General features: G+C 36.6%; 3 protein-coding genes across 10 annotated transcripts; 2 read left to right on the top strand and 1 right to left on the bottom strand.

Moving 5' to 3' along the window:
* Positions 1-9283: 9283 nt before the first annotated feature.
* Positions 9284-11839, top strand: LOC107875963 (probable endo-1,3(4)-beta-glucanase ARB_01444). Its single transcript, XM_016722877.2, has one exon. The coding sequence runs from the start codon at positions 9472-9474 to the stop codon at positions 11662-11664; it is 2193 nt and encodes a 730-aa protein (XP_016578363.1). The 5' UTR covers positions 9284-9471; the 3' UTR covers positions 11665-11839.
* A 20772-nt stretch (positions 11840-32611) lies between these two features.
* Positions 32612-47831, top strand: LOC107875964 (formin-like protein 20). 8 transcript variants are annotated; one of them, XM_047413901.1, is made up of 17 exons: positions 32612-33234; positions 34231-34937; positions 35018-35239; positions 35330-38382; positions 38463-38586; positions 38879-38950; positions 40339-40437; positions 40607-40648; positions 42622-42702; positions 42772-42822; positions 42903-42987; positions 44038-44132; positions 44513-44584; positions 44664-44780; positions 45887-45955; positions 46061-46122; positions 46861-46998. In XM_047413901.1, the coding sequence occupies exons 1-16, from the start codon at positions 33162-33164 to the stop codon at positions 46088-46090; spliced, it is 4992 nt and encodes a 1663-aa protein (XP_047269857.1). In that variant the 5' UTR covers positions 32612-33161; the 3' UTR covers positions 46091-46122; positions 46861-46998. The 8 variants fall into 8 exon arrangements, 6 of the variants coding, with proteins under 6 accessions (XP_047269857.1, XP_047269858.1, XP_047269853.1 ...); XM_047413897.1 differs by having other exon boundaries at positions 32613-33234; positions 46056-46122; positions 46861-47831; XM_047413898.1 differs by having other exon boundaries at positions 32613-33234; positions 42906-42987; positions 46056-46122; positions 46861-47831.
* Positions 47832-48655: 824 nt separating this feature from the next.
* Positions 48656-49196, bottom strand: LOC107875965. The gene is made up of 2 exons (XM_047414548.1): positions 48780-49196; positions 48656-48670 (listed from the first exon to the last, which is right to left on the bottom strand). The coding sequence occupies exons 1-2, from the start codon at positions 49194-49196 to the stop codon at positions 48656-48658; spliced, it is 432 nt and encodes a 143-aa protein (XP_047270504.1).
* Positions 49197-64392: the final 15196 nt, after the last annotated feature.

Below are 64392 nucleotides of genomic sequence, written 5' to 3' on the forward strand. Positions count from 1 at the left end.
ATTCATGTTTTCTAGTATGCTCAGTTCCTATGACTCATGTTACACTCTTAAGGGTCCGTGAAGTTCAGTTTATGTCATACGTTCCTCAGGCCTCATCAGTATGTCAAAGTCATCCAGTCGTGTTAAACTAAATTGTGTCTCATACATTATCAAAGTCTTTATTAAGCCTAATCATTCCCATATTCAGTACCATTACAAACTTGTTATCAGTTACCATCTCATATTATTCTCATGTCAGTCATGCATTTCATGAATTAGTTTTAGCCATGTAATCATGCTCAGATATGCATGTTCAGTATGTAATTTCAGTCATGTAATCATGCTTCAGCTGTGCATGTCTAGTTCAGTACGTAAACATAGTCTGTCAGTATTCTCTCAGCTTAACTAGCCATATTCGAGGACGAATGTTCCCAAGGGGGAGATATTGTAATACCCCACAATTTTCTAGCTCACTTTAGTCTTTAGTACACGAGAATCCCTAAGTAGAAGTTTTTTTCTAGGCGGAATTTCCTAAATTTGGACCCACAATCTTGTAGAAAATTCAACCAATATTCCAAAGATATAAAATTCGCCTAAATCTGATAACCGAGTAAGAAGTTAGGGCAATTTTAAGTTCCAGTCATTAAACCCCATCATTTGAGCCTTCAACGCATTGCAGAGTGTGTCAAAACAGCAATTGTCAGTTTTCAGTATTGCTCCGTGATATTGGCGCGTTACGCCACAAGTCAGTTTCATAATTATCAATTTTCAATGGGGCAACGCGATCATAGCGCGTCGCACCATGTGTGAAAATTAGAATTAGTAAGGTTCCGCGATGGCTCTGTATTGCGCCATCAGCCCAGTTCCCAATTAGCAATTTCCAATGACATGGCACGATAGCGCCGCGTCGCGCTAGGTGCCCATTTCAGAGAATTTTACAAAAATTCAAAAGTTTCGTCCAGGGCTAAATAAGTCTTTTCCCAAGGTTTTAATACCTAAAAACGTATTTAGGTCATTATTAACTCACTTTTCCCCCAAATTTATGTATTCTCCCTTAAGATAAAAAACCCTTAGCCTCCAAGTTTTAAGAGCAATCTCAAGAATCCCTTTGAGGGTCTTCAAGAATTAAGATTCCCAGGTATGTTAGATGTTCATTCATGGATCCTTACCTTCTATGGAGCCCAAGAATCCCATTTTCAAAATATAAGACTTTGGATTCCATGTTTTCTATGTTTGAATTGAATTGAATTCATGTTTCATGACTTGTTGGGTTCTCGTCCATGATTTGATTATAAGTTTTCATGGAGTTAATCATTATATATATTGAGTTGCATGATCCTTATGATAAATCCTACGATGTACAAGTTGATCGATGTAGTCATGATCACCATGTGTGTTTACTATTATGTGAACTAAGCATGCTCCCCAAGTGTTTGTCTAAATGCCTAAGTGAATGAAATAGTGTCAATATACCATGATAACATGTACTCCCCATTCATGTACTAGTCAATGCATTATAAGTGTTTGATGAAATGTCTCTATGAAGGAATTTTGACCAAGTGAATATTTATATGTTATTCAAAGTTATGCTTTACTTCTATTGTTATCGAGTCCTGGGGTATTCAATACCCGACAATCTAGCTGTTTACCTAGAGCCCTAGTAATTACAGAATAACTCCATAGTATCACGAATAGCAAATTCAGTTAGTTACCAAACTCAGCTAACTCAGTCCAGTCCAGTTAATCAATCAGTGTCATTCAGTTGGGAGTAGGAACTAGCACCGAGCGAGTGTAAAGGTGATGGATTCTTTCGTCAGGCAGGCAGAGTTGTTAGTAGAAGTCTCATACTACAGAACTACGTAGCTAACGTAGGATGTGAGGAGTCACCCGTTAGATTAAGGCTTGGCTACCTTCCAGGGATCACCCGTCAGATTAGGCTTGACTTCTTATTTAGGGTCACCCATCTGATAGGCTTGACCACAACAGTGTCTTTACCCGTGGCATGGTACTGGCACCCTTCCAACTGGGGTTACAGGTTGGACCCCACTCAGTTTACTTAGGGGCATGTCGGTTAAGTGAGAACTCCCACAGTTTCAGTTTCAATCTCAGTCTTCAAAATAGAACTCAATTTAGTTTGATAGAATCAAGACTATCAAACATAGTCACTCAGTCATCAGTAATTCAGATTAGCAGTATATTTAGTTATTAGTTATCATATTCAGTTTCAGTATATTTAGTTACAGTATGCACAGTATATTCAGTAGTTAGAAATCCTCCATTTATGCTAATCCAACTCTTGCATATCATTCAGTTAGTTATTATTCATGTATATAAACTCATGCATTCAGCCTTACCTCATTTAGCATACCGGTACATTTCCACGTACTGATCGCATACTCATTTCTTGAGCTATGATGTCTCATATCATAGGTTTGGATGCTTAGGATTCCAACCCCACATAGCCAGTTCCAGTTATCCATAGCAGTTACAGTAGTGAGTCCTCATACTCCGAGGATGTTAGATTTCTTCAGTACATTTAGTAGTTCATTATTTCAGTAGTCGGAGTTAGTTGGGGACTTGTCCCATCAACTCCATATTCAGACAGTTAGAGGCTTTTCAGACTAGAGTGTTTCAAATAGTTGTTCAATATTTCATTTAGTTTTGATTATAGTATTTGAACCTTATGGCATTTCAGTCCATCTTCTGCATTACTACAGTATTTTTATTCAGTGCTTATAGCAGGTACTAGTCATGGGTTAGCTTGTGGTCCTTTAAGGTCATGAGCACCGTGTAGCGTCCGGGATACAGACTCCGGGAATTATAGGAATAGATTTTAATTGATACTTTTGTGCGACTTCTGTTGAGTACATTAATACACATGCAGCAAAAAGTACTATTATCAATTTATAGTTAGTCGACTAAAGAGTTCCAGAAGTTAGTTACAGTTTCAAAAGTTAGTTACTGTTAAAGAGTGTTAGTCTGTTAAGCCTATCAGTTAACTATCAAGTGTAAAAGTAGTTAGAATATTTTGTATATATGACAAGATTACTCAATGTACAAAAAAATAAGTTCAATGCACAGAATATCATTCTTTAGAAATTCGCTTCTTCCTCTGTTCTTCTTTATCTTTTCATTTCACTACTTCTTCTACTTACTCTCTTAAAGCTCTAAGTCATTTATACTTAGAGAAATAACATGGTATCAAAGCTGCAGATTAATCTAGATGAAATAATTTTTATTTTGTAGATTGATTAAGCTTCAATTTTGTCTGCACAATTGATTTCTGGAAAAGTTGAAACTGTTTCTTGAGTTCAAGATTTGGAGTTTCTAAAGAAATTGTAACAATGGTGAATGAAATTGGTGTTGGAACTGGGAATCCACCAGAGCTTTTCCGAATTCTTTGGATTACAATCACCTTTCTTTCTTAGTCCCTCAGATGTAAGTGGAATTCAAATTATTTCCTTTCAGTTAATAGGGGTTGAGAATTTTTCTATTTGGTTTTGATCCATGCTTATAGCCCTGTTAGGAAGGAACAAGTTAGATATGGTTGATGGATCTTGTTATAAGAATAAGTTTTCTATTGATTTGGCGAATCAATGGGAGAGGGTAAATACAATTGTCCTGTCTTGTCTCATGAATTTTGTTTATAAAGAACTTCTTGGAGGCATCATGTGTGCATCAGTTATGAGTGTTGTTTGGAATGAGTTGTATGAAAGGTTTAATAAGATAGATGATGCTCGAACATTTAACTTGCATAAAGAAATTGCGACTTTATCTCAAGGTGGTGCATCTGTGTTATCTTATTTCTCAAAACTCAAGGATTTATGGGAGGAATTTGAAGCTTTGGTGCCTGTACCTGGGTGTTATTATGACAAATCCAAGGATTTAGTGCTTCATCTTTAGAAACTGAAGCTATTTCAGTTCTTAATTGGCTTAAATGAGTCTTATACACAGTCAAGAAGCCAAATTCTACTCATGACCCCTCTTTCATATGTGAATCAATCATATGCCATGGTTATAAGTGATGAAAGCCATAAAAATATAGCAGCTTATGCAGGAATCTTGGGGGCTAATCCTTTGGTATCTGGTGATAACTGTGATTTGGTGAAGTACACAAGGCATGGAACTGGTGGGAGTAATATTTAGAAGTCTAAGAAGAATTACACTCTTCAATGTGATTTTTGTAAATTGAAGGGAAACACCAAAGAGAATTGCTGGAAAATTGTTGGTTATCCGAATGATCATAAATTCAAGAAAAAGTCTAAGTTTGAAGAACATAATGGAGCCTATGATGTATCTTTTGATGCACAATCTGGTCAGCATAGTTCAAGTTTCTATAATCAACATGCAGGGAAAGGTTTCTTTTCTCTTGATGCAGGACACCAATTCGGTTCAGATATGCATTTGACTTAGATAAGTCAAATGGGCAATGAAACCTTTACCAAGGAGCAGTATGAGCAAATCTTGAGAATGATCAACACAAATAATAACACTACTAATGTTGGAAATTCAATAAATGCAACTAGTACTTCAACTGCAGGTATTACTGCTTTATTAGCATCTGTTAAGTCCAAAGAATGGATTATTGATACAGGAGCTACAAATCACATGGAGCTAATTTAGATTTACTGCTTGGACAGTCCATAAAGAAGTTAGAAACACCAAAGGAGGTGTATTTGCCAAATAGTGGTACTACTCTTGTAACACACATAGGAAGTAGTCGTTTGTCAGAAGGAAATTTGATAACTAGTGTATATCACATACCTGAGTTTTATTACAATCTATTATCAGTGTCACAAGTGACCAAAAAGTGGTAATGCTCAGTAAACTCTTTCCCTGATTTTTGTGTCTTCCAGGATCTTTATACTGGAAAGGTGAGGGGGATTGGTAAGCCTGATGGAGGACTGTATCTACTGGTTGGACAACAGGATCTTGAAGGTTCAAAAATTGTAGCTTATAAAGTGACAATTGATGGTGGTATAACAAAATGAAGTAGTGATATTGATCTTCGGCACAAGAGATTAGGGCATATGTCTACCAATGCTCTTAAGAGGATAGTTGCTTTTGATGTTCAGAATATAGAATATGGAATAAAACAATGTGGTGTATGTCCTTGTGCAAAACAAACTAGAGCTCCATTTCCTTCCAACAATGTTCAAACTATATGTTGTTTTGATCTTGTGCACATGGATGTGTGGGGTCCTTATAGAGTTGCAACTAAGAATGGCAAAAAATACTTTCTAACTATCGTGGATGATTTTTCAAGATTTACTTGGGTGTTTTTGCTTAAACAAAAGATTGATGTGTATGTTCAGATTCAACAGTTCATTACATATGTTAAAATATAATTTGAAAAAATTGGACAGTAAGAACTGATAATGGTACTGAATTTGTCAATTCTTTATGCAATACTTTGTTCAGCACTCATGGTATTCTACATCAAACATGTGCCTATACACCTCAACAAAATAGTGTTACTGAAAGAAAACATAGGCACATATTAGCGGTTACAAGAACAGTCAGGTTTCAAGTTAACATTCCTGTAAATTTTTGGGGCTATTGTGTTTTAGCTGCAGTACATATCATAAACAGGTTGCTTAGTTCAACTATTGCTCATCAGGTTCCTTATGAAGTGTTATATAATAACAAACCAAATTATGCTCACTTGAGAGTTCTAGGTTGTTTATGTTGTGGTAAAATGTTGAATGAGCATGACAAGCTTATGCCTAGAACAAGAACCACTGTTCTAATGGGCTACTCAGACACGAAAAAGGGATATGTGCTTTATGACATATTCAGCGGGTCTTTTTCTGTGTGCAGAGATGTCTCATTCATAGAAGATGTGTTCTCTTTTAAGATGAGTCAGAAAGAAATACTTCAGTATATGTTTCCTTTGGAAACACCTGTGTTAGATGAAGATCTTCCTGAAATTCACCTGCCTCATACTCAGCCTACAAGTTAACCTCAAGTGCTACAATAACTAGAGATATAATAAGAGGCTATTATAGTTGATACACAAGGTACTCAGGCATCTGCTTGTGAGGTTCAAATAACATCAACCAGAGGGAGAAAACCTCCAATATGGATGACTGATTTTATCTCAAATAACAAGCATAAGAAGGTACCTTATGATATAGCAAATTATGTTACTGATGACAAGTTATCTTCACAGTACAAAGCATGTGTAACAAATTTCTCTTTTGTTCTTGAACCTAAAAGTTACTATGAAGTATGTAAGGACCCAAGGTGGGTAGAGGCTATGAAATATGAGATAACAGCCTTAACATCTAACCATACTTGGGACATAGTCTCTCTGCCTAAGGGAAAGAAGCCTATAGGCTGCAGGTAGATCTAAAAAGTTAAATACAAATCTAATAGAGAAATAAAGAGGTTTAAAGCTAGGCTTGTAGCAAAGGGGTATGGTCAAAGAGAGGGAATTGATTATAAGGAAACCTTCTCTCCAGTTGTAAAAATGTAGACTGTTAGGGTAGTATTAGCTATTACAACAAGAAAAAAATGGTTTGTTCAATAGATGAATGTTTACAATGCTTTCTTAAATGGTGATTTAACTGATGAGGTGTACATGGAGTTACCTCAGGGATTTGCTAGTCAGGGGGAGAATGTAGTGTTTAGACTACTCAAATCCCTATATGAACTAAAGCAAGCTCCTAAACAATGGAATGACAAGTTATCAGAAGTATTACTAAAGTATGGATTCACCCAGATTCAATATGATCCATCATTATACATCAAGAAAAAAACAAAAAGAGTTAATCTTGTATTAGTGTATGTTGATGACATGTTAATCACTGGTGATGGTATAAAGTTAATAGAGGACACAAAGATAAAACTGCAACAAAGATTCAAAATGAAAGATCTGGGAGAGTTGAGGTTCTTTCTTGGTATTGAGTTTGCAAGGTATGATAAAGGTATACTAATGCATTAACAAAAGTATGCATTAGAGTTGCTATCAGAATTAGGATTAACAGCTGCTAAACTTTCCTCTACACCTATGGATTACAATATTAAACTAACTTCCAAACTATTTGATGAACATATCAATCAGTCTCAGTCAGATGAAGATCCTTCTGCAAATTAAGCAACCTATCAAATATTGATTGGTAAACTACTCTACTTGATAATGACTAGGCCTGACATAGCATTCAGTGTCCAAACCTTAAGCCAGTTTCTACAAGCTCCTAAAAAATCTCATAAAGATGCAGCACTAAGAGTGGTGAGGTATGTCAAGAATCAACCAGGTCAAGGTGTGCTATTGTCTAGTGATTCTAATGATGAAGTGAGTGCTTATTGCGATGCTGATTGGGCATCTTGCCCTCAAAACAGAAGGTGTGCTATAGGGTATTTTGTGAATATTGGAGAGTTTGTTGTGGCTTGGAAATCAAAGAAATAGGCTACTATTTCCAAAAGCTCACCTGAGGAAAAATTTAGAAGCCTTGCAACAGTCACAGCTGAACTGGTTTGGATACTAGGTTGATGAGAGAAATTGGAATTGAAGTAAGCCTGCCTGCTAAAGTGTTTAGTGACAACAAATCTGCTATTCGAATAGCAACTAATCCTGTCTATCATGAAAGGACAAAACACATTGACATTGATTCTTTTTTCATAAAGGAGAAAATTACTCAAGGCATGATCACAACCAATTATGTGTCAACTCCAGATCAGCTTGCAGATATGCTAACCAAAGGTCTTGACAAAGTGCAGCAGATGCATCTTAATTCCAAGTTAGGAATATGTGACATCTTCACACCTTCCTAGCTTGAGGGGGATTGTTGAGTACATTAATACACATGCAACAAAAAGTACTATTATAACAAGTTAATGACAGTTTTAAAAGTTAGTTACTAAAGAAGTTAGTGACAGTTTTAAAAGTTAGTTACTATGAAAGAGTGTTAGTCTGTTAAGCCTATCAGTTAACTGTCAAGTGTAGAAGTAGTTAGAATATTTTATATATATAACAAGACTCCTCAATATACAAAAAAATAAGTTCAATGCATAGAATATCATTCTTCAGAAATTCTCTTCTTCCTCTGTTCTTCTTTGTCTATTCATTTCACTACTTCTACTTACTCTCTTAAAAGCTCTAAGTCATTGATACTTAGAGAAATAACAACCTCTACTACAGTATTCTCTTGTCAGTTTTTGTGGAATGGAAAAGAGTTAAGTTTTAATGTATTTGACAATGATAGATATTGCATTTCATGGAATCTATGTTCTTCCAGAGCCTACTACCAAGTACCAAATGTCAATGGCAAGTGCAGGCGGATGCTATCTATTTTGGTTATTATGATAAAGAGTTCTGGTAAACTTGTACTTAAACAGTACCTTGCTTGGTAAAATTGTAATTAATATTGATATGCTTTAGCAAATCTGAATATATGGTTATATACATTTTATATCGTGTATGGATATAGTTTATGCAACTGTCTGAGTAATTTTTTTGGCCATTTGGTTAGCGAGGGGTCGACTTTCAAATATTCCGTATCGCCTTTTTCCTAGGATGCACAATTGTGTTTTTTTGGCTTTATTTGACACTAACCTTTAGGAAGAGATTCTACCAGTTTTAACTTATTAGAGAATAGTTGCAATACATGAAATTCTTGAACGAAAAATAGAGGAAAGACAAAGGAAATGGTCTAATATTGTCCATCAAATTTCAAATTGTGTATTAACAAACTTCGATGATTCTTTAGTTAAGCAATAAACAATTTGCTGAATTAATCAGGTTAAAAAAAGTTATGGACAACATTGGTTAAATAAACAAAGAAGGAATACTTGAAGCCTCTAATCGACCGTGATTTTGAAAAAACAAATAAATTCTTAATCTACTTGATTTTGTCATCAGTTTGAATACAGTTTTGGTAACATACATTATAAATTTATAATGAATAATATATAGATATTTTACTATTCCATTAAAAAAACTATAGGTCAGACATCACCTCAGCAAAGAATTTTCTGGAAAAAACATAGAGTTTTAAGTTTTATGCACTGTCAGTGTAGTAAAACTACTCAATTGAAAAAGGAAAAATTGGGTAACGTGCAATAGCAGGTCAAGTTTACTCTAATTTTAACTCTAAAATTCATCATTTATTAATGAAGTTGTTTATAGCCCCACAAATATCTTTTGTTTTAGATTAAGATTTTAGAAGTATCACGAAATTGAGACGGGGGAGTAAAATATGGAGTCTAATGAACGCATAGAACATGTGCAATGCCCCAAAGGCAAACATACATCTAAGCCTTGGCGTATAGGCAAGGTACCAATTCCTATTTTAAACGCTTCTACACGCTAGCAATATCCCACTTGCTCTTTTCTAATTCCCATTTCCATTCCTCTCTCATGGGGTTGGAAATCAGTTGAAAATTTCATTTCATTGTTGTTTCAATTTATTGGCAGTTAAGAGTACTTAAGTCACGCAATTTGTCTTGATTTTGGTATTCAAGATTGCACGTTTAAAATTACCTGTTGTTATGGCGTTGAAAAAGATCACGAGGCGAGTCAAAACAATTGTGACGACGCCTTTCAAGAAACATTCGAAACAGTACTCTAAACCTCCTCCACAGCCAGAGCCACCACCTCCTCCACCAAATATGTCTCCACCACCACCACCACAAATTGTTAGGCCATTGTTACAGCCTTTTCTGTTTCCAAAAACAAAATCCACTGTCCTTCCTGAACCATCTCCTTTTTTTGCTCATAACCTCTTATCAAGTCCTTTGCCCACAAATTCTTTCTTTCAGAACTTTGTTTTGAAAAATGGTGATCAACCTGAATACATCCACCCGTATCTTATAAAATCATCAAATTCATCTCTTACTATTTGTTACCCACCTCAGTTCCGTAATCCTTCATTCGTTTACCAGATATTCAATGCTGATCTCACTATTTCTATGTTGAATAATCCTAATCCGAATGCACCTCATGTTATTTCATCGTTTAGCGATCTTAGCGTCACGTTAGACCTGCCATCTAGTAACCTCAGGTTCTTTCTTGTCAGGGGATGTCCCTTTGTTACTTGTAATGTCATTAGTGATCCTGTTGCACTTAAGATCTCTACAATTCATGCTATTCTTGAATGCTCTTGGAATGCTACTCTGACCAAATATACTATCAAGTTCAACAATGGCCAAACATGGCTTCTGTACGCGTCTTCACCCATCAATTTGAGCAATGATATGAATAATATCACTTCTAATGAGTTTTCGGGTACAATAAGGATCGTTCTTTTGCCAAATTCCGACTATGAAGCAGTTCTTGATCAGTTCAGTTCTTGTTATCCTAAATTTGGTAATGCGGTTTTCAGTCAGCCATTTTGCATCGAATACAAGTGGGAGAAGACTGGTTGGGGAGACTTGTTGATGCTGGCTCATCCTCTGCATCTCCAACTGCTCTCGGATCGTACAGGTATTATCTTGGAGGATTTTAAGTACAATAGTATTGATGGTGAGCTTGTTGGCGTTGTTGGAGATTCGTGGCTATTGAAGAGTGATCCGATTTCTGTAACATGGCATTCGATTGAAGGTGTAAAGGAGGAGGAGTCTTGTTCTGAAATAATTGATGCTTTGAGCAAGGATGTCGCGGACCTGAACTCAACAACATTAATCTCAACATCATCATCATACTTTTATGGGAAGTTAATTGCAAGAGCTGCAAGGCTAGCGTTGATAGCCGAAGAGGTTTCTTACCCTGATGTTATCCCAACAATCCGCAAATTCCTCAAGGATACAATTGAACCCTGGTTAGATGGGACTTTCGAAGAAAATGGTTTCTTTTATGATTCAAAATGGGGTGGAATCGTAACTAAACAAGGTTCGCTAGACTCTGGTGCTGATTTTGGCTTTGGAGTATTTAATGATCACCATTACCACATTGGTTATTTCCTTTATGCCATTGCAGTGCTTGTCAAGATAGATCCAATGTGGGGAAGAAAGTACAGGCCACAAGCCTATTCTCTTATGGCAGATTTTATGAACTTAAGCAGGCGAGAAAATTCACACTATACGCGGTTGAGATGCTTTGATTTGTGGAAATTGCATTCTTGGGCAGGGGGATTAACTGAGTTTGCAGATGGAAGGAACCAGGAGAGCACAAGTGAAGCGGTGAACGCGTACTATTCAGCAGCTTTAATGGGATTGGCATATGGGGACACTCATCTTGTTGCCATTGGATCAACTCTTTCGGCCATGGAGGTTCATTCAGCACAAACTTGGTGGCATGTTAAAGAAGAAAGCAACTTGTATGCAGAGGAATTCACGAGAAATAACCGTGTGGTCGGAGTTCTGTGGTCTAATAAAAGGGACAGTGGCCTTTGGTTTGCTCCATCTGATTGGAAAGAATGTAGACTTGGTATTCAGGTTTTACCTTTATTGCCTATTACTGAAGTTGTATTTTCCGATGCTCGGTTCGTCAGAGAGCTGGTACAATGGACAATGCCAGCTCTTGCAAGACAAGGTGTTGGAGAAGGGTGGAAGGGGTTTGTGTATGCGTTAGAAGGGATGTATGATAAAGCAAGTGCTTTGGTGAAAACAAGAAGATTAACTGGTTTCGACGATGGAAACTCACTTACAAATCTTCTATGGTGGATTCATACTAGAGGTGGTGATGGAGCAGAGGAATGTGACAAAGGGAACAATTTCTGCTGGTATCGTCATTACTCTCATTGAACAATTTATGGCATGTAACATTTTAGTGACCTTGCTGGCTTCGAATAAGGGTACTGATCAAAACATTCAAATGAACTGGTCATTTGTGTTGTATGCTTTTAATGTGGATTGTTTGTAATACTTGAATAAATTGTTTCTAAATAAATGATCAAGCTTGGAATCAACAATTATAAGATATTTTCTGCACTGAGCCTATCCTATTCTGATCGGAAACAACCTCTCTACTTCCTCGGAGGTAGTGGTATGGACTGCGTACATTTTATCCTCCAAACCTCATTTTGTGGGAATATACTGGGGGTCTGTTGTTGTTGTAGCCTATCCTATCCTGCAAACACAGTTTTCATTACCACGTGATCAGTATAGTGATGATATTTGGCGCACCTCAATTAACTCATTGCATATTTATTAAGTATTTTTTACTAGTGAAGGTTTTAATTAGATAATTCTGTTAACCATATTGGCTCAGATTGAAAAAACTAAGTTGCCCAACATTTTTCATTTTCATTCAGATATAAATCTTAGTCTTTCATTATTTTTCAATATATATATTTCATTGGCCATTAGGTTGTACTTTTAATTTGGGACTTCTTCGTGAGACAATGACACTTTATTATATAGTCATGCGTCCTTTAGTTAAATTGGGATTTGACTCTACAATAATATCCAGTATAATTTTAGTAATCTAACTAATCTTGAGCTATATATGCTTAGGCGCTACTATACACCTGCTGTCTACGAGGACTTGTCTTAAACTTTTTTTTTTGTTTGTTTTTTCATTCGGTCTTCGATTGGTATTAGTATTGGAGCCCGGCTATAGCTAGATCATGCATAGCAGTGCCCATTCTGGTGCAACACTTCCAACATAATGCTGAATTCTTTCATAGTTGAGAGTCTCGAACCCATAAACTTTGATTAAGGGTGAAGGGACGGGACCCCAACCATCTCACCGCAACCCATATTCCTTTTCACGTCATGGAATTCAAAGACCTTTTTGTCGCACGTGTTCAACGCCACGTGTGAATGTTGAAAAATTCATGCATTATTTTGTTTGTACGTAAAACATAGTAACAGGTTTTAGTAAATCTTTCTGTCTCAATTTCGTTTTTTGCTCGTCAAATTTAGATTAAAAAAGACTTTGATGTTTTTTGCTCGTCAAATTTAGATTAAAAAAGACTTTGATGTTATAAAGTAAGAAAGAACAAAGAAGAAGAAGAGTAAAGAGAGAGTAATTCTTATTACTTCTTGAGGGATGAGAGATCATATGATTGTATTAGATCATATGATTGTTAATACAATGAACAAAACCCCTCTATTTATAGGGAAAATTTACTCCTTGTCTGAGTAAAAGAAAGATGCTTCAAATCCTAATAGATATCAAAGTAGATCTTAATAGACATTCACTATAATGTAAATACATTTATAACACTCCCCTTTGAATGTCTAATTGGTAGATAATATGCCTAGTTAAAACCTTACTAGAAAAAACCCAGTAGGAAAAAAATCTAGTGGAGGAAAAAGAGTACACATCTCTAATAATACGCATTTCGGCTGCTCATTAAAAACCTTACAAGGAAAACCTAGTGGGACAAAACCTCATAAGGGAAAAAGAGTACAACGCGTATTAACTCCCCTAATGAGAACATTCTTGAACTTTTGTATCCCGATCTTGTGCAACATCTTCTTGAAAGTTGCAATTGGAGAAGATTTGGTGAATAAATCAGTCACATTGTCAGTTGAACGAATCGAAGGATGTTCAATTCGTCACATTGTCAGTCACAAGTAAGGGGGTTCAATATTCAAAGAAAATTAAGTCGAAGGATGTTCAACACCTACTATAATCACATAAAAAATACTTTTAATCATAAATAGTACTCCCTCCGTTTTGGAATAAGTGAATTGTTGGGATATTTATTGGTGTTTCAAAATAAGTGAATCATTGAATTTTTTTTCAAATTTACCCTTATTTGACAACCAATTAACTTTTGAAAAAGTATTACAAGGTCAACTTTTTTTTTTTGGGGGTAAAAATGAAAAGTTGTGTTAAATTTATGTCTTTAATGTTTTTTCTTAATCCGTGTGTCAAAATCCAACAATTCATTTACTATGAAATGGAGGGGGTATATTTTTTCATCGAAAGGGGTTGAAACGAACCCCGTAAAGAGGGTTGGCTCCGCCTCTGTTAACAACAACAAAAAAATGTTACCATACCAAAAAGTAATATGTGACAACGAGGAAAGAGAAAAGAAAGTAGGTGGGGGGCGGGTCTAAAGCGGAACTCGTAACTATTATTTACGTTTTATCACGTTTCAAAAGCAGTAGATTAATTTGGTGATGTGAGAAAATACTAACTTTTTTTCTTATTTTGATTTGCGTATAAATTGTAAGAATTTGGAAGATTCTCGAGCGCTTATGTTATGATAAAGGTGCACCCGCTATAATGCCCAGCACTTTCCTAAGCTAGAAAACGAACGGTTGTTCGTTTATGTGAAAACCCTAATTTTGTAAGCCATATTTGGGCACCTAAATTAGCAAGAGTACCCTAGTTATAAGAGAGCTTATGATGTGTTAAGTGTGGTTATATGAGTCACTTAAGGTAGTACAAGCTAAGAGTTTCGAAATCCCTCAAGTTTTTGTGTTTGAATTCACAAGGGTCATCTTTGAATGAGCATAACTTGATAAATATGTGGTATTTCTACATATTTCTACCCATAAAATTATAGAGAATCGAATCAACTTTCCAACTATACCAATTTCACCAAAATCTGACACCCGAGCTAGGAGTTATGGCTTTGGGAAGTAGAGTGTGTCGCCTAACCAATCGCACATGGCCACTGAAAAGCATATGCGATAGAATATGCGGAACCTATGTAAATATAGGCAATATCATATGCGGCGCCTATGTAAATATATGCGTTATCATATGCGGCGCATATCTTATGGTTTCAAGTGACTTAAACACTCCATTTTTGGATTATTTTAAGGGCAATTAAGTCTCCTTACACACCCCTAAACTTAACCTTACGAATTTAATAGATTCTAAACACATCATAACCCTATTATCAATCTAAGTTCATCATCCAAGAGCACTAAAGGAGAAAAACAACTAGGGTTACACAATCAACATTGAGGGTCCAATCTTTCAACGAATCCGTTACCATAAAGGTGTGTGGGGTTATGAACAAGAACACCCTTTCGTTCTTGTGCCCAAAGTTTGCATTATTTTACAAAGATACATGATTTTTACATGTTTTATCATGAATTTGAAGTTATAAATCTTATCCTATGTTGTTGTTCAGGATACTATAATTATTGTGAATGTTTAGAAAATAAACTCCATGAGTTTGAGATTATTGTTATGATTGAAGGCTAAAAATTTTCAGATTTCCATATAAATTATGTATGCTTGTGATATAAAGCATAAATGTTGAAATGTTTTGATTAAGTATCGCTATAAGGGTCATTAACCCACATTGAGATTGTTGTTTTGAGAATTTATGTGCTACATGCACCCATGTTTAGACTATTTTTGATGAAGTAGAGAAAGATTTGACCTTTTGGTCACAACAGAGTTAAAATCCACTTTATGAAACGAGTTACGGATTTTATCATTTATTTAACTTAAGAAATATGAGATTACCCTTAAAGTGGATTTTTCTTGAGATTTTTGAGCATAGTATTGGGAGTAGTATTTAGCACCAAGTTGGGTATGTTACTACAGTTTCATACCCCAGAACTACGTGCCACCATAGGTTGAGACATTGACTTCCACTATATGTGAAAAATTGAGATAGTGATCACTGAGATGAGATTGTTCTACACCGATGGCAAGGGTAGGACAACCCTAACCTTACAGGGGCAAGTCGTGGGACATCATGGGTGCTCACATGGTGTACATGTCGGTTAGAAGAACCTCCCAAAGAGTCGTCCCTAATTCTTAGATTGATTTTACTAATTTAAAAGAGATTTGAAATGCAGATTTATGATGTATTCAATATTCCAGATTTCACTAAGATTGCTTTGATGATTTGGAATCGAGATGGAAATGAATTGAGATTTATTATGATGACTCACATGTTTCACCCGATATATTTTACTCTCTTATAATTATGATGATTTTAATTTGAGCTAAGTGAGTCATTTATATTAGCATGCATAATTTTATAAACTGTGATGATATTAAGATATTATTTTATATATGCATTGCACCCCTATATGCTCGGTACGTTTTCATGGTACTGACCCACATATTCGTATGTGGGCTATATTTTCTCGGAATGTAGGTACAAGGTATAGTTTACATCTTCAGATCCAGTCAGTTTACGGCATCCAGTCAGCAGGTGATGAGTCCTTTTGATTCAAGGGCTTGAGTTAGTTATACAGTTTGAGAAGTGTTGTATTTTCTTTATTCAGTCGTATTGAGTTGGGTTAGTCGGGAGTCATGACCCGGCTACCTACAGTCAGTACTAGTAGAGGCTTCATAGACAGTCAGTAGAAGTTGATGTATTCTGTTTCAGTTTTGGTTGTAAAAGAAGAGTTGTAATCTTGTAAATTTAGTTTTGTATCTATCATATTCCGAAAAGAGTTACTTTCCGCAAATTTGTATAGATTTATACTTTTTGTTCAGTTGCTTATGAGTTATGCCAGTAGAAGGGTTAGCTTGGGGTCACTTGCGATCCTAAGCACCATGTGACGTCTCGGGACCCGATTTTGGGGCATTACACCCGCACTCTTCAAATCCTGGGTTCGCCTCTGAATTCTAGCTACAAGAAGCTAACTCCCAAAGACGAAAGCCGACCACTATCACATAGGTATTCTGATCACTAAATCGATGACTACACGACTCTATACAAGTCATGAGTGATAGCAAAGACAATGAACCGTCTATCGGCGAAGGCATGAAACCGCGACGAAGGCCTATGCTACATTAAGAATATAAGTAGGTTGAGGTTATGCAGTCACTTAGCAGTATAGTACTTTACAAAGGAAAAGGCGTCGACACAAAAAATTTCTTTTCTGACTTTGTTATATTACATTAGATGGGCAATAAGAATAGAATGTTACGTTATGTTATTAATGGAGTTTGAATCCTCCACCTCAATTAGATTAGATTAGATTAATTCATTATATTTAAATTAAATTTACATATTCAAAACTATATGAAAAGTATTATAAGTAGCAATTATCTTTTTCAATATGATTAAAAATAAATTTTAAAATTTTAATAAAAATTTATATAGTTTTACTCTAAAAAAAAATATATGACAACTAAAACCTAACGGGGGAGTATAGAAGTTCCTCTCATGAAGCACGCACGCCAACTGTTATGTCTAACTCCTATATTTTTCTTTATTTTAACTCCTGTTTTTTTAATTATAAAATATATTATTCAGGAAAATAAATTGAAAAATTCTGCCACGCACTTCTAAACGTGCTATCATGTGTCAAGGTGTATCAATTCAATTAACCTGTCTCTCATCCCTCTCTCGACAGCTTCTCTCAACTCTCCCCCAATCAACTGTTCTGCAAATTTCTTATTTCAATCCTCGGCGACTTCAACATCCGACTACAAATAGTTGGGATTTCAGTTCCTTTTCGACTTCAATCGACGTGACAACTTTGTTCTCCGGCCACAACAGCTTCGAATTCTTCATCGGTCCTTTTCTTCTTTCACAGGTAAAAATTTATGGACTTTTTAGTTTTGAAGAAAACGAGGAACTTGAACCAACTTCTCTTATAGTATTGTTAACAATTTCAATATTTGTTGCACTAATTTGAAATGCGGTCCGAATAAAACCCTAATTTCTGGTATTTCTTCTCTTCTCTTCTCTTTTCGAAGTGAATTATGATATTTTGTTATTTGTTGGATTTTTTTGAAGTTTGATTTTTATTGTTTGTGTTTATAAAAACAAAAGGACAATTTGGTTTGATTTGTTTTGTTCTTGTTCTTGGTAAAAATGGTGAAATGGCTGTTTTTTTGTTTAACAAAATCGTGCTACTATTTCCTCCGACAGATTACCCATCTGATGCAACAGATTCATCATATGATGCAACAGATTAACCATTTGATGCACCAGAGGAACCATCAGATTACAATTTTGATACAACAGATTAATAATCTCATGCAGCAACTTTACCATATGTTGCAACAGATTAAGCTTCGAATAAAAAATCTGATGCAACTAATTAACCATCTGGTACAATGGAAGAACCATTAGATTAATGATCTGATGCAACAGATGAACCTCCTGTTGGATAAAATCCTACCAACTCTTCCTATAGGAAAAGTTCAAGACTTGATTTTTTCAACTGATCATTTATCTTCTGTGATAGACGACCCTATGTTGGAAGAAATCTAAATAATATTAATCGTTGATAACTGTTCCAACAGATCACTCATGTGTTGCAAGAGATGTATGACCTGTTGCACAGAACATTCATCTTTCTCAACATATGAGTGATATATTTTGTATTGTCGCAATAGATTACTCAGCCATTGCTACGAATTATTTAACTGTTCCAATAGATCACTCATATATTGCAACAAATGATGTTACAACAGTTGTGTGATCTGTTGAACAGACCATTCATCTATCTTAAAAGATGAGTGATATGTTTTGTATTGTTGCAACAGATTACTCATCCGCTGCAATAGTTTGGTTATATACTGCCTGGTGCAACAGATCGGTGATCTGTTGCAACTGTTATTTTACTGTTTTGCTTGTTTGATTTACTGTTATCCTTTTTTAATGATGCATTAATCAACAATAATATATTATTTTATGTTTCTGTTAATTTTAGATAATATGGTTCCCTAAAGAATAGAAACTGAATCAAGTCCAAGTAAAGGAACAAGTGAAGCAGCTAGGCTACATCCACCACTCTATGAGCTTTCTTTACAAGCGTCATCTCAATCGGGAGCAGAATATGATGAACACGTGGAGGAAGAATATTTCAAAAGAGATGATCCAGATGCTAATAGCCCTTCCACCGAAGAGCTGGTCAAAGCCTTCAACATTGATCGTTATCTTGTGAGAATGCAGTGTGATGGTGCCGCAGATTTAACGGGTGATTTCGTGGTTAAGTCAGCCATGGGAAAATCTTTCGACGCCTTTAGAAAAATACTTCGAGAATAAAAATTGGATGCTTATTTCAGGGACAACTGCTTTGGAAAATATCTTGATTTGCCGGAGGACAACAATGCTCTTTTCCAAATGAAAATGGTATATGAACTTCTCAAGCGTAGGTTTATGTATGAAAACAAAGATAAGATGGATGAGGTGTGGATAAATTACTGTGGCATGTCTGTTTGTTTTGGTTGGAAGGAGTTTTCCATAGTTACTGGACTAAAATGTTATCCTCCTTCTCAAGTTATACCTATTCTAACCCAAAAAAAACCACCCCGCACACCCAAAAAAGGCAAAGGCAAGTCGTGTGATCGTGATGACCTGGTGTCCATTATTGGTCCAAGCTTCAAAAACAAAAATTTGATAGAAGCGTTGAAAGGTAAAGGACTTTCAAAGAAGCACAAGCAGTCATTGTGCTTGGTTCGGTTTGTACATAATATTCTTTGGGTGAGAGACGTTAACAACAACATAAGCCTCGATTTAATAAAGCTCTCCGAGGATCTTGAGGCGTTTAACAGCTATCCATGGGGGTATGAAAGCTTCAAAATGACTGTCAAATATTTGTTGACTCCGTTAGCGCCAAAGACAGTCAACTTATATGACTTTCCATGGGCTTTCATGGTAAATGTTTCTTTCTTCTATTATGATATTATTCATTCTTTTTGCTCAATAATGGTTTTTATTTATTGGCGTTATTTTTTAGGCTTGAGCGTTTGAAGCCATTCCTTATTTGAGACAACAAGTGAACTACCAGGAAGGAGTTTCCTGTCCAAGAATCTTGAGATGGTTGTCGGCCAAAACTCATAAAAATGTAAAATTTCTTGATCTCTTCAACCCTCCGAAGGATGCATTAAGTATAATTATAATTAATTTTTTCTTTTAATTAATATATTTTTTGAATGATCTAATTATCATTCTAATATATTGTAATGATTTATGTTAGAATGTGCTTCCGTCGCTAGTTCCGACCAATCGAGAGTTAAAGATGCCATTTTTCTTACTTTACGGTCTGTGCAAACTTTATCAGACCCTAAGGTCATCGACATAATAAAAATGGAATTGTTTGAAGCAACAACCATTACAAGAAAAATAATTTTGGAGGGTGGGCTTGTAGTTGTTGATGGAGCTGTTGGTGGTGGTAGTGGTGCTGCTATTGGTGATAATAATACTCCTCTTACAGTATTTAAAGCAAACCATTATGAGTTTGATCATATTAGTTATACAGATTTTGCCTCTCCCAGCGAATGTTCTGCATGCAAATGTCAAGATATAGGGTGAAACATGATGTAGTGATTAATGCTATTAATGCCAACAAAATCCTCAGCACGTGCCAACAAATTATCTTCTATGACCTTGTTGATGTCTCTTGCCAATATAACCGAATAGGCAAACCAAACTAAGCACAATTTCTCCCTGTACTACTATGGTATGGTTTTATCCTCGAGATCTGTCAACAAATCCAATGCTTTGTAGCCACGTCAAGCAATGTCAAACAACCCATCTATTTTTCCCTTACTTTCTTGCCTTGGATCTTTTGCGGGGTGGTGGTCCTTCTGGACGATGGCATCTCAGGACCGTCACTATGGCAAACTATTGCAAGCCCAAACAAACAGGCATGCCACAGTAGTTGATCCAGATTTCATCCATCTTCTTTTTGCCCCCCTCCTTCGGATCTTTATTATCCCCCGTGTACTTGATCCTGCGGTTGAGAAGATCATATACCATCGTCATAGGAAAACAGATATGGGCAGAGGGGTCCTCAGGAAGCTCAAGAAAGCGTCCAAAGCAGCTCTTCTTAAAAAGTCCGCCTATGTTTTCGTTCTTTATAATTTTCATAAAATGTTCAAAAATTTTCCCCATCTGACGTTTAAGTACAATTTGACAAGTTAGTTGTTTTCCTTCTGGGTCATTTATCGGCATCGCAACTTCAAACCTGTCAATGCTAAAAGTTTTGACAGGATCATGCTGGGATGTCGATATTAATTCACGCCCCGTTGGTGATCCATTATCATCATGTTGATGATCATCCTCTTTCTCTTTCTGTCTCTCAAATTCCTCCTCTTTCTCACTTTTATTTTCTTCATCACCATCTACGGACCCTTGTCCACCTCTCTTAATGTTGTTTTCATATCTCTCCTCAGTTTCACTTTTCCCTAACTGAGATTGTTCAGGAAGCTCCTCCTAATCCCTCTGTACTGTAGCCCTTTTTTTGAGTGGTCAGACGTTGATCCACTTTTACTTTTTTTTCTTTTGGGAGACATGTTTTACCTACAGACAAAGAAAAATAAAACTTACATTACAGTTGATGTATACATAGATTTAAAAAAATATATTACAAATACCACGAATACCGACACACCAATAGCCACCACCACAAACACCACCAACCAATGCCAACAAACAAATAAACACCACGAATACCGACACCACCACAAACACCATCAACCAATGCCACCATCGGTGCCACCACGACGACCATAAACACCACCACCACCATCGCCACCACCAATACCATCCAACTATACCACGATGGTCAACGAAACACTGCAAAGGAAACTATGGATTTCTCAAGTTCTTCCTACGAGTTTACCATCAAAACTCAAAATTGTAAACCCATTCTCGAAGATAATACAACTAAAAATTTATTTTTCATCATTAAATTAAAAGTCCTTATTTTTTAGAAAAAAACAAAAACAATATAGAGCTCTTCTCAAAATCTGTTGCCTACGAAGACAAAGAAAATAATTGATACAAGCAAGAATGATGTCGAAAATAACACCTTTATGGTCGAAAATGAGAAGAAAAGCGATCTGTTGTGGAGGGTTGAGCAAATTTGTTGAGTAGTTGTTGTATGTACTGTATTGTTGAGTGATAATGAGAGAGAAAGAGCCAGACCTCAAGATTTGAAATGATGAAATATTTTGTATGGGTTGATTGTATTTTGGATAAGAATGACAAGTAGTTTTGAAAATGTTAATTTGGTCCGAAATGATCTTAATTATTTTTAAAATAATAAAATATATGCGTAATTTTTAAAATCATATAAAAATAATTGAAGTTGTAATTGACCGAGTACTCTAGGAGGTGACTCTGTGAAAACTCACCCCTGGTCCTAGATTAATCAATTTAGGAGTTTAACATATGAACTCAATTGAAATTGTAAAAAACAAATGTTCAACATGTTGAGTCAGATTTCTCATCTGTTGTAAATTATCAATCAGATTAGGTAACAACAGATTACGAATCTGATATAAATTATCAAACAGATTAAGTCATCTGTTGCGATAGATTACCCATCTGTTGTAAATTATCAAATGGATTGTCATATGTCGCAATAGATTACCCATATGTTTTAAATTATCAAATAGGCACCGCCATCTGTTGTGGCTGACCCTATGAGAACTCACCCCTAGTCCTAGATTAATCGATAGTTTACCCTATGAGAACTCACCCTAGTCCCAGATTATTCAATCAAGGTATTAGTACCCTAGTTCTAGATTAATCAATTAAGGTATTAGTCTAACATATGAGGTAGTAAGAATCGGTTCAACTCAGAGTGATCGATCACCGACTCTAGTCGGGAGGAACGCAGTACCATTTCATCATGCAATTGATAAAAGACTAAATTGAAGTTGTAGTTGACCCTGTGAGAACTCACATTCAATTAAGGTATTAGTCTAACATATGAAATCAATTGAATTATATATAAACAAATGTTCAACCTATTGCAGCAGATGTTTTTTCTGTTAGATCAAACAGATTATGTAATCTGTTGTAATATATTACACATCTGTTATAAACTATCATACAGATTAAGCCATTTGTTGCGACAGATCATGAATCTGTTGTAAACTATCAAACAGATTAAGTCATCTGTTGCAATAGATTATCCATCTATTGTAAATTATCAAATAGATTGAGTCATATATTGTAATAAATTACCCATCTATTGTAAATTATCAAATAGGTGCTGTCATCTATTGTAGTTGACATTATGAGAACTCACCCCTAGTCGTAGATCAATCAATTAAGGTATTAGTCTAACATATGAGGTAGTAAGAATCGGTTCGGCTCAGAGTGATCGATCGCCGACTCTGGTCGGGAGGAACATAGTACTGTCTCATCATACAATTGACAAAAGACTTAATTGAAGTTGTAGTTGACCCTATATTCAATTAGAGTATTAGTACCCTAGTCCTAGATTAATCAATTAAGGTATTAGTCTAACATATGAGGTAGTAAGAATTGGTTTGACTCAGAGTTATCGATCGACGACTCTAGTTGGGAGAAATGCAGTACCGTCTCATCATGCAATGCCAAAAGACTCAATTGAAGTTGTAGTTGACCTTATAAGAACTCACCCCTAGTCCCATATTATTCAATCAAGGTATTAGTACCTTAGTCCTAGATTAATCAATTAAGGTATTAGTTTAATATATGAGGTAGTAAAAATCGGCTCAGCTCAGAGTGATCGATCGACGACTCTGGTCAGAGGAACGCAGTACCGTCTCATCATGAAATTGCCAAAAGACTCAATTAAAGTTGCATTTGACCCTATGAGAACTCACATTCAATTAAGGTTTTAGTCTAACATATGAACTCAATTGAAATTATATATAAACAAATGTTCAACATGTTGCAACATATGTCTTTTCTGTTGGATCAAATCAAACAAATTAGGTAATATGTTGCAACATATTATGCATCTGTTGTAAACTATCAAACAGATTACGTCATTTGTTAGGACAGATCACGAATCTGTTGTAAACTATCAAACAGATCATCTGTTGCACTTAAATATTTTTTGATCCTTTTTTTATTAAGCAATTTAGGTATTCCTATCCGAGATAAAATAGTTAAAATACTAAGGCGGTAAAAAATATTACTCGGTACAACTTTGATAACTCAAAAATCTCCTGAGTGAGTAGTTTTATTTGGTCTTTTCAATGTCACCGTCTCCTCGTACCCCTCAAAATTTATTAATGAATAGTTAAACCCCCCCATAGCTAGAACTCTCTCTCCTTCAGCCATAAAGTAGTCTAGACTAGACTCAACTCATAACTCTTCTTTATTCTTTATTCTCAATTGTCTTTGTTGTTTCCTTTTTTCCTCTCTTCTTTCGGATGAGGATCCTTTGGGATCTCAACCAATCAATATCTTTTCTTAACTGAACTGGATGTTCTGATCCGTTTGCTTTTTTAACATTGCAGGTATGGTTCAAAGTTGCTCTTTTCATCTCGTCTTCTTCTTTGTATGTCATTTAAATTAGTTATTTACATCTGTTGCTATCAATGATTTGCCCATTACCAGTTTGCTATTTATTGAAAAAATTGAAGGAAAGGTGATTTTTAAGTCTTGAATGAACGAACCATTGTTTTTATTAAAATATGCGAAAAAAGTCATCTGTTGGGAGAACTTAAAAAGCCTTGTTATCAGTATAGTTTTTTTTATGTCTTTTGTTTGGTACTTTGGTGGTGCTATTGTTGGGGGTGGTGGTTGTGTTGGAATATGTGATGTTTGTGTTGTGGATGGTGTTGGAACATATGGTGTTGTTTTGTTAGTTTCTTTGTTGTTGATGCTGTTGTTGGTGATGTTGCAACAGTTTTCTCAACTGTTGCAACTGATGAATCAGCTGTTGGAACAGAAGGAGCAACTTTTTGAAGAAATCAAACCAGTAGCAAGGATGGTTCGATTTATTCCAACAGATGGCCCATCTGTTGCAACATGTTATCCATCCTTTGCAAACGATGCCTCATCGATTGAACAAAAGGGTAATCTGTTGCATCATATTGGTCATCTGTTGATTCACTCAATTTTGTGTTACCCTTTTGTAATGTTCTTTTTGTTCTTCTCTTGTTTGACATCAAATGTATTTCTCTTGTTTGTAGACAAAAGAAAGTGAAATTGGATCTACTATTGCCCGGCCAACATTAAAGGATAGAGTAAAGATGAGTTCGGAGAAATAAACTGCTTGCAGATGGAACCACTTCATATGTAGGAGGTATGTATTACTGATCAACCTATCATGAAAACACATATCCAGTACAATGATTTTGTGAATTTTTGTTCTTTACCTATTAGGCATTAATTCTTCAAACAAGATATGGAATTTTACAGTTAAAATTGTTAGGTTCAAACTGGTAAGGCTGAGGGACCAAGACGGTGGTGTCGATAATCCGTTACAATTTAATGACGGTTTATGCTCATGTTTTTGTGTCAAGTTTGGGGAAGGGTTCAAGTTTTTAGCGGCAGTGTAAATATCCAATAGTGATTGGACCGGTTTTAATGGCGCAATGGACTTGTTAAAAGGCCTTCGAAGCCTCGCACTGCAACAAACAACGATGGATCTAATAGAAATTTCCCTAGTCTAAATTTATATGGATGGGTTGTTGGAGGAGACTATTATACAACAGAAGGTATTTAGGAGAAAACCTGTGCGGGAAGAGGGAGGTTGAGAAGGCCACATATCATCTTAGTACTTTTTTAAGAGGATACACAGGGTCGGAAGGAAAGTGTAGCGAAATTAGCTTATGAAATTGACATGAAAAATGAAAAAACTAGATGATATGCGAATGTGAAAGTGTATCCAAAAATGAAAATCCATCAGTCGTTGAAGAAAAAGAAGAATGGTCAAGAGGAATTGACCCTGTGTATCCTCTTAAACAAGTACTAAGATGATATATGGCCTTCGCTACCTCCCTCTTCCCGCACAGATTTTGACCCAAACACCTTCTGCTGTATAATAGTCTCCTCCATCAATCCATCCATATAAATTTGGACCAGGGGAATTTCTATTGGTTCTATCGTTGTTTTTTACATTGCGAGGTTTCGGAGGCCTTTCAAGAAGTCCATTGTGTCATTAAAACCAATCCAATCACCGTTGGATATTTACACTGCCGCAAAAAATTTAAACCCTTCCCCAAACTTGACACAAAAATATGTGCATGAATCGTGTCATTAAATTGTAATGGAGTATCGACACCACCGTCTTTGAGCACTTCAGCTTTATCAGTTCGCACCTATCAAACTAAACTGTACAATTCAGGATCTTGTTTGAAGGATCAGTGTCTAATCATCGGTAAAAAACTGCATTTACAAAATCATTGCACTTTATGTGTCTTCACGGTAGCCTGATCAATAATATACATAACTCGCATGCATGAAAATGGAATCCATTGCATGCATCTTATTCTTCCTACCCCATCAGGATATGTCAGTGTTGTTTATTCATTTGCACGAATGTGATGACTATTAAAATGGAGGTGTGAAGAGTCGTGACTTTTTATCTTAAAACATTTAAAACAGCTGATGAATCAAAATCTCCATCTGTTGCAATTGACGAATCAGCTGTTGGAAGAAATCAAAATATCTCATCCAAACATATGGTCTATCTGTCGCAACAGATAATTATATGTTGCAACAGATGGTAAATCTGTTGCGATAGACCTGACTTTTTTTTTAATTAATCTGCACGCATTTGATTACTTCTTTCTAAATATATTTGTTTCAATTTAGTTTTCCTATTTATAAAATCAAGATAATTTTATTATATTCTTTCAAGATTACCTCTATTATTAAATAACTACATAAAGTATATTATTCATATTTATACTTTCTAATCATAATTAATAAGGCCAATTTGGTAAAACAATCACCTAATTTATATTTTTATTAATTGGTGTGCCAAGCCCATGGAGCCCAACTAATACGTAACGGAGGGACTATTAAAAAGAGGTGAAGACTTTTAATCTCACACATTCAAAACAGCTAATGAATCGAATACTCCATCTATTGAAACTGAAACTAATGAATCAGCTGTCAGAAGATATCAAAATTTCTCCTCCAACTTATACATACTGTCCATCTGTTGCAACAGATAATACATAAGTTGCATCAGATGTCTTATTTGTTTCATATACAAACCATCTATTGCAACAGATGGTAAATCTGTTTTGACAGTTGTCTGTTGCACATTCAATCCATCTATCTGTTGCAACAGATGCTAAATCTGTTAAAAATGCTGAATGATCTGTTGCAATAGCTCAATAATAACGGCTTTTATCGAGTCTCAAACCGCTATGAAAAGGTAAGAAGTAATTACTGTAAAAGAAAAAGTTGCGACTTTTCACAGAAAATAAAATGCCACCAGTTTGAATGTAATTAATACAATGGAGCTGAACAGTCCTGCCTTTTGGCCTGACATGTCTAGATTATATTATAGGTCCCTCAATATTCATTTAACTTTATTTATTTCTTACATTTTTCCTTTCGTGTGACATCTTCAACCACTTCTTTTCAAAGAGCATATTCCTTTCTCGTTGAGGTAAGTTTTTTTCTGGCATAAATTTCCCAGTTGGTCGTATACGTTGTATTACATTGTGAATATTTTTCTTTACATTTGTCAATTCATGCGTGTTCTAGATATGACTGATCCTTTTTCGGACATTGCTATTCTACGCAACACAGTGCGAGAACTTCAAAGGCAGGTTAATGACCTGCAGAGCGAGTTGGTCGCTGTAAGAGCAACAATGTTCAGAGAGATGTAGAGGCTGATAAGAGCCCTGCTGCTGCGAGTTGATTGACCGGCTGTCATTAATGATGATGATGATAATAATAATTAGAATGTGTTTTTTCTTTTAGCGTATGTATTTTAATTTTTCTATATTGGATCTATACCTAATGTATTTTATTTTTCATTTAATGAAAAATTTACTTTTAGTCAGACTTTGGCGTTTTAATTCTTATGCAATTTTCATTCTGTTTTCTTCTAATCTAATACATGTTAACATGTCGACAGTTGGAGGCATTGTTGAATCCAGTAGCACTAGCAATTTTGGATTTTGAGTTCTTTCAACAGTTGGAACCGATTGGTCATCTGTTGGGTTTTAATAGATTATCCATCTGTTTCGATAGATTTTCATCTGTTGGAGGAAAGCATTCCAGTTGTTTGTGCAACTGTTGAGAATAATTGTGGTTTGCTATATTATTTAAGTTCATGTTTTGCCTCATTTTATTGATGCACAAGTTATTTAAAAAAAAGACATTTTATATATAATAAATGATAACATTAGGTTCACAACAATGAGTTAAATATATAAAAGTCCACAACAAACAAACAAACAAACAACAACACAATTTTCTGCAATTACAATGATCATGGTGGATTATGATTCGGGCATGTAGTTCTTTTGTGGCCAGCGCACTTACATATGGAGCACTTGTTTCTTCTTGATGAAAATGATTCTCCAACTCCACGCCTCCTTTTATATGGCTTTTTTCCCAGTTTGATAGTGCTCGGGTCAATATATAGAGGAGGTATTAATCTCCCCATAAGCTTTACTAGAACAACCCAAGATTCTTCGGGAGGCACCGGAGTAATATGCGTACTATATGCCATTTCATATTTTTCCACCGAATAATATTAAGAGGAGTGCTCGTAACCTTCAGGTCCATATTTATGGCCGTATTGAGCTCGAAGGGCTGCCATAGCACGTGGACAAGGTATTTTGTCCAAGTCAAAAACTCTACACGTACAAGATCTTGTTTGAAGATCGACCATGACAGCTCACCATGACCGGTGATACGGAATTTGTAATATGCTATTTTATGAGAAAATAACCTATTCCCCAAACTGATGTTCGTTAATATTTTCTTTTCGATTTCGAGAACAAATTGGGTTCTTTTTTCTGGGCACTTGAACTGCACACGCCTTTCATTACAAAAATCGCTATATTTCTTGCTTATTTTTTCAAACATAGCCTTGATGGGAAATTCCCTTTCATCGCTAAATAATGAATTCACCGATTCAGCTATGTTTGATGTCATAATATTGTACCTATAGAAAAGAATCACTTAGTACGACATCAAACTAAACTTGTAAATCAAACAAGACATTAAATTCATAAGAATGTACCTATTTGCTGGACAGAATGCCCGACTCCATCTCTCGAAACTGACACGTGCAAGAAATTCTGCTACCTTGGGATTCACATCCGCTATTTGATTGAAATGATCTAAAAACTCCTCTCTACTATATTCTTTAGCTACTCTATAAAAAAGGGTGACGACCCTTTAGTTGTGATAGTTGTTTCGAATGTTCTCTCCAAGATGCCTGATGCAACAACCAAAGTAAGCTGAAGTGAAGAAAAGTGAACCCATCTTTGGAATACTTGGATTCCTATCCGATACAAAACACAACTTTTCGGTATCTTCGATGTAGCGTCGCAGTTGTTAAAAAAAAATTCATAAGAGGCATCACATTCCTTGTCCGCTACACAAAAAGCGACAGAAAAGATGTGATTCTCCGCATCCTACGCTACCGCCACTAGCAGAACTCCATTATACCTGCTCCTCAAGAAGGTACCATCGACGGCTATGCCTTTTCTCAAATGTCGAAAACCTTGAATCGAAGCACCATAGGATACAAAAAAGTACTTGAGCCTTCCGTTTTCATCCAGATGCAATGTCGTCTTACTTTCGGGATTTGTGGACTTAATCATGTAACAGTAAGCATCCAAGACTTCATACTCATGCTCGAGTGGCCCCCGAACCAGGTCCTTGGCAATCTCCATGGCCGTATATACCTTCCAATAACTGACCAGGACACCTAAAACCGTAAGGAGTTGATTGGCCATAAGCCTTGTTGAAGAGCTTTGTCATCGGAGAAACTACTCCTGAAATATTCACCGAGGACCTTTGCCATGACGTGAGGATTTTGGCCCGAGATGTGCTCCGAACCACATGTGTGATGTTTTTCATGTTTGTGAATGACGAATCTGTCAGAACTTGCGTACTTCACCGCTCTCAACCACCACTTGCATTTCGAATTAGCACATTTGAAGCAAAAAACACTGCTCAAATTAATCACCTTCTTTATTCTGAATTCTTTTTTCACGCAAGAAATAAACAAAGTGTTAGATAGTTCATTCTTGTCCTTGAATGACATTCCAATTAAAAAACCGGTCCTGTCGCCTTGAAAATTTCCAGATTGTGTCGATTGAGAAGAACTGCACATCGTATTGGTCGCATCAACGGACGTAGGTGTTTGATCATCATCTGGAATATTCATGTCTAGATCATCCAACCTATCATCAAAGAAGTCTTTTTTTTTTCTTTTTCTTCTTCTTCTACGTTCTGGTTCGCATTCTCTCTCGTCTTTTTAACTATGTACACCCTTAACACCGGCCTGGTTTAATCACTTAGATAAGAACACAACCGAACCTGATCGATTATCTTGAAAGACAGTACCCTCTGATTTTCAAAGAAGCTGTCATGTAGCTGATGGCGAATTCTTCCGATTGACAATTCAGTCCACAAAAGCTAATGATTAAGTTCATAAAATCATCATACGAAACATCACTTTGGACTGTCATAGCTATCGTCTCTAGCATTTCACCCTTCTTCCAATGCTATACATATCGATTGCTCTTCTTGACCCAATGACCATGACAATCCACCCCTATTGTTATTAATCCCTTCATTAGTGGTACCTAAATAAAGTCATTTGTTAAAAAAAATTGATAGTGATTTCATAGTGCCGAGAATGAATCCCAACTAATGTGCTATCTGTTGCAACAGGTAAGTGATGAGTCCCAACAGATTCATACCTGTTGGAATTCATGTCACGGGTCTGAATATCTGTTGCAACAGATGAATCTCCTATTGGAATTGATGTTATAACTAAATCACCTTTGAAACTGATTCCAACAGATGAGTGACAGTTGCAACAGATAATTAACCTGTTGCGACAGATGACTTACCTAATGCAATAGGTTATTAATCTGTTATAACCTATATTGGAATCGTGTTCAGGTTTTGTTGCAATAGGTAACTAATCTGTTGCAACATATATGTCAAATGTTGCAACAGATGAGCCATTTGTTTAAACATGAATCCAACATATCAGTCTTCTTTTGAAATAGATATCGCATCTGTCGCAACAGATGGATTTTATGTTGGATTCACGATTGGGTTCTATCCATTGTTGGAAAACAACAACACAATAGCAGTTACCCAGATGACAAATTCAACTAAAAATCATAATTTGACTTACCAACGTCTCCTATGAAGTAATGCCCAAGTGAAAAGTGATGTTAGAAACAAAATTTGACCTAAGAAATTGGTCAAATAGCAACAGCAGCGGTAACAACAACAACAACAAATGGTCAACAAGAACAAGATGAAGATGATAATGAAGTAGAAGATGATGATAATGAAGCAGAAGATGATGAATGAAGCAGCAGCAACAATGAACAACAAAAATCGCTAAGAGAGAGAAATCAACAAAGGGTGAGAAGAGAGAGAAAGATGCATTTTTTCCCCTCCGTTTTTCGATATATAGGCTAACATTTGGATCAAAGTGTAAATTTAAAAACTTGTGGGTTATTTTCAAATTTCTTCAACTTTCTTAATCCATAATAAAGTAATTATCACTTTCACCTAATAATTAAGACTTGTGTCACCTACACCTCATTTTAAAACTCTTTTGTCACCTGTGACCCAAACCCCAAGTTGCTTTAATAATATACAAATTTGGTCCCAGAGTATTAGAAGACCTTAGCTTTTCAATTCATTTCTTATATAGACATTATTAAAATCAAATTTAAAAATATCAAACTACACTCAATAATGGTATGTTAATGGTTTACAAATAACCATAATAAACCTAATGCAATAGTAGTATAATATTATTAAATATTAAAATTTTAAAATCAAAATTATCAAATTGATTTTTTAATGACGCATCATAGGTATATTCCATGTCTGAAAGGGCTACTTTCTTTTCTGGTTAATGTTGAAATTAAACGGAAAAGATCTAAAAACACTTCTGAACTATTTGAAACTGAGCAAAAATCTCTTTTGTTAGTTTTTTCCTAAAAGGTACTCCTTCATTAATCATTTGGCTCAAAATTAGAGACTTTGAATTAAGTTCCCCTTCGTTTGGGAAACAATTTCTACATCTCTTTCTTCCTCACTTTCCTCCCTTTCTTCTATTTTTGAGGCTTCTTTCAGTTTCTTAGTAAGAATGGGTGAGGGTATTCTGCCTAAATAGTAGACACAGGTAATAAATAAGGGAATACTAAAGATCCGAGGATAAACAAATTTCTCAATTAAGTGAGGGTCCTTCAAGTTTTAAAAATTAGGTAAAAGGGATTTTTTTTCCCATTTTTTTTAAAACATTTTCGCTCCAAAAACTAAAAAGGTTGTCTCAACAAATAAAAGTTGTCGAACAACTGTTCAGTTGTTTAAGCGACTTTATTTTTTTTTTTAAACTTAATAATATTGTGGGATTCAATTATCATCTTTTTTTAATTAAAGACTTGAGAGGGTATTTCAACTTATTTTTCTCTCAAAATTACCCCCTCTCTAATGGTTTGACACCAAGTATACCACAATGGGAGGAACCGACCCAAGACCCGACCAAGAGGCAAAAATAATAAATACGTAAATCGCTCAAGAACCTTGCATTCTTTATCGATTAGATCAAACTAAGATGGAGAGTTTCAAGTGCTATCAATTACATTGAATCATATTTCAGGTCATTTAAATGATTTATTTCCTGTTAATAATATACAATTACAATAACAAACTAAAGCAATTTGTATAATATTTTCAAAAATTGAAAATCAAAATTATCAAATCGAAATTTTAATTACGCATCATATGTATATTCCCTATCTGAAAGAGATACATTTCGTTTTCTGGTTAATGTATTAAATAAAACAATTTATTTTTTAAAAAAAGAATGAGGAACCCTAATAAGACAAAATACTAGGTTCAAATTGTGACTTTTGTGATTTATAAAGTTGTCGGGTCTTTTTTTGTCAGTAAAAAAAGACAAAAACTAAGATCCCCTTTCTGACATTCTCTTTGATGTGGACATACGCCACGTGTACATAATATAATATCAAATCTAACGAACAACGATCTTAACCGGTTCGGGTCAACTTCCGAACCCGGTTCTTTTCTCCCGGAGTTTCATCAATGTCAATGCAGCTCATCATCATAATTTTCATTTCATTTTCTTAATTAATCCCCCCTAATTTACTGTCACTTTCCCTTACTCTAATTCGTCATTCATTTCTTAATTATAATAATAATAATTATTATAATAATAATAATAATAATAATAGTTTTCTTCCTTCATTAATCCAATTTTAATTGCAACTGAGCTGCTTTAATTTTAACAAAAACCCAGCTCCGATTCTGCATTAATCATCCACCCTGTTTTCCCATTATTCCATTTTGGGATTTTTGTTTTAAAAATGTGTTATTGTGGGAGGATCCGTTGAGACATTTTATCGATCAGTTTGTGTGCATTGGAATCTTAAAGGATTTTCTTGGATGCGATTGATAGAGAAACGGCGCCATTAGATGGCGCTGTTCAGACGATTCTTCTATAGGAAGCCGCCGGATCGGCTTCTTGAGATCTCTGAACGGGTCTATGGTATGTTTTTCTTCCCCTAATTCTCCTGTTTTACGCGTTTCTCTCTATCGTTTTTGCCTCTAAGAATGCCTTGCATCACCTACATTTTTGTTTATCAGTTTTGTAGTAATAGGAAAAAGTTTCTCTAATGGCTTTTGGGTATAAATTTTCAATTTTCCAGCTGATTTTGGAAGAAAAGCTTAAATGATCGTATCCTAGTTAGCTGCATTTGAAGCTAGACCTCACACATTTCGAAATGTCTGTCGTTTAGTTTTACCTATGAGAATATCAGCAAATTGCTTCGAAGTGAATGAGCTGAAAAATAATTAGTGTTGGGAAAATTCAGCTTCTTGTTGAGAAAACAACATATCCGTGTAATCCCACGTTATTTCGTGAGGTAGAGAGTTTCTTGTTGAAAGAATACTGAAAATATGATGCTCCATCATTTTGGTAGTTTGCCTCGCTATTGTGCTCTGTTGTAGTTACTGTTCCTCTTTTCTTTTTTAAGAATGCTTTGTGGGCATGATTTCTTCACTTTTTTTTTCCCGATCTGCTTTGGTATGCTTTTCCTCGAGACGAGGGTCTATTGAGAACAACATCTCTACCTCACAAGTTAAGGGTAAGGTCTGGTTAAACTCTACCCTCCCCAGATCCGACTTGTGGGATTATTTTGAGAAAATATAATAGAAGAATATTATTGAATTATTGTATCTCCATGGTTACACGGAGACCTTATTTATAGGTACCACATTTCAATCCTTTTCCAAATAGGATTCTATATATTATTCCTATTCTTACTCATATTTTTACAATTATATTGGGTATGTTTTTGTTGTTGCCTAGCTGTTCTGCTCTGTGGCTTGGAAGGTGAACTTAATTTACAATTTTAAGTGATGCCCGTAAAGCTTACTATCTTCGTTATCTTAAAGGTGGATGTAACTTGAACTAATAATTTATGTGGTTGGTTTTATGACTAATGATGCTTCTCTGCTTTTCTTTTTTATTCACACTTCTCAGTGTTCGATTGTTGCTTCTCAACGGACACATTGGACGAATATGAGTACAAGACGTACCTGGGAGGTATTGTAGCTCAGCTGCAGGACCACTATCCAGATGCTTCTTTCATGGTTTTTAATTTCAAAGAAGGAGATCACAAGAGTCAAATATCAGATATATTAACGCAGTATGATATGACGGTCATGGATTATCCTCGAAAATATGAAGGGTGTCCAGTATTGCCACTGGAAATGATCAAGCACTACTTGCGATCCAGTGAGAGCTGGCTTTCAATCGAGGGCCAACAAAATGTACTGTTGATGCACTGTGAGAGGGGAGGGTGGCCTGTACTTGCTTTCATGCTTGCTGGCCTTCTTTTGTACAGAGAACAATACACTGGTGAGCAGAAGACTCTTGACATGGTATACAGGCAAGCTCCTAGGGAACTTCTTTATGTTTTATCGCCTTTGAATCCACAGCCATCTCAGCTTAGATATCTTCACTATATCACCACAAGAAATATTGGCTTAGATTGGCTGCCATCAGATATACCTTTTGCTTTAGATTGTATCATACTCAGGGTCCTTCCTCAATTTGATGGTGGGAGGGGCTGCCGGCTGGTGCTTCGTGTCTATGGTTTGGACCCTGCTTCACCGACGTCCAATAGGAGTTCTAAACTCCTCTTTTCAACTTCCAAGACAAAACAACATGGTCGCCTCTACCGACAGGTAATGCTAAGCTTCAAATGTTTGAGCCTTACAGGTAATTAGCTGAAATCTGAAGTATTGTGCTGACTTCTCCTCTCCAGGAAGAGTGTGCACTGGTGAAAATAGATATCCACTGCCGTGTTCAAGGAGATGTTGTTCTTGAGTGCATGCATTTGGAAGATGATCTAGTTAGGGAAGTAATGATATTCAGAGTTATGTTTCACACCGCATTTATTCGCTCAAATGTTTTGATGTTAACTCGTGATGAAATTGATGTTCCATGGGATGCAAAAGACCAATTCTCTAGGGAGTTCAAAGCAGAGGTTTGGTATTTATTCCTCGAACTTAGCTCTTCATTCATTATCCTTTAACAGGGAACTATAGGAGTTGAAGAATGCTCATTACTGTACCAGGTACTCGTTTCGGATGCTGATGCTCTTCCATCTATTATCACCACTGAAGCACCAGTTGAAGATGATAATGAGACTGAAAGTGCTTCACCAGACGAGTTCTTTGAGGCAGAAGAGATATTCTGCAATGCTGTTGATGGACAGGATGGAAGAACGGAATCTGATGCCCATTCAGTTCAGGACAGTGTGCATGAAGATGAAAGCATTGAAATATGGAAAGAGGAATTGGAACACCATGCCTTTCAAGACTCTGCATTTGTTGAAGGGAATCGCAAACTTGAAGGAAATATGGATTCTACTCAACAAGCATCAAAAACAAATGGTTTAGGGGATAAGGACGATTTGATAAACTCCAAGGCTGTTCTTTCTGATGTTTCTAGTCCCAAGGACTCAGAAGTAGAAACACCGGGGGTAAGTATCATGTTAGACGAAGGGGACGATAAGCAAGATGTAGAAGGAACCTTTAGACGAGAGAGGCAAGGTTCACGGTTGACTACTGATATCAGTAACAAAAAAAATGCAAAGGCACCTTCATCTCCAAAGAAACAGCTAGCATCCAACTCCAAACTTGCCGCTGATGGGATTGGACCCAAAAATAAATCTAAACAGAAAGAATCCCTGAACACTTTGTCGCGAATAGCAAAGCCAAATGCAGTGTCTCGGTGGATCCCTTCTAATAAAGGTTCTTACACTAATTCAATGCATGTGGCATATCCAGCTTCAAGGTATAAGAGTGCTCCACCTGCACTTGCTGTCAGAGATTCTCAATCTGGGTATAAATCAAAATCGCCCTCTCCACGATCTTCTTCAGAAGTTAAAATTCCAGTTGGAGCAGGTCATATTCCAAAGAAACGCTCTTCATGTCCTGCATCATTAGACATGTCAACTGTCAAGGGGGCACGTGTTGCAATGACCTCTTCCTCAGAATCAGTTGAAAGCCCGACACTGGACCTTCAGGCATCCCCTCCAAGTTCTTCACTGCCTTCATTTCAATATCCAAGCTCTTTATCACTTGAATTGCCTCCTATTCAGGAAGCAAGTACTAACATGCCAGCTTCCGCAACGCCACCTGAGTCTTCGCAGGAAGGACATATTATAACTACTTCTTTGACCCACCACTCCTTCCCTTCCCCACCTTCAACCCCACCCCCACCTCTGCCTTCTCAAATCCTATCACTTAGTCATTATGTCAAATCCACATCACCACCTCCACCTCCACCTCCACCTCCACCCCCACCTCCTCCTTACCCTCCCTCTCCACCTTCACCATCAAATAGCTTGAGAAAGACTCATATGGGTAGCTCTCATAGTCATAACATTAAATCCTTTTCACCACCACCCCCGCCTCCCCCTCCGTCATCAAATGGGTCAAGAATGGCTCATATGTGTAGCTCTCCTCCTCCTCCCGCACCTTTATCACCCACATTATCTACTGTACCGAGAGTTGGTAGGTTATTGTCACCAACCCCCTCACCCACTTCTTCACCAAATGCGGCTTGTGCAACGTCCTCCTTTGTATCATCAAGTCCATTGCCACCTTCACCTCCACCTCCATCTCTACCTCCATCTCCACATGCACCCACTGCACAAAAGTTAGAAAGGTTTGGGATGTCCACTTCACCACTACCACCTCCTCCCCCTCCCCCTCCCCCTCCCCCTATCCCTACAATTTGCAGTGTCCCTCCACCACCTCCACCACCTCCATCATTTCCAATTGTGTCTGGAGTTTCTTCTTTGTTATCAGTGAGTGCTCCACCATCACCAGATCTTCCTTCTTCACTTGAGCTACCTTCTTTACTTGGTGCTTCGGCTTCGCCTCCCCCACCACCTCTTATGCAAGTTTCTCCTCCTTCACCATCATCACCATCCTTACAGAGTGATTCACTTCCACCTACCTCAACTCCTTCCCAAAATGCACCTCCTCCACCTTTGCCTCCACTAAGTCCACCTCCATGTCCACTGCCACCTCCACCTCCACCTCCACCTCCACCCCCATATGTTTCAAGAAATTCTCCAACGTCATTTCTGCCACCACCTCCGCCACCTCCACCTCCACCCCCATCTGTTTCAAGAAATTCTCCGACGTCATTTCTGCTTCCACCTCCACCTCCACCTCCACCAAGAAATGATCCGACCCCAATTCAACCTCTATCTGCACTTCCACCTCCACCCCTACCCCCACCTGTTTCAAGAAATTCTCCGACATTAGTTCTGCCTCCACCTCCTCCACCCCTACCTCCTTCAAGAAATTCTCCAGCACCAACTCCCCCTCCCCCACCCCTTTCGTACAGTATTCCACCTGCGCCAAATCCACCTTCAATTCTTTGTCCTCGTCCTCTTTCCACCCTATCTTCTTTATCTAGAGCACCACCACCGCCTCCACCACCTCCTCCCCCACCTCCTTTGCATGTTGCATGTTTACCATCTCCTCCATTGTCGGCAACTCCACCCCCTCCTCCTCCTCCTCCTCCTCCTCCACTACCAGGAGCTCCACCTCCACCTCCAGTTCCTCCTCCTCCCCCTTGTGCTGGCCCACCTGGTCCACCAACTCCTCCACCTCCTCCTTGTGGTGGCCCTCCAGATCCTCCACCACCTCCGCCTCCCCCCGGTGGCGGTCCTCCACCTTCTCCGCCTCCCCCGGGTGGCGGTCCTCCACCACCTCCGCCTCCTCCCGGCAGAGCACCACCTCCTCCACCCCCACCTGGAGGTGGCACACTTGGTCCACCACCTTCAGGAGGTCGAGCACCAGGTCCACCTCCGCCACCACCTCCTGGGGGTAGAGCACCAGGTCCACCTCCCCCCCCACCTCCTGGAGGTGGAGCACCGGGTCCACCTCCCCCACCTGGAGGTCCAAGACCTCCAGGTGGTGGACCTCCCCCGCCACCACTATTTGGCTCTAAAGGACCTGGGGCAGCCGGCAGAGGACTTCCTGCTGGGAGAGCTCCAGCACTTTCACGGTCAAGATCTACTTTAAAGCCATTGCACTGGAGCAAGGTTACCAGGGCACTACAGGGAAGCCTATGGGAGGAACTGCAGAGACATGGAGAGATTCAAGTGTATGTTCCATGTTTTTTTAGTTTGACAGTGCCTATATTCAACTCCACTGAAATACTGATTATTTTTGCTCCAAATCAAGTGCACCGGAGTTTGATGTGTCAGAAATTGAGGTTCTTTTCTCAGCCACTCCCAAGTCAAGTAGTGTTGGTAAATCTGGGGGAAAGAAGAAGTCTGCTGAATCTAAACCGGACAAGGTTCATCTGGTAATTAATATTACTCAATGCCTTTTTTCTAGGAACTGTCTGCAAAGAATCTAACAAATAAAGACTGCTATTTAGTTTGGTGCTTTATTCTTGCGGTATCTCCTGGTTCTATCACGTTTATTTTTTTTAAAAAAAATTTGCCAGATCCTTCTTAGATGATTAACTGTAGTTGCTTTCTATGAGAATTTGACATTGGTTATTAGTTATGAGGAATTCTTTTTCTTTGTTTTCTTTAACTGTCTTACATGAATTCTTCTTTTCCTAATTTCTCTCCTTTGTATTTCTTCCGTAGATTGACCTAAGAAGAGCAAATAATACGGAGATTATGCTCACAAAAGTGAAAATGCCACTTCCAGACATGATGGTTAGTTTAGTTCTTCTATTAAATATTATGTGTTTTCTTTTTTGAAGGCTTGTATCCTTTATTTTAACCGGAAAATAACTCCATCTCCTGATTGCGCATGCCCACACACCCAGGTGTGTGCGTGTGTGTGTCTGTGTGTTAAGTCATGCAATATAACTGAATAAGATAGCGGGATTCCATATATGTGTTAAGGATAGTGAGAGTTTATATCTTCAAATGTTCTGAGTTTCTCTTTTTTTCAGCTCAACTACAAGTCACAGACTGCGCTGTTCATATCAAATTTTAAACTGCTCATGGCTAATAGTATAAGGAAATACTGATCCCTTGGCAGTCACCTAGCTCAATTATTTGCTTTCTTCCAATATCCTACTAGTTTAAACATTTCTTCCAGATCACATCATAAAAATTCTAGAGGCTAAATAAATGTGTTTTAATCTTGGGAAATAAAATAGTAGTGACAAAGGAATGCTACCTGGCCATGTAAGCATGGTTCACATAATTCAGACTACTTTGGTGTTATACAGAATGAAAAACTGATACAAGTTAAACGCATTTGGGGCCCCTAGTCAAGCTACCCATCCTTATCAAGTCATAGTATAAGAGATCATTTATTTTTCCTCCTTTCCTTTAAGCTTGAAAAGAATACAACACTACCTGGAAAGTAGGGGAACAATTGAGATAGGCGGGTCTTAGCTCTTAATCCGTCTTATCGTTGTTCATTGGAGAGAGAAAATAAGAATTTCTCAGGCTGTCGGAATCCTGAGCCTCAAAAAACTGAGTTTGATATGTTAATGTGGCAACTACTTTGTTGTTAATTGGATTTCCCATTGTGGTTCAAATGGTCTAGGACCACACTCAAGATGCTGAGACCTCATAGGACTTTCCTTTCTTTTATTATTTCTCCTTCATCTTTCTACTTCGTTTATTTTGGTCCTTTGGTACACAATGTGGCAAGTTGCAGGCTACACTCTGTCCTTCTTTGTCAAGGTGTGGCACAAATGCGTAAAACCTGAAATCAGGGCAGACGGAGAACAAAAAATAGAATTAAAAACTCTCTCCGTAGTACATACTGGGCTCCACTTGGTAGATCTAAGTGATTCCCTTTTTTGAATAGTCTTGCTTATCCCTAGGTGATTTCGTGCAGAAGTCTGAGGTTTAAAGAACCTCTAATTTGCATGAAAAGATAAACTTTTAACGAATAAAAGGTATTATTTTGTGTTGGAATACAATGGGCTGAATTAAGCAAAGTGCATATAAAGCATGCATTTAGCATATCCAACTGGTCTTAGATTTAGGCCAAGCTAATTGATTAATATTCTTGCTTGGCCTCACAATGTTCTCTAGTCTTCTCTTGTTACGCGATGACAATGGTTCTGTTATGGTCATAGGCAGCTGCATTGGCAATGGATGAGTCTATTTTAGACGCAGATCAGGTGGAGAATCTGATAAAATTTTGTCCTACGAAAGATGAAATGGATCTTCTTAAGGTAAAGTTTACTGGTCTGAAGATCTTATCCCTCCTGACTTTGATTTCTCATTCTTCTCTGCTCCTCTACTCCTTTCAGTCTCCTCTCTCTTTCAATTACTATCTTTGCAAAATATTATAAATTCTTACTTCTAAATCTTTTAAATGACTTTGCTAATACAACTGCTCAGGGTTACACTGGTGACAAGGAACTTTTGGGAAAGTGTGAACAGGTTAGCACATCAATTTTATAGTTACTATATAATCACTGCATGGTGATGGTCTTTGTTTTATGTCATATTTTATAAATGCCTATCATTTTCAAGTTTTCATCTCTCTGTACTGTAATATGTTGACATAGGTGCTCTATGAAGTTGGGATTGATTTTCAGGAAACATGCAGCTATATTTGGAACTGACTTTGGAGTTAAAGCAACCTTTTGTAAACTAATATTTGATGATTGGATCTTAGATTGTGCAATGTAACTTGTTTATTTACTCGGCAGGCCATGGTAGCTAACCTTAAGTAACAGGACAAGTCTGCACAATCTGAAATCTTCTTTTACCATCTAATAACATCAGTAACCTTAACTGACTTCTGTTTCAAAGAGAAAGAGATCAGTTGGTGGGGAAGAAAAGTTGAACAGGGCTAATATGCTTCCGTTTAAATGTTTAACTGCAGAATAGTTCTTTAGTCAACCTATATTGGGATGCATATTTTCTTGTTATTTGATAGAGTAGCATCTTCTGAAGTTATGTTGCTTTCTTGTAAGGCTGTCTTTAGTAGTGCAATGTCAAGATGAGGGAGGGCATAGTTCTCGATATCCAAGCTCTATTTATTCATAATTCAAGGAGAAAGTTTGGTGAACAATGCTTAAAGTTTGAACTTTCATGTGTCCACCAAGGGGATTGAATATGGTTACATATTTTATCTCTTTGGTCTGGTAACTGAATATATATTTTACATAATTCTAGTAACTGGTAAAGTTGCTGCCATGTTGACCAGGAGGTCACAGGTTCAAGCCTTAGAAACAGCCTCTAATAGAAATGCAAGGTAAGACTGCGTACAGTGGTCGACCCTTCCCCGGACCCTGTGCATCGCCTAGCTTTAGTGCACCAGGCTGCCTTTTTTGGTCCGGTAACCGAAGTTTCTATTTACCAAGATTACTTCTCATTAATGAACTAAACAAGATAAACTTTGTTGGAAAGTAAACATAGGAGTTTTCTCCTTTTTGATGGTGAAATCTACATTGTCAGTGTCATGTCTGATGAAATAATCATTTACCAGATTTAGTTTGAAACAGAAGTCTCTACCTCCCAAGATAGGGGTAAGGTCTGCGTACACTCTATCCTCCCCAAACCCCACTTATGGGATTACACTGACTATGTTGTTGTAGTTTGAAACAAAAGTCATACAAAGCTTATAACACGGATGGAAGAAGCGCTCCTTATTAGTTCCAATATTCTGATAGAAAAATCATGGGCCCTATCCTGTCAAAGTGTATGCATCCATGCATCCTAACGACTATTGTTTGGTCCTAGTTCTGATAGAAAAATCGAAGGGCCCTATCTGTCAAAGTCTAGTATCCATCCGTGCATGCTAATGACTATTATTTGGTCCTAGCTATTCCCTCTCGAAGTCTGCTGCTGGTCTCTAGCCTATTGCCCCATTTAAAATTTTTTACCAAGTTATGTACAAGCTTCTGGATATGTGACAGTAGCAGGTTGACTATGAGAATCATAGTGAGAAAGGAAAGAAGAGTGTGTCAATGTTGATAGGGAGCGCAGAGAAGATAAGAGGAGCTAGAAAGCAGAGAGCCAATGAGCATGTTGAATCTGTTGGTATTTCGATAATACTGGAAAGAACTAAGGAAAAAGAACAGGAAAAGAAGAGAGAGAAAAAGGGATCTTTGTCTAGAAAATATATGACCAACTTTTGCAAATGGTAGAATAGAAAGGAGGCCTAAGCATATCAAATATTTCTTATGATTGAATGATTAGAGTGGTCAAAGTCCAATTTATGATGTAATCCTTTATTCCATTATCACGTTTGGGAAATTCTTGTAAGAATTGTTTATTTTCCCTGCCTTCGGTCATCTTGCAATTTCAAGATTTGAGGAATACCTGATACTTGATTTCATTTTACAGTACCTTCTAGCTTAGATCTCATGCTTCTCCGGTGTCCTGATTTTACCTTTGACTGTCAGTTCTTTTTGGAGTTGATGAAGGTGCCACGGGTAGAGTCGAAATTAAGAGTGTTTCTTTTCAAGATTCAGTTCAAGTCTCAGGTTTGTGTGCATCTAGAGTTCTTCCATGCTTAAGTTATTTCGTGTCATCTGAATTTAGCTTCATTTCAGGTGACAGACTTCAAGAAAAGCTTAAACACAGTGAATTCTGCATGCGAAGAGGTAATTTTCTAGGTTCTGCATATCTCTTCTTTGTTCTTTCGTTTTATATTACTGTTAACAAAAACTCAACGTGCATGTAGCAGGTTCGAAGTTCTTTAAAATTAAAGGAGATATTGAAGAAGATTTTGTTTCTTGGGAATACGTTAAACCAGGGAACTGCCAGAGGTAAGAATTCTTGTCTTTGGAATGCCTCCAGGAGCATTACAAGCATTTTACCTTTTCAACCATTGATGCCCATCATGTAGGTTTCAAAACCTTCAATTCTATTAAATATAAAGTAATGGGGAAATTTTATTCTCTAAATGCAATAATGGATTCTTGTGAATGTTGCAATAGTGGAACTTAATGTTCTTTGGGTATGGGGAAAATTCAAAACAATAATTGCTTGTTGCTAGAATGGGAAATACTTTTTTGATTAATTCAGGGGGAGTTTGGTTTCAATTATTTATATATTTTTCTACTTAAAAAAGTAGCATAAGCGTTGACCCCAAGTATGCTGCTTAGTAATCCAAAATTAGTTGAGGTGGCAGTATGAATCTTCTATATCCATTCTTCTCCATTGGAGTTCATTTAGTTTCACGATCAGAGTGCAAAAAAGTAAAGTTAAGCCACATAGTTTATTAATTTGATAGGCTTTGCAAATTTTTGGAGAGATAACTCAACATTCAAGATCCTACTGTTATAAAACAAATATCAATATAACTCTTGCATATACTATCAATAGATGTAATTTAAAATGGTAAAATGAGTCCAAGTACCTTAATTTAGTCATTTGAGGTGCAGGCCTGATTATACCTTCATGGACTTAAGTTATCAGTCTGGATAACACTTTTCTTTTTTGTTGCTTGTCAAATAACATTGTTCATCTTCACCTTTTCAACTGTTCTAAGTCAACTAGAGTACTAACCAAATGCCTACTCACAGTTATTCTCCCAAAGTTAATTGATTTTGCCATTTTGGGATCTGGAAATCTTCGTGTAGATTCTAATTTTGGAAATATAGTCAGTGTTTTATGAGTATTAACACGAGTTTGATTATTACGTACTACTGTTTCATGCACTAAGAATATTATGCTTTATTGATGTGGCTAAACTAGTTCTGTGGAACTTCAGACCTGATTTCATGTTGAGGACATTATAGGGTTTGTGAACAACAAGCTTGAAGTTTGGGTCAACAAAATTTCAAAATTAAATTCCATGTAATTCTTTACTCCAGGTTCTGCCATTGGATTTAAGTTGGACAGTCTTTTGAAGCTCACTGATACACGTGCTACTAACAACAAGATGACACTCATGAATTATCTTTGTCAGGTACTGTCCATTTCATATTTGCTGTTTCCAGAAAGCTTCTCGCGTTCACTCAATACCCCTCTGTTTAATTATTTATTTTTTGAGAAGGTAGAATAATTTTATGATGGTATAAAACTCTTGCATGCACGCGGTATAACAAAAAGTAGAGAATCTACAAGAAAATGATCCTTTATATCTTCTATACAAATTGTAATCTCATGGATGCACGAAAAGAGGTAATAAGGGACAAGAGGCTGATCCAATGTACAAAATCATTTTTACCTGAATATCTTATCCTGTTTTACTTTATCATTCTTTATCCCTCCTCTCTGAGTAAGGCGTTATTAACTGATTATACTATGTGAAGTTGTCTCATGTTAACATTCTCTCTCTTTTCTCAGGTTCTTGCTTCTAAGTCACCAGCACTTTTAGACTTCCATGAAGGTCTTGTAAGCATGGAAGCTGCATCAAAGGTTATCTATGAACCTATCTCTTTCTGTTGATAGTTCTTTAATTTATCCAGATTGGTTCGAAATTAGTTTCTCCTTGCAGATTCAATTGAAGTCTTTGGCTGAAGAAATGCAAGCAATCATCAAGGGGCTAGAAAAAGTTAAGAAGGAACTCGAGTCATCTGCGAATGATGGGCCCGTGTCTGAAATCTTTTGCAAGGTAAGACTGTGAAATACTTCATTTTAGGACTTCATAAACTTCTCCTCTTCCTATAGAATTTAAAATCGGATCAAAAGGATCTTTTCTGTTGCACATTGTTCTTTACAAAGCCGAGCCGCATTTATAGGTCTTTATATTTCAAGCTTTCTCTCCCCCCCCCCCCCCCCCCCGCCTCTCTCTTTATAGGGTCCATTCTTTTTACCCTTAGAGCAGATCAAGCTCTAACAAACAGTTGGCACTTGAATTTTATCAAAGTATAAACAAATCAAGTCTGCCTATTATCTGAGAGGATCATAATAAACTTCAGCACTAACAAATACTCTATAATAGGATGTGATATGTGAAAGAATTTTCCTTGGCCAAAGTGAAAATTGTAAAGTGTTTCACATTGGATAAGGGATGGTTGTTTGTCCCCTTATATGTTCTTGTGCAATTCTCCCAAAGTGAGAGTTGTAAAGTGTCCCACATTAAATTAGGAATGGGTTGTTTGTCTTCTTATATGGTCTTGAGCAATTCTCACCTCATGAGCTTGCTTTTTGGGTTGAGTTAGGCCCATGGTCCATTTCTTCACAAAAGCCTGAGTCTCCTTTCAAGAGTATGGTTTTTACAAAATATTCACCATGATAGTTGATAAAGCCAAATAAAGTTTCAGTCAGTCCCTATAATGGTTTGACCTCAGGATGAAAGTCGTTGCTGTTAGTGAGAAATTTTTCTTATCTTTCACTGATGTGTCCCCCCTATTACCCAAAAAGAGGGTAAAAGTTTTCTGGAGAAGTAAAGCACTGATGTTTGCATTTGGATAGAAGATAACAAAGAATTGTGATTGTCATTTCTTCCTCCTACTTGATTGCTGGATAGAATAGTCTTTTATCTTGCAGCTGCATTTTGATGGACTAGCACTATTTGGCTTCCTCGTAAATTGAATATCTTTACCTTTCATCATTTCTACTTTCTTTCATTAATTCGGTATGCATTTAACGTAAGAGTTGATAGAATTCATTACACATGATGGTATTAAGTTGCAATCATTTCTTAACTTGAAATTAGTAAAACGTGCACCATCTTCTGGTCCTTACAAGTTTGATTTTCTACGTCCGGCAAACCAGACCTTGAAGGAATTCATTGGTGCATCTGAAGCAGAGGTGGGCTCTCTCCGGGAGTTGTATTCTGTGGCGGTAATTTCCTTTGCATTTAGCTACCTCTTTGTTGTAATATGTTACAGAATCTATTTTTATAGTGTCAATGATATGTTTTATGGTTGTACTTGATGCACAGGGCAGAAATGCAGATGCACTTGCGCTTTATTTTAACGAGGATCCTGCCAAATGTCCATTTGAACAAGGTAGCATTTGTACAAAATATTTTATCCCCTCATTGGCCTTCTGGTAACAAAATTGAGCTGATGAAAGTGGTCTTCTAGAGTTGTGAACTTTTACATTGTTGTGTTTGATGTCCTTCAGAGTTACACTACCAAATATGAGAATATTGTAATGGTGTACTACAGCTGTGTTTACTGCTAATCTTCTTGACATTGTCTGATAACTTAGCACGCTTATTTGGATATACATGAACATAGTAATAAGGTGTATTACTACTGCTAATCCTCTTGGGAATAGGAACCTCTCCATAATATACTCAGCCTGTTTCAGAGAAAGATATGTGTTATATTCAATTAAGATCGCGCCAGACGTGGATTTGCCAACAACATTCTAAGTTCTCAGACTTGGTAAATCTAGCATATGCGGAGAAGTTTACTAGTAGAGCATACATTGTCTAGGGCTCTGGCAAACCATTTGGCGCATAGCTGCGGATAGAGCTCAAACTGTCCTTTTCTAGTTAAACGCGCTAACAGTAATCAAATCAGCATTTGACCTAGTTTGCACCACCTGTTATTTGGGTTACCTGCAAAGAATTTACTCGAGAAATTCTAAATTTATGTCCGTGTTGCATTGTTATTCAATCCGCTGAATCTTATTCCTTTATATGCTTCATTATTTTTCTTCTCATTTGTGTGCTAGTGCTTTTGAGGGTTTGACTCCTAATTATTTGTTGTGTGGTATCTGTTTCATGCTCTGTGCAGTCACCGCAACCCTCTTAAATTTTGTGAGGTTATTCCGGAAAGCCCATGATGAGAACTTGAAGCAGGCTGAACTAGAAAAGAAGAAAGCTCAGAAGGAAGCCGAAGCTGAGAATGCAGAAGGAAGCAGCTTAAGAAAGAAAGGTTAGAAGTAAATGGGGATGATTCATGCTTCAGGGTATCTTTCTGTGTCATGTGGCCTCTGTCTGTTGGTTAACTGTGTTGACTGACACTGCTCTTAAGTCAAACCAGAAGCCTCCAATGTTGATCTATTGGCTTTGGCTTTCTCTGGGTTCAAGAAAGAACGTCGAACATGAAAGCTTGTGAGCCTGGAAATGGCAGAAGTGCTTTGCAGAGGGAAACTGAAAAAGGACATATTCTTGTCTGGGCTCTTGGAGTGCTTTGCAGAGAGAAGCTCAAGGAGACTGTCGTCTGAGCTCTTGGATGATGCAAGCAACCCGTTGGTCCAAAACTCGATCACCTGGATTTTGTTATTGACGGGTGATCATGACTGCCATCCATCCTGGAGCGTGTGCTGCATGATTAAACAGAGAAATGCATCTAAAGAATGCAAATTTGGGTATGCATTTGTTGCTGGGCGTGTGCTGCATGATTAACCTACGCGATAGAATTGTTGTTGGTGCAAAATGTAGTTACTGCAGTGTCGGCGCGTGCACCTTGATGGAAAATTATGCCATGCAAACTGTAAATTGGAAGTATAACATGAACAGCTTGTACAAAGCTCTACTAACACCCTGTATTTAGATTTCTAACTGATTCTTTTCGTTGTAACATAGAAACGGATTCCTTGTCATGAGAATCCAACACGGAAAATTGTACAGAAAGCATAGAAGAGGATAGAAAATAGGTATTTTTTAGCAATAGCAATGTAACAAAATATAGGCTGTAGGATTAGTTTCCCACCTTTCTTGGAATCAAATTCTGGGAAATAAGATGATATCTTCATTCATTGATCTTGAAATCTTGTTACTTTTCATACTCTGCCGTCCACGTGTTACCTCAAGAACACCATGTAATCTTGATAATCTACTGTCTGAATTACCAGGATTTGGAAAGAAATTTGCCACTTTGTCAATCTTTATGTATTTGTTGCTTCTGTTGTTAAAGAGAGCACTTCAGCATAACAGAGTATTGGGTTATGTAAAACTTTGCAGTCGTACACTATATCTTAATGAGTCTTCTTGATATCATAATTATACAACAAATAAACCGAAGAATTGTTTCCTATCTTTCTTGTTTGAGATAATATGTACTTCTGCAGGAACCTATATCTGAACGAATTCATGTGAAAACTGAATAATACATAAAGCAGAATCAGTTGAGTTACTCAGAGAATTCATGAAAGCTCCTCTTAAGTTCTTTATCAGCAGAACTGCATGGTGATCTCTGTCTTTAATCTCAATTTGATAAGGTAAACATCCCTCTTCATCCATCTGGCAACCCGTTTTACAACACTCGAAGAAAATACAGCTAGAAATGATATCAAGAACCAGAAGAATGGCATACAAATAAGCAATGAACGTTCCTTCCAAAGCAATAGCAGAAAGGCCTGTACTTTTATGATGATAAGCATTGATAATCCTGTATTCGAATAGGACTTCAACTGCAGCGAAAGCCAAGTTGGAAATCAAGGCTAATGTTAACGCTGTTGCAGTTCTACCCCTGATTAGAAAACAACCCTTGAGAATCGCCATATACCCTCCGATTTTCTCCATTCCTGATAATACCAGTGCCAAGTTGCAGATGATCAGAGTGCTGGCTAGAAAGATTGAGTAAATTATTGCTCCCGTTGCTGAAATAAAAAGAATGAATCTTGGAGATGAAAGGTTAAATCCGTAACTAAATATTTTGAAGGCGAAAAATAGGAGAGTACAACAAGTTGCATTTGCTGAAATGATGACTATTGAGTTGCAAAGTTGACTGAAAAGAAGGGAACTGTAGAGTGAGTTAAAAGAAGAAAATGCAGGTTTCTTGGATGATTTCTGATCAGTGAGAGCTTCAATCACAGACGCCTTCGCGAAAAGAAGAGAAGAAAGGGTGAAAGGAAATGCAAGAAAATAGATTGCAAAAGTCTGAGAAAGCTTTGAATTGAAAAGGATGAAGAGTTTTGAAGAGGATGGTAATCCTGCTGCATCAAATAGAGCATGCAGGTGATCATGGATCGCTTGGAGGAAACACGTTGATGGGACGAATGCTTGTATCATAAGTACCGAGGCAGCGAAAGGGAACGCAAGGACTGCTGCTGTAGTAGTGAAAAACTGGAAATTCTGCAGAAAGATAAAGATTGATCTTCTGATAATCTTTGAGTAGTCTTTCATACTCGTAATTTTTGAGGCAAAGTAGAAGGCACACTGATACAACGACAACTAAATGCTGTCAAAATCCTAGGAGGACTTGGTACACTTTGTTATATTTGTCCTTGTGATCTCCAAAACATCTTAAGTATTAGTTGGCTTAACTTTGTATGTAAAAAGACAGACTGTGGTTGTTGTAAAGAAGGCACATTATGAAAGACGTGAAGAATAGATAACATCATTAAACATTGAGAACCTTAGCAATGTCTTAGCTTTTTTTATATAGCATTGCTTGCTGATGGAAAAGATAGTCCCTTTTAGGTGGCTTGGAATATACTTCAACCTACAATGAAACCAATTATTTATTTGGGAATCATTTCACGTAAGATAACAACACTTTTGCCTACGCGCGCTGACATTATTATTATAGCATATAAAATAAGTATATTAAAACTAAGAGAGACTACCATCAAGTTATACAAACAATAAGATTTTGTATAATGTTCTAGAAGTATAGTTGTAGAATAGAGTCCTTACTGTTTATAAATGTGAGTATCCAATGATGGCAAATCACAAGACTACCTACATTATGTGGATATTGTACAGACAATTTTGGGGTCATATACTCATTAACTACAATAATTAAGGTTATAAATAAGATTTGAATTTCCACTAGTAGAAAATGAGGAAAGAGTAGAGAAAAGAGGAACAAGTAGGTGGAGTGGGCCTTTCAAGTACCATGTGCCTTTAAATTATTCATTGAGGAAAATCTTTCTACTTATGTCATTTCAAAAAAATTGGTTTCCAAGTAATAGATTAGTAGTTGTTTGGCCATGAAAATCAATAAGTTTGGAGTTGGATCTGTATTTGGTCGTACCTTTTTTAAAAGACTTTTTTAGACTTTTGGATAGACGAAAAATGAAATAGTGAGATGGAAAAAAAAAATGAAAATAAGTTGAGAATTGTTTTCACTTTTGGAATTTGAAGTTTTTATGGCTAAACATCATTTTTTGATAAAGTGAAATAATTTTGAAAAAAAAGTGAATATATCTCATGGCCAAACGTAGGGGTGTGCATCAGTTGATTCGGTTCGGTTTTATTTATTATTGGTTCTTTATCTGTTTTTGATTTTTAAATATACTAAATCAATAACCAAACTAATAAGATATTTTTTTATCAATTTATCGATTTTTAGTCCTTAACGGTTTGTTTTCGATTAAACCAATAAAAAAATACTCATAAAATAGAAATAGTAGCAACTAACATAGGGGTTTGGGCCACCGGTGACAAAAGAGTTTTAAAATGAGGTGTAGGTGACACAAGTCTTAATATTAGTTGGAGGTGACAATTACTTTATTATGTATTAAGAAAGTTAGGGAAGTTTTTAAATTTACACTTTGATCCTAATGTATACCTAAAATAACGGGAAACGGAGGGAAAAAAAGGCGTCTTTCTCTCTCTTCTCATCCATTGTTGTTTTCTCTCTCTTAGTGATTTTTGTTGTTAATTGTTTTTGTTTCTGCTGCTTTTTTCATCATCTTCTGCGTCATCTTCTTCTTGTCGATCATTTGTTGTTGTTGTTGTTGGTACAATGCTACTGCTGCGATCTGACCAATTTCTTAGGTCAAATTTTGTTTACTACATCACTTTCCACTTTGGCATTACTTCATAGGTTACTTTGGTAAGTAAAATTATGATTTTTATTCGTATTTGTCATCTGGGTACACTTCTGTTTTTCCAACAATGGATAGAACCCCAATTATGAATGCAGCACAAGTTCCTAGAATTTAAACAGATCAATCATCTGGTGCATCAGATGAGTAATCTATTGCATCAGACTATTTATCTGTTGCATCATCGTATTATCTGTTGTATCAGGATGTTTATCTATTGCACCAGACTAATTATCTGCTGCATTAGAATGTTTATTTGTTGCACCAGACTAACTATCTGTTGCTACGAATGATTAATCTGTTTGAAACAACACAAATCAACCCCTGCCACAAACCCAACAGATAAATCTTGCTATTGCTACTGGATTCTAAATTATTCCTTTTTACGTCGAATCGTCGAAATGTTTGTTGAGAAGATAATAGACAGAATGAAAATTAAATATGGATTAAAACGTCAAAGATCAAACATAATTTATTTATTAAACAAATAAATATACATATAATAGACTAAAAGAAAAATAATAGTCTAATTATTATTATTATTATTATTATCAGCATCATCATTGCCAGCCGGCCAATCTTCAACCGGAAGTAGCAAGGCCCTCCTCAGCCTGCGTATCTCGCGGAACATTCTTGATCTAACTCCTCCCAATTCCCATTGCAGATCACGAAGTTGATTCCGAAGTTTATTCACGGCGTCTTGCAGAAAAGCAACGTCCCACACTGGGTCAGCCATAATCTTATCTTCTAGAGTGTAATATGAAAAACGAGATGCAATAAATAAATAGAGTGTGTATTCGAATAAACGATTGAGTAAGGACGAACCTATTTATAGAGGATTGAATTTGAATGAGAGGCAAAAAGGCGTGACTATTCACCTCCATACATTAATTAATTTTTTTATTAAATTTAGAAAATAAATATTGTGATATAAGTCATAACTTTTCAGATTATTATTATTAATTAGTCTTTCGAAGAACCGTTTTTATTGAGTTGTGGCAACAGATTCTATATCTGTTACATCAGATAACACATCTGTGACAACAGATGTATTATCTGTTGCAACAAATATAAAATATGTTGCATCAGATAACATATCTGTTGCAACATATAATCTAACTGTTCACCTCCATTTATTAATTACATTTTTATTAATGTGAAAAGTAATGAATTAATTAAATTAAGAAATATTGTGATAAGTCATGACTTTTCAGATTATTATTATTAATTATTTCTTTCCAAGAACTGCTTTTATTGAGTTGTGACTCAATATAGGTTGCATCAGATAAATCATCTGTGACAATAGATATATCATCTGTTGCAACCATAGTGAACCTGTTGCATCAGATAATTTAATTGTTGCAACATATAATCTACTTTTTTTTAAAAAAAATAAATATATCATCGCATCATTAATCCAAATTTGCTTACTTTTTTATTTTGTAAATAAAAAAAATATCTTTTCAAATTTCTTAATAAAATAATAATTATTTTATTATATAATAAATAATTTAAAAAATAAATTCAAAAATAAAAATGGTGAAAAGTCACGATCAGTTATTAAAATTGTGGTTATAATTTATTTCCTTATTATTTATTTACGAAATATTTTTCATATTGAATAATCAGAACTCCAAGTCATGTCTTTCTATTTTCAACCTCTCAATAACAACAATAGCCTTTTTTTATTAATAACCGTCAGGTGCAACATATGATCGATCTATCGTAGCAGATTAACCTCTAACTGTTGACACAAATTGCTGCTCAATCCCTACCACCAACCGTCGACATGTTGAGAACAAGGAATAAACAGAATGATTATTGGTAAATACTAAATAAGAATTAAAAATTCAAAGTCGACAACAAAATGAAATGAATGTTCATAGATTTTTGATTTGATATACAAAAGGAGGAAAATAATCGCTAAAATAAAAAACATTACCTAATTATTATTACTACTATTATTATTATTGTCAATCAAACATCTTTCATTCATCCGGCAGCCTTGCTCTGAAGTCAACCAAATATCTCTTTGGATTTCATCAATCAAACTGCCTTTGAAGTTTACGCAAGGACTCGATATGAATATTCTTGTACGAATTTGAATCATCCATATTTGTAAGGAGGGACCTAATTATAAATTATTGTATCTCGGAAAGAAAGGAAAATTGCTTTAAAATAAATCTAACAGATGGGTAATCTGTTACAAAATATATTCTTTCTGTTAGATAACTTACAATATACTGGCAATCTTTTTGCAACAGATGTATATATCTATTTGATTTCTGCAACAGGTTAATCACTGTCGTAATAGATGTCTCCAATTGATTGACAATATAAATAGATGTGTCATCTGTTGCAACAAGCTAGTCATCTGTTTATTCAATTTAAGCCATAAATGGGCTAGGAAGAATAAGGTGCGTGCAGATGGATCCACTATCATATATGTGGGAGTTAAGTATGTATTACTGATAAGGTTACCGGGACAACATACACAAAGTATAATGTTTTTGTGAATGCAGTTTTTAACCGATTAGGCATTGATCATTCAAATAAGATCCTGCATTGTACCGTTAAGTTTGATGGGTTCGAAATTGATAAGGCTGAGGACCTCATGAAGATGGTGCAGATACCCTGTTACGAATTACTGACGGTTGGTGCTCGTGTTTATGCGTGTCAAGTTTTGAGAAGGGATCAATATTTGTCGTCACTGCAGAGAACCAATAGCGATTGGACTTAGCTTTAAGTGTTCATTGGACTCTTAGAGGGCCCTCGAAGCCTCGCACTACATCAAACAAGAATGGAAAACCAATATAGTTATTGCCCTGGCCAAAATTTATATGGTTGGGTTGCTCGTTCGGGTTGATAATTATATGCCAGAAGGTGCGGTAGGAGAATGCTTTCGAGGGAAAATGGGTTGTTGATGGAAGACTATATCATCTGAGAGCTAATTAAAAAAGAGACACAGGGTAGAAAGTAACTTCTAACGAATCTGGTCAATGGAATTATCTTAACAGATGCAAAATCTGAATCAAGTGCAAATATGAAAGTGTATCCGGTAATGTAATTTCGTCTATTGTGTCTCTGAAAGAAAAACAATGCAGATGGACACTTTGCTAGGGAGCTGCATGGTCGAGATTATCACCTAGGTAGAAAATAGGAGAAGACCAACAAAGCAGCCTCACGAGCATCGAGGGTAGAAATGATGTTCAGCAAGTCTAGAAAACTTACGCCAACAACAACTGCAGTAAAAATAAGGAAACTAAGCGAAGGCCGCAATTTCTGAATTTCAAATTTTATCCCATCTTCTTGTTTATGTTTCCGATCAGGTCCACTACTGTTAACCTGATCGAAACCACAAACGAGATTGAAAGGCAAATAGAGTATCATTGCTTTCTTAGAAATATGGTTATAATTGATTGTGTTTTCTTGCCTTGACATGCTTTCAACATTCCTTGGAGAAGATCAAATGCTAGCTGTAGTATGTGAATCCTGATAATTTTCAAGCTTGCCTCCAGCTTGTTGATTCTGTATTCAAGTTGGTCGTTACCGTCTTCAAAGTTGGTAAGGAGTTCCTCGTCTCTTGTGAGCTCGATTAGGAACACTACCTTCAAAGTTGTGGCATTCTAGAAGCCCTTCAGAACACTTTCTCTTTAGAAGCTTTAAAGGATACATGAAGGATCGTTGCGTTTTTTTTAGGTCAAAATGTGTTGATGCACGTTGAAGATGTGGTCCTAACCGTTGAACAACACACTTTTATCGAGCATTTCTCCATGCATATTGCTCAACCAATTTGATAAATTAGTAAGCTTGGAGTTACGTAGTATATGATTTAAACCAGCTCTACCAAGCCTATCAAACGTTATGTAACTCCAAGCTCATTACCCTATCAAAACAATATGCCCGAGTTAGTGCACATAGAAAAAAGCCCAATCTGTCAGCCTTTCTGCTGATCACTCTTCTCCAATAGATATGACAAGATATATGCTATGCAAAAGCCTACACCATCGCCAGACATGATTGCCTGGGAATATGTTTGGCAACGGTGTAGACTTTTGCATAGCAGATATCTTGTTATCTATAGTGGAGAAGAGCAATCAACAGAAAGGCTGAGAGATTGAGCTCATTCGATTTGTGCACTAACTCGATCATATTTTCTTGATAGAGTAATGAGCTTAGAGTTACGTAATGTTTGATAGGCTTGGTAGAGCTGGTTTAGATCATAGGCTACGTAACTCCATGCTTACTAATTTATCAAATTGGTTGAGCAAGATACATGGAGCAACTCTAGATAAAAGTGTATTGTTCAACTTTTGGGACTACATCTTCAACGTGCATCAACACATTTTGACCTAAAACAAACACAGAGACCCTCCATGTATCCTTTAAGGCTTCTGAAGAAAGTGTTCTAAAGGGCTTCTAGAATGCCACAACTTTGAAGGTAGTGTTCCTGATCGAGCTCACAAGAGATGAGGAAATCTTTACCAACTTCGAAGAGGGCAATGACCAGCTTGAATACAGAATCAACAAGCTGGAGGCAAGCTTAAAAATTATCGGGATTCACATACTACAGCAAGCATCTGATCTTCTCCAAGGAATGTTGAAAGCATGTCAAGGCAAGAAAACACAATCAATTATAACCATATTGCTAAGGAAGCAATGATACTCTATTTGCCTTTCAATCTCATTTGTGGTTCCGATCAGGTCAACGACAGCGGACCTAATCGAAAACACAAACAAGAAGGCATGGGATGAAATTTAAAATTCAGAAATTTGCTGCTTTCACTTAGATTCCTTATTTTAACTGCAATTGTTCTTAGATTCCTTATTTTAACTGCAGTTGTTGTTGGCATAAGTTTTCTAGACTTGTTGTACATTAATTCTACCCTCGATACCCATAAAGGTTCTTTGTTGGTCTTCTCCTATTTTCTATCTAGGTGATAATCCCGACCACACAGCTCCCTTGCAAAGTGTCCATCTGCATTGTTTTTCTTTCAGAGACACAACAAATGAAATTATATTACCAGATACACTTTCATATTTGCACTTGATTCAGATCTCCCATCTGTTAAGATAATTCCACCGGCCAGATTCATTAGAAGTTACTTTCTACCCTATGTCTCTTCTTCAATTAGCTCTCAGATGATATAGTCTTCCATCAACCACCTATTTTCCTTCAAAATCATTCTCCTACCGCATATTCTGGCATAAAATCATCACCCCGAGCGAGCAACCCAGCCATATAAATTTTTGCCAAGGCAATAAATATATTGGTTTTCTGTTCTTATTAGATATAGTGCTAAGCTTCAAAGGCCCTCTAAGGGTCAAATGCACCCTAAAAGTTAGTCTAATCACTATTGAATCTCTTTACAATGACACAAAACTTAGATCCCTTCACAATGCTTGACAAATAAACATGAGCAACAACCGACATTAAATCTTAACAGGCTATCAGAACCATATTCATGGTCCCTCATCCTTATCAGTTTGGACCTACCAAACTTAACTGTAAAATTATAGACATCTTGTTTGAACGATCTATGACTAATCAGTAAAAACATCATTCACAAAATCAGTGCACTCTATGTGTGTTTCCACGATAACATTATCAGTAATACATACCTCCCACATATGAAGTGGTTCCATCTATAAGTAGCTTATCCTCCGATCCCATCTTTACTGCAGCCTCTTGAGATAGTTCGTGTAACACCCCGTACTTAATTACGTGCATTAGCCATTGTTATATGTGTTGGAGTATATGTATTGATCCTAAGTTAGGTATATATGAGTTTAAGTATGAGTATTGATTATTTTGAGATGGTTTCAAGTGTATAGTTTGATTATATGTGTATAGGAATCGACTTTATTTATACCGGAATTTTCCCGTCGATGGTTCCATACGAAGGTTATTGAATAAGCTTTCCAACGATATTAAGATTTCCAAAAACGGATAAGTTTTGGATATAATCGAGCACGTTCGAAACTATAAAACGGTGGCCGGGATGTGTGAACAGTAAATGTGCGGGAAAATTTCCTGCACACAAACTACTGAGGCCTGCCAGTTTTTTGGGTCAACTTTGAACGATCATAACTCCCTCAATATAATAAACTGGGAGAGCTACCACATATCAAAAGAAAGATCTTTGAGTATTCTTTCCAATGAAATTGGTTTCATCCAAATCCAACATCTAAGTAAGGAGTTATACTCATTTTACTCCAGCCTCTTAAAACAGATTTTTAGGGTCAACTTCAAACGATCATAACTCCTTGTACAGGACGAACTGGGTGGACTACTTTATATGAAATGAAATACCTTTGAATTATATTTCTAACGATACCAATCTCACCCAAATCCGATATCAGAGCAAAGATTTATGGCCGATTTACTTTAGCCTATCAAAACAGTCCACCATGGACAGATTCGGATTTACTTAAATTTTTAAGGGCAATATGGTCATTTTCCATCACCTCATGGACGAAAATTGGTCATTATATACATATAATTAGTCTCATATCCATCAATTATCATCAAACTATTGAAAATAAGAAACCCTAGCCTAATTTCAACTCCAAATATCTTGTGATTCAACCGTAGAAAATCCAAATTGATTCCGTAGTTGTGTTCACCATCTCAAGGGCTTCGAGAAGCACCCCTTATTTGTGCCAACAGGACTTCAAAATCAAAAGGGCCATTTTATGGTAAGGATGTAAAGTATGTTGGTGTTATTTATATGGATATGTGTATATATATATGCATGTGAGCATAAGAAGTATGTTATTTGATTGGTGTTGAAAGATGATTGGGAAATGATTTTGGATTATGTTGAATTGTGAAGGAATTTGGTATGATGATGTGGTATTGATGATGTGTTATTGAAATGATGATTATATATATATATATACACATAAACCTATTGTTCAAGTTGGTTTTTGGAATGTTTTGCAAATATTGGTAGTATGGAATTATGGAAGAGAATTGTGGTGTTGGGTTGCTAATACTAGATGCCAAACATTTCATTGTAGATAAGTGATTTGTAAAGGCGGGAAGTTGTGTTGAATTGGTATCCGAATCTACAACGAGGTATGTAAAGCATACTCTAACAATGTTCTTTGGCATGAAAACACCAATGTTCCATCAAGTAAGATTCTGAGGTTGTCCAAAAACATGTATTGTTCTACGTTACCAACGAAGTTGTTTCCATCCTATAAAGTGTCAAAATGTTTCATTGATATACCAAAAGGCTCTTATTTCATCGTTGTGATATTGATGATTCTGAAACACATTGTTGATGTACCAATGAGTCTTTATTACATCGTTATTATATAGAAGGTCTATTACTTGGTTCCTATTGATGTATCATTGTTTCAAAGTATCAAAAATGTGGTGGCGACCGAAATAACAATCTCAAAGATTAATTGAACTAAGTGATGGAAGTTCTCTCTTATCGGGTGGTATCCCAGGGGCATAAGCCTAGCATGGGTCGATCCCTATTTATGTGTTTATGGGTGGTATCCCAGGGGCATAAGCCTAGCATGGGTCGATCCCAGTTGATATGTACTGGAGGCAGCCTAATGGTCACAGTACAGTACAGTAATGATTACAAAGACGATAAGAACGAAGGTAAAGTGATTGAATAAATACAATGTACAGGTTGTCACAAGTTTTAGTAAGTGTGGTCCACTCCTATTACGACTTATTCACTTGTTTCTGATTTCTATTGAGCTCCTATATCATATGTGATTATCTACAGTTTTACATACTCAGTACATATTTCGTACTGACGTCCCTCACGGGGGACCTGTATTTCATGCTGCAGGCACAGGTACCTCAGCTCATACACCGCACAAGTAGGAGCCAGGTCATACAGCTATTGTTGGTGAGCTCCAGTTTGCTTCGGAGCTTTCCGAGTCGGTTCCTTATGTTTTGTTATTATACATGAGTCATGTGTGGGCGGGGGTTTGTCCCGACCCTAGTTATGTCATGTATATCCTAGAGGCTTTGTAGACATAAGGAAGGGTAAAGTCATGCAAGTTTATATAGTGATGTTATATTTGTATATGTGGTGGCCCCGACGGCTACGTAATATATATATATATATATATATATATATATATATATATTTGTGCGTGTTGTGCTGATACAGGTAATTAGACCCTTCTATATGCAACGAAGTGCTGTCCAAATTTTTGGTGACATATAAGTGAAAGTACAGGTATTTGAACGGGTTCTCCCGGGCCTTCTCGGCTTCGGGTGCCAGTCCGGCCCGATGGGATTTTGGGGCGTGACAGTTCGTCAAAATTTGATCAACTATCAGTTCCTTATATCTACAAAGAAGAGGAAAAAAATTGATGTCACAAAAAGAACATTGTCCATCTGTTGCATCAGATGTAGAGTTTGTTGCAATAGATGTGGAGTCTGTTGCAACAGATGTGGAGTCTGATGGAATACATCAAACCAACCTTTCTGGTGGTTTTATTTTTTCCAACAGTTTCTCCATCTGTTGCAACATCAACAACAACATAAACATCAACAAAAAATAAATAACATTTGTTCCAACAACATCATCAACAACAAAGAAGCAACCACCTTTGTGCCAGAACCATCAACTACACCACAAGTTCCAACAATGCCAACCCCACCAACAACATCAATAACTGCATCAACAATAATGAAACAAACAAAATACATACAAAAAAAAATGATACTACCAACAAGGCTTTTAAACTTCTCCCAACAGATGACTTTTTTCTCATATTGTAATAAAAATTCTCGGATTGTTTATTCAACACTTACAAGTTCCTTAAAAAATTTTTAATAAATATGATATGGGTAAATAACATGCAAAGAAGAAAACAAGAATAAAAGAGCAATAATAAACCATACCTTAATATAAAAAAGGAGATCAAAACAAAAATTTAAGTCGAGGAAAGATAAGGATGGGTTTAGATCCGAAAAGATCTTTATGAGAAGAGAAGAGAAAAGTGAAAAAAAAAGGTTGTGACCCTAAAAAGGAGAGAAAAAAATATGAGAGTTGAATAAAATAAACTGCAGCTGAAGGAAGAGATGAGATAATTTTTATAGATGTATTGTGTACGTAGACGTGGTGGTTTTCAATATTCATTAATTAATATTCATTAATTTCATTAATAATTTGAGGGGCATGAGGAAGACTAAGACTACTGACATTGAAAAGACAAGACAAGACTGCTCAATGAACTCACTTTTGAGATATCCAAGAAAATTTTTTTACCGTCTTTAGTAGTAAGTACTACTACTTGATATTATCTACTCGGACCAGAAGCTTCTTGTTTTAAAATTAAAAGAGATTAAAAGATTTTCAAATAGATATGTCATCTGTTGCAACATATATAAATATCTGTTTAGAAATTTGAACAACTCAGTCATCTGTTACAACAGGTATAAATATTTGTTTAAAAATTCCAAAAGCTCAGTCATCTGTGACAACAGATGAAAATGTTCATTTGATAATTAATAAAATTAGATATGTCATCTGTTACAACAGATACAAATATTTTTTTGAAAATTTCCAACAGCTCAGTCATCTGTCACAACAGATGCAAATATCTATTTGATAATTAAATCAGAAATGTCATCTGTTGCAACATATATGTACCTGTTTGAAAATTTTCAACAGCTTAGTCGTTTGTTGCAACAGATTTCATAGCAATTGATTTAGGTGGAACTGGAGATGAATGAATGAGCTCGCAGGGTCAACTACAAATCCAATTGAGTCTTTACAATTGCATGGCATTGGTATTGCGTTCATCCCGACCCGAGTCATCGATTGATCACTCTGAGTTGAAATGAGTTCTCATCAACTCAATGTTAGGATAGTGATAGTACCTAAGTTGATTTAGGTGGAACTAGGGATAAATGAGTGAGCTCGCAGGGTCAACTACAAATCCAATCGAGTCTTTGCAATTGCATGGCGTTGGTATTGCGTTCATCCCGACCCGAGTCGTCGATCGATCACTCTAAGTAGAAATGAAAAAAAAAAAAAAAACCGAATTGATCTTAATTAATTTTAAAATTTTTAAAATTAATTAAGATCAATTCGGACCAATTCAGCAATTTCTAAACTTGTCATTCTTTTCCAAAATTACAAATCAACCCATACAAATCATCCATTTGTGCGAAAAACTTTTTATTTCAAATCTTAAGTTCTCGCTCTTCTATCTCTCTCTCTCTCTCGGGGTTTCCTCTCCCTCTCAATAATACAAATAATATAAACAACAACTACTCAACATATTGCTCAACCCTTCAAAACAGGTCGATTTTCTTCCCACTTACGACTATATATAGTTGTTTTTTGACTTCATTCACACTTGTATCTGTTGTTTTCTCTATCCTCGCATGTAACATAGTTCGAGAAGAGTTTTACATTTGTTCTTTATTCTAAAAAATAGGGATTTTTAGTTAATGATAAAAAAGAAGACTTTTAGTTGTATTATCTTCGAGAATGGGTTAACAATTTTGAGTTTTGATACTAAAAAAGTAGGAAGCACCCGAGAAAACCCTAGTTTTTCTCTCAATTTTTTGTTGACTGTCGTGGTATTGTTGGATGGTGTTTGTGGTGTTGTTGGTGGCTGTTGTTGGTGGTGTTGGTATTTGTGTTTTTTAGCGGTGGTGTCGGTGGTCTTGGTGTTGGTATTGGTGGCATTGGTGGTGGTATTGGTGGCATTGGTGGTGGTCTTGGTGGCATTGGTCGTGGCATTGGTTGTGGTGGTGGTGATCCATCTTTTGCAATGGGTGGAAGATCTATTGGGAGATATTAAATAGGTTTTCAAACAGATTCCCCATTTGTTTCAACTGATCGGTTATCCGTTGGAATATTTTCTTGTAATGTGGCAGAGAATAATTTATTAAAATTTCTCCACCTGTTGCAACAGGTGGAATATCTATGGGGAGATATTAAATAGGTCTTCAAGCAGATTCGGGTTCCCCATCTGTTCCAACTGATGGGTTATCCGTTGGAGTATTTTTTTTTTTTGTTATGTGGTAAGAATAATTTATTGAAATTTATCTCACCTTTTTAAAAAAAATTATGCAGACATCAAATGCAATGCATTTTTTATTTTTCTTTTGTTTGTAGTTAAAAGATGTCTCCCAAAAGAAAAGAAACAGAAAGTGGAGAAAGTGGATTAACTTCCGATCACCAAACAAAAAAGGCTAGAGTACAGATAGATTCGGAGGAACTTCCAAAACAATCTCAGTCAGGACAAAATGAAGTCAAGGAAAGTGATAACTCCTCCTCACCAATGGGGCATGAAATAATATCAAAATTCCAGCATGATTTTGTCAAAACCATTGGTATTGACAAGTTTCGAGTTGCGATGCCGATGAATAACCCTAATGCAGTATTTGGTGATCTTGTACTTAAATGTCAGTTGGGGAAACCTTTTGACAAACTTAGGATTATTATGAAGAAGGAAAACATAGATGGACTTTTTAAGAAGAGTTGCTTTGCACACTTTCTTGAGTTGTCTGGGCCCTGCCCTCTCCATTTCTTAATGATCATGGTATATGGCCTTCTCAAGCGTAGGATCATGTATGCGGGGGATGATGGAGGTCCGAAGGAGGACGGAAATAAGATGGATGAAGTCTGGATCAACTACTATGGCATGCCGGTTTGTTTTGGATTAAAAGAGTTTACCATTGTGATGGGCTTGAGATGTGATCGTGCAAAAGAACCTGCCATCCAACAAATGCAAGGTAAAAAAAGATGGGTTGTTGGACATTGTTGAACCTAGCTACAAAGTGAAGGATTTGATAGCGGATCTCAAGAATAAAGACATACCAAAGCACTACAGGGAGAAATTGTGCTTAGTTTGGTTTGTCCATTTTGTTTTATTGGCAAGAGACGTCAAGAAAGCCATAGAACGTGATTTGTTGGCGCTTGCTGATGATTTTGGGAGATTCAATGATTATCCCTGGGGCTACGATAGCTACTACTTGACTGTCAAATATTTACTGAAAGAGCTAAAGCCAAAGACGACCACATTATACGGCTTTCCTTGGGCTTTCATGGTAAAATTGATTACTATTTTTACCCATTCATTAATTTATATTGAATATACTTGTGACTTTTTTTTTGCTTGCTTCCTGTTTACAATTTTTAGGCTTGGGCATGTGAAGCCATTCCTCCCCTCCGAAACCATTTCACGGATTACCCGAATAAGGTTTTTCATCTAAAGGCTGCAGTAGAGAGCAGCAAAAAAAATATTAATGGGGTTGATCTCTTTAACCCTCCGAATGATGCAGTACGTCTTCTTTCAACTAAAATAATTTGCCTCAAAGAAAGATATTGAAACTGATGTTCCATCTGTTGCAAGAGATTATCGGTCAACTGCAACTGGTGCAATGGGTAATCTGTTGCAACAGACGATCCATATTTCACAACCGATTAACCATATGTTGCTCTGTTATCTGAACCCTACTCAACAGATTACCCATCTACTATAAATTATGCAGCAGATGGGTATTCTGATGTAATATATTATCAATCTATTTCAACATACAGATCAGCTGTTGCGGTAGCTAGATAGTCTTTTGCATAAGTTGGCTGTGTTAACATAATCCGAGCCCCATGTAACCCAACTGACTGCAAATTATTATTCTATAATTTAAATTCCTCCTGTCATTTTTTTATAGGTTGTGCATCCTTGGATCGTGCCTACTATTGATGAGTTGGGGATGACTTCTTTTCTTACTCTGGGTCTTGTTGATACAAAAAAAGACCCAACGGTGGAGTTAATAAAGAAGAAATTAGATGGAGAAACATCCATAAGAAGAGCAGTTAGGCAAGGTCAGTCTAATGTTGAACCTCTTCACAACCTAACTCAAACTGCAACAGATCCGTGTACCTTTTCTGGGGGTGTTGCTGGTGGAGTTGTTTGTGATGGTGGCAGCAATCCTGCTTCTGCTTCTGCTGCCAGTCATGATTATGAGCATGTTGGTTCTCAGTAAAAAATAAATATTTTTGAAAACACCCCTTGCACAGTTTCTCCCTCTCACCCCTACACCGGTCCCTCCCACCCTTACAGTGGTCCCTCTCACCCCTTCTCACCCTCATGTTCTCATTACAAATGCAAGTGCAAGGAAAAAGAGGATAAACTCCTCGACAAGCTAGAGAATATTATTGAAGCTACCGAGGAGTTAAAATCCAGAAGGGGTTTCATACCATCCAACGAGGTGTGGGAGCCATGCACTCCTACAGTGGAGGTTAGGAGGAAGAGAATAAAAAATAGACAAATTCTCTCCATTCTGAAATCAGCAAAAAATGCAACTCCCCCCACTCCAATAGTTGTTGAAGTTTAGGGGCCGCCAAAGAAGGTGGACATATTTGCGGCGCTTGGCAAGGAGAAGAAGAAGGAACTGGAAGAATTCATCAAGATGAAGGTTCAAAAATAATACACCATGCATTCATTTGCCCCCAAAGACTTCTCGAATATGACAAATATGTGTGTGTGGTACGAGGACAAGGTAAGTTTACTTTTGCTAACCTACCCTTCCAATCTACTCCATT

This window comes from Capsicum annuum, chromosome 6, assembly GCF_002878395.1.
Source record: "Capsicum annuum cultivar UCD-10X-F1 chromosome 6, UCD10Xv1.1, whole genome shotgun sequence".
Taxonomy (NCBI): domain Eukaryota; kingdom Viridiplantae; phylum Streptophyta; class Magnoliopsida; order Solanales; family Solanaceae; genus Capsicum; species Capsicum annuum.

Bases quoted from the DNA above. Each gene is read 5' to 3' on its own strand.
- LOC107875963 (XM_016722877.2), top strand. From the start codon at position 9,472: ATGGCGTTGAAAAAGATCACGAGGCGAGTCAAAACAATTGTGACGACG.
- LOC107875964 (XM_047413897.1), top strand. From the start codon at position 33,162: ATGGCGCTGTTCAGACGATTCTTCTATAGGAAGCCGCCGGATCGGCTT. The intron at 42,988-44,037 runs GTAAGAATTCTT...TCTTTACTCCAG, and splicing joins AAACCAGGGAACTGCCAGAG to GTTCTGCCATTGGATTTAAG. The intron at 44,585-44,663 runs GTTATCTATGAA...TTCTCCTTGCAG, and splicing joins GCATGGAAGCTGCATCAAAG to ATTCAATTGAAGTCTTTGGC.
- LOC107875965 (XM_047414548.1), bottom strand. From the start codon at position 49,196: ATGAAAGACTACTCAAAGATTATCAGAAGATCAATCTTTATCTTTCTG.